At 41.7% G+C, this 61,049-nt stretch overlaps 1 protein-coding gene across 1 annotated transcript; it reads left to right on the top strand.

Annotated features, from left to right (window-relative positions):
* Positions 1-1,769: 1,769 nt before the first annotated feature.
* Positions 1,770-55,369, top strand: FBLN5 (fibulin 5). The gene is made up of 11 exons (XM_052783006.1): positions 1,770-2,257; positions 4,404-4,458; positions 6,938-6,989; positions 8,165-8,407; positions 35,350-35,472; positions 38,720-38,836; positions 39,744-39,863; positions 42,705-42,827; positions 43,364-43,490; positions 47,005-47,200; positions 49,184-55,369. Exons 1-11 carry the CDS (start codon positions 2,241-2,243, stop codon positions 49,343-49,345), a joined length of 1,335 nt encoding a protein of 444 aa, XP_052638966.1. The 5' UTR covers positions 1,770-2,240; the 3' UTR covers positions 49,346-55,369.
* Positions 55,370-61,049: the final 5,680 nt, after the last annotated feature.

The following is a 61,049-nucleotide window of genomic DNA, read 5'->3' as shown; positions in this document are numbered from 1 at the left end:
ACTTAACCATAACATCAAATCCTTTTATTTAGGAAAAAAAAGTCACCACGCTGTAAACTAGCCCAAGTTGTGGTTTGGTACACTTTTTATACTCTGCTTTTTATCCACTCCAGCTGTCAGATGGAGACAGGAAAAATCAAAACATTTGTACAGTGCTCCTTCTTAAGGGAGCCCCTTAGGTGGTCAGGTCTGGATCCACCTCCTGTCTCCAGCACTGGAGCACCTCTGCCAGTTGGCTCATGAATCAGAACTCTTATAGTCTGAGGCAATTCTTCGGGAGCAGACTGGTGCTGCATTTGTACAGTGATTCTGGCATGCATACAATGATTTTGCCATATGATGGTGAGAAAAATTCAGTGAAGCAGCAAGTGAAGGATCAACAAGTATATGAAGCAAGCTCTTCATCCACACAAATGGATACTCAGAGCATCTGCTTTGCTGTAGAGCTGTTTCTCATAGTTTCAGTAGATGTTCACACACCTAACATACAGTAAGCACTGCTACTTTTAGACTTGTTAGCTCTCCAGATCATTGAGAGTATTGAGAAACACTGGACTTAGGGAGTGATGAGAATACTCACTGTTAACCTTTTGCCACAATGAAAATTTGGCCAGTCTTTGCTTTCCATCTCTTGCCTGTTTTCTGACCCATGACAAAACTTTCCTCTCACAACATGCCCAGTGAGCTTCTTCAGAAGTCCCTTGTGTGAGTTTTTGTTAAGCTTTTGGGACATCTATTTAAAATAAGTTAACTTGTTCTTGTTTATCTGCAAATGTATTGACACTGTTTGAATAATTCTAGGAGAGTGTTTAATTTTCCATGCAATGCAAGTGATGTAAGCAAGTCACCGAGAGACAAACTGTCAGAAATGGCACTGAGCGGCTGGTGCTGTCGTTTTTGAAAAATAATTTGGACAATTATAGCCAGTTAGCAAGGTACAGAGCTCTTGCACTTCCCATTGGCACCGATATGCCTTGTGGGTGCTCAGCAATCCTGAAGCAGTTCAGTCTTTGTACCTCTCAAGCTGGGTATCCATGCTTAGAGGCCAGTTTTATGAATATCTGTTATAATAACTCTGTTTCTCAATCTGTTACAGAGACATGTATGATAGATTTTTATCTCATCAGACATTTCATGTTCCTTAGGAATAACGGGCTTCCTCAAATGGAAGACTCTACAGAAATTCAAAGTAGTAATTTAATGTCTATGTCCTTATTTAATTTCAGTGTTCATCTTTGGATCTAGCATAACCTTTGCAGCATCTGATTGCTTACCTCTCCCATCTCATAAATGTTCTGCTTGACCTAGTAAAGCTCTGCCTGTGGCAAAGTTGCAGAACACCTGAAAAAGTACTTTATTTCCTTCCTCTTCAATCATAACTGGAGATCTGCAGGACACGTTTTTCCTGAGAAATATTTCATTTCACAAACTGCTCCCTTAAGCGTGGGGACAATTTAAAAAGGGCCAGTGTTTGTAGACAAGCCATTTGTTTTCCTTTGAATGTTTAATTTGTTTATTCCTGTTTTCAAATAATCCCTAAGCAATATAGTTCCTGTAGCTGCGATTGTCATGAATTCAAGTTATTCACCTCCCAGAGGGTCAGACCTTTCATCAGTATGCCATTGGCACGAAGCAGCGAGTGTTGCATATTCATCGTCCGAGACACCGGCTAGAGGGCCTCCAAAAAGCCTGACTTTTTTTTGTTCTCAGAGCAAGGAAAACAATCCCTTCCCTTCTCCAGTCCCTTGATAAGGGTTTCTGTCCAATAACGGTGCTCTCTGCTCTGAGGCACATTTAACTGTGAAGTTTGCAGCGGGAGAGGCTTTCCTTCAAGCTGTTAGTGTTTTATCCTGGCAGGCTCCTCGAGGTTGTTGTGAGGAGTCTAGCCAGTTGGTGAGCTTTGTAATCTAAACCAGCTGTCCCAGGCTGAGGCCCCCATTTGCATTGTTTAACATACTTAGAAAATGAAGTGTTCATTTTTAACATTCCTCCTCCAATTGGTTTAATGCTGAATTACAGAAGAGAACTAAGCAAAACCAGGTGCTTTCTCTGTATTCTCTCCAGTGTCTGAGGAGGTACAGACGGCTCCCGATCTTCTCCATTACTTGCAATTTCATTCTTTGGACTATAAATGACTGAGGAACTGAAGTGTTAGCAGAGGGTAATGTTTGGAAAAACTTTCTAGTTATTCATCAGCACAGGCTCTGGTTTTTTTCCACCTTTCCCCGACGGTTTTGGACATGCAAGGATTAAAAAGGTAAGTGGTATGCATGAAACTTCTTTACTTACTGAAGGGAAACCTACTTGTGGAAAATATCTGTGGCAGGGATTCGGTATGCCAATCCACTTGCTAAAGCCATTTGCAAAGAGACAGGATCTCAATGGTCAGAGGTGGGGAAAGACGATCTGTCTGTTATTAAAGCTGTGCCGTCTCTGACGAGTTCCTTCTTGATCTGTGCTTATACTCTGCTCTTTAGGAACCCCGGCATCCGCGGGGAGTGCTGAATTGCGACAGCAAACAATCCTGCTGGTTACAGTGATTGATTTGAAGCTAATTAGTTACTATTGCAGAAGTTAATTACTAGTTTAAAATATTTTGCCTGCTGGGCAAGCTACTATGACCAGCTGCATACAGTGTTGATAGGTTGTGCTGTATGTCTATTAATAATTCTTGAGGGGATTTGACATCTAAAGTAATGAGCAAATTGAGATGGTGGTTGCAGGCAGAACACGTATGAGGCAATAAGGTCAGCCCCCCCCCCCCCAAAGGAAAGAATATATCATCTTGTAACAACGGAAACTAAAGACTGTCTAGAAACGTATGAATTTTGTCTGACCAGTTTTATAGGGGATTTTGTTAGCGCGCGCTGCTCTGTAATAACGTAGAGCGTAGCCCAGTTGCTAGGTATGTTGACGTTCAGCTATAACCTGTTCTATTTCCTTCTAGTGCTGTTCTTACTATATGCAAAGTAAGTATGCAATCTTTATATCAGGGCATGCTTTAAAATCTCTTCAAAAAGATTTGAGGAATCAATAAATGAAGTGCAAACCTAAATGGATATACATTGTACTTTGAATTCTTTGCATCCAACTCTAAGGAAAAGTCTGTGCAGAATTTGCCTTCCCTTGTCACTCAAAAGCTGCCAACAAGCACGATCTGTCTCCGCAGCACTATGAACAACCATTTTAGGTTTATGTTTACTTTTCAGAACTTGTGCCTGTCTCCTCATTTAAAACAAATTTGTCCAAATGTGTCGGTCACTGTTTGTGTGTGGTTTTGTCTGATGCATTTGTAGGTCTTGTTCAGCAGCTCAGTTTGCACTGGAAATCAAAGACAGCTCTAAGAGAGAAAGTTGGCAGCTTTCTTGGGTAGCAGAACTAAGGCTACCTAAAATATCCCTTGCTTCCTGTACTGGCTTTGTGGGAATGTATTGTATACAATTGCCATTCAGAACTAGAATCCAAGATAAGCAAGAGGTGGGTCTAATTGTAGTGAGAGGGAGTTTTATATAAGGCAGTGGCAAAACACTGAAATACATAGTACATAGAAAAAAATCATTTCTTACTGTCCTTTCCTGGTTTTCTGTCTGTTAGTAAATACTTAGATGACCAGACTTTTTATGCTCCAGGTAAGGAGTTCCAAAAGTAGTCATAAAACTCTCTTAGCAAGGGATCCCCTTCTTTCACTTGCAGTGAAGAGACCCAGTGAGTCCCACTAGATGCTAAGATGATATAACTGGGGAAGGCTCCATTGAAGATAGCAACTTGTAGTAGCTGATGACACTCTGCAAGTGCGTCTACTTGCAGAGCAACGTATTACTCAAGATTGAGTAAAGGGGCAGAATCTGGCCCTAAGAAAATGGATTAATCTCAAATATAGTCTCCTGGGGATGAAATGCGGTTTAGCGGTTAGAGCAACTGGCTTGGATTCAGGACCTCCTGCATGACATGTCTGCAGCCCTGCCAATGCGTTGCACTCTGAGCTTAGGCAGGGCCTGTGCTCTAGTTTACCCATCTGTAAAATGTGCATAATGTGCAAGAAAAACTTTTATATTCTCAAAAGAAATGTGTCAGAGAGGGGCAAAAATGCTTTATCGAATATTGCATACTTGTTCATTAAACAGCTGCTGCACGGGGTGTCATAAAAAGTAGGTTAGTTAATAGACATGGACAGTCTGATTCTGATCCCAGTTGCATAAAACCGTAGTAAAATTAGTGACTTGGAGCTCCGAATCTGGCCCACAGTTGTATTATTCCTTCTCCAGAGGCCAAATTCATAATAGCAAAACTCTGTGGAATACACTGAAGTGTCACTAGAAATTAGCTTGCCCATGTGTATTTAATGCTATGTAATGAGCCTGCATATCAGAAGGTTTTCAGCCTATTTTCTATGCACATTACAGGATACTGACTGCTTTCACACTGGCCGTCTGCCTTTCAAGCCCTGGAAAAGCACAGGTGAGCAGCACACGCAGGGATCTATGTACTGTTTTGTACTGAAGCGCTATATGGCATGAGATTTAACTGGCTAGCAGGTGAATAGGAAGCTCTGTGGTCTGGGGTTTACATGAAAAGGAAGCTGTGTGGTCTAAGAGTTTAGAGGGGAGAACTTGGAGCCAGCAGGATTCTGGAGTTGAACATGGACTGAGCTTATTGACTCATCCTTGCCAGCTCAGCAAAATATCCCTGTAGAAACCTGGACCTCACTGAAAACTTGATTCTGCCTCTGAACTGAACAATTCTGGAAAAGGAAATAAGAAAAGCCATCCCACGAGAGCAGGGACAGCTCAGTTCCGTGGTGGGGAACATCCCCTCTTGGAAAACTTATTCATATAAATAGGCATTTTCTGTGTATAGCAGGATCTTGTCTTAAGACTGTTTAATTTTGGACCGTGATCCTGAATGACTGTATCCTAGTTTTCATTTTAATTTATGCCCGAAACATTTTTGTTCAAGAGGCAGGGCTTTTGAGGGTGGATGGAAGTAAAGCAGTCCAGTTCTTGAAATAGCAGAAGCATTAGTTCTTTGTGTTCTTGGGCTCCATTTGGACTTTAAATTAGGAAAAATGGTTCCCAAAGGCATGTTAAGTTTGGATTCCTAGTTGATACTCCAGATATACTTAGTGTGCAGAGCTGTGTTTCTAAATACCTTTGCCAAAAGTCTCTGAAATGTAGTTGTTTTTTTTTCTATTACATTGAAAATTTCCTGCACATCGCATGCTTATTGATATTTTTGTGAACATTGGATCTGTATGGGAAATGCTTTTCATGCCCCTGGAGAATTTTTGAGATGTGTTTAAGGGTTTGTTTTTATAATTTCAAAAATATTGTTTCCATTGTGATTTTTATAAAATCAACTTGTACCATAAATTGATTTTTGAAGTCTAAGCAAAAAGCAACTTGAAACCAAAGTGATAGCAACAAATTCTTTCTGAAGATATTGAAACTGGTCAGTCTGACAATATTGGAATCTTTTCCAGAAAAAAGTTCTAGAAAGTTGTTGAAACCAGTTCTACGATAGTTTCAGTGCTTCTGAACGATTGCTTACTGTCCCCCACCCAAAAATTTTGTTAAACACTATCTTAACTTTTCCTATTAACCTAGGTGTAGTCTACACACCACAGCACAGCAAAGAGAACAAAAGGTAGACTACGTACATTCTTTAAAACATGAGGCTGATGATTATACATTTTCCCATCAGAATATTTTGGCTTTCCACAACATGATACCAAAACATCTCAGAATGCCAAAATAAATGAAGGCAGAATTCCTTCATACTTGTTTGACACTTTTAGCAGTGGTTTTGTGTATTCATATGTGCAAGTGGCAGATGCAGTCCAAACAGTGCCACGTGTTTCACTTCATGTCCCCTCCCTAGTTCCTGCAATGGCCCACTTCCACTGACTTAGTCCTCTAACCCCTTGTCTCCCATCTACAACTTACTACTTTTCCAAACATGAACCAAGTACTTTACTGTTCCACTGATTTCTTCCACAAAGTCCAAAAATAAGTGTCTTTATCATTTAACAACAACAAAAAAGGAAGAATCTTGAAGACACTCCATCCCTCTGCCCTCTGGTTACTTCAGTGATTCCTGTTTTCTGGATATCTCTTGCTTACATTCCTTAGTATAACCTATTTACTGGCAGGATCCTGTGGTTGTGTCAACCGCTTGGCCCGTTCCTCAATAGCTGGAGGCCCAGTTAAAAACTAGGGAGAGCAGGGAATCGTTTTAATGGGCTTTGACACAATCATCACCAGGACTCTTACTGGTTTAGAAATACTGCAAGTCACCAATGAGGTGCTGAAGACTCAAGGTTGAAACCCTGATAAAGACCAGCACCACCGGATAGGAAGGAACAAGGCTTCCAGTAACCTTGCATGCTTACAACATGTGTCATCTAAAGATTTATCCTCTAAAAATCAAAACGTTTGGTGTAAACGAAAAGCCTTACTTTTATTAAGCTAGTTATGTTTTAACTGTGGCTTCAGTTCAGTCAGATGCCTCACATGTTGAGACGTATGTACTGAATGGTATATCTGTAGAGTTTTAGAGCCAGTTAGAGAGGTTAGCTAGTACCTTTTAACTGAACCCCCCTGTGCTGGCAAACACAAGACCCCAAAACAGAAGAATGTAACTTCTGTGTTAAAACCTGGTATGGAGCCCATCACACATTACGCGTTGGTTACCCCCCGGGGAGAGGAACAGCCTGACACTGTCACCACCTGAGAGAACTACCTTCTGAGTTAAGGGGCTGGCAGATGTGCTGAGGCCCCAGCTTCATGCCTTGCTGACTTTCTTTCGGGGAAGGGACTTTATCTTGGTGTACTGTAGAGTGCTGAACAATTGTACTAAGCATAGTAATCCAGATGAGCATTTGACTCTTGCAACCCTCTCATTCCACAGTCACTGAGTGTCCTTTGTTTTCTCATTCTAGCAACAATGCACTAATGGGTTTGACCTGGATCGTGCCTCTGGGCAATGCTTAGGTAGGACTTTCATTAAAACAATACATTTCAATTGGGGTTCAGAAATCCTGACTTTATTGAGTTAACATTGTGCTGCTGTTAGTATGTTTTAGTTGAAAAGTTCTTGCTGTGTGACAAATATGTGTGTTTGTGTATATTTATATACAAAAATTTATATGTACATATATAAATATGTGTGTGTGTTTACATAGCGCAAGTATATACTGATCTTTGACATTGTTGAGATACTAACTGGCTGTCAGTGCTTCTCAAATAGCAGTGATACATTTTGAAGGCAGCTCAGTCTAGTTGTCAAATGGCAAGGGTTGTTCACCCTCCTTCTCCTTCTCCTCCTCCTTCAAACTCTAGTATTTACTGTCTTTGTTGGCAGCCTCCACCTGGAGGCTCAGATAAAGTCTACCTGCTGAGCGTGTTGAAACTCCAAGTAAATTGTTGAGGCAATATAGGGAAACATGCACTTTGCCCTAGGACATCTTTTTATCAAAGGCATTCAGTCTCCAGGGCAGCATCTTCTGCATGCATTAAAGTCACTCAAAAAATAAGGGAAAAATCAGCAAAAGATTGCTCGCCCTGTCATAGCAGTCCACTGCTTCTGTGCCCCGAGAACCAGGTGAATGCTCAGTTTGGCTAAACCATTTGTATCTTTCTAAATTTAATTCAGCAACGATCTCAATCAGAGCAAGAAAGAGGCCTGAACCATGTCCCCAGATTTGAATATCCCTAACTTTTTCTGTGGGAGGGATCTCGGGAGTTCCAAATCAGGATCCAAGTTTCACAGCTGGGCAAACCAAACCACCAATGTTTGAAATCCTGATCTGCATGTTGTGGTTTGGACAGACCCTCTAGCAGGAACAGGCAGTAGCATGCCGTAGCCATGTGTAAATCAGTGTTTAAACTGAACATTTATGGAATAACAAAGCAGGCTTTCCCCTCTCCCTCTACCCTCTAATAATGAAGTAAAACAAGTAGAACACAGGATATGTTGAATATATGGGATGTTTCCTGTTTTAGTATGTTCTAACTTCAAAGTGAGGCTCCACAAGGAAAGATTAGCTTTTCCGTTCAAAGACAGTATCAAATTTTTTAGCGAAGCCTTGAGACAAATGTGTTAACTATTTTTTGGATAGGTCCCATTAGAAGCAATCACTCATTTAACTTTTGCAATTTCCTTCCAGATATTGATGAATGTCGGACTATTCCTGAGGCCTGCAGAGGAGATATGGTGTGTGTCAATCAGAATGGTGGCTATTTATGCGTACCCCGAACAAACCCAGTGTATCGATCACCATATCTGAATCCTTATTCAAATATTTATCCACCGCCCCCAGCACCAGGCCCCGTTCCTAACTACCCTACTGTTACAAGACCTCTGATCTGTCGATTTGGTTACCAGTTGGATGAAAACAATCAGTGTGTTGGTAAGTAGTAGAAATCTTTATTCTATATTTTTATTTATATTAAATCTTGTCTGACATTGCAGAAACAATTGTCCTGCAATTGTCCTTTAGTTATTGAATCACTCAAGTCCAGTATTTTGAAGTTCAGCTGCTTTTTTTTTGAAGGATGTGAGCTGTACGTTTCACATAGTCATTATTCAATGCAAGCTAAGATACGATTTAGTCCTATTATTTAATCAGGAAACCCACTTTTATGACAGAAATAATGTTTTTATGAGATAAAGAACTATCTGATGGCAGGTCATTTGTTAGTGCATCAAAGGCATGCTTTTTATGCTTATGATTCTGTCCTTGAGAGAGAAGATGGCCCTCCATTTGAAGTGTTAGATGGGGACTGAGGAAACCTTGATTCAGTTGTTGGCAGTATGTGACGTTCAGATTTCTGGACCTCCATCTTCCTCCTGTAGATGGTATAAATAAGGATTGTTTCCTCCCATGCTTTGCGTTCTTCACTTAGACTATGAGCCCTTTGGAGCACATATGTTTCTTATGTAGAGGCTGGTACACAACTGTTAGCACTACCATTGCTTTAATGACTATAGACTTCAGCTGAGACTGGAACTCCCTTGTTCAAGGCACTGCACAAACACACAGGGAAAGAATCGCTGCCCTAGCAAAGCATTGACGTTGTCTTAGCACCTTGATATTCCCCAATCTCCAATACAAAGACCAAATAACCTTTTGAAAAATTTCTTGTGTTGGTAGTTTTTCTACTTTTGCATCTTTTGCTAGATTCTGATTCCACTTACTCCATTTTATACTGTGTTTAACTTAGATATAAGCTGCTCCTGTGTTACTCAAATTTAGGGGAGACTTAGATTATATCCCTTTGGTTTGCTTGCTTTTGATACTGTCATCTTATGAAGGAACGGAGAGAAAATTTTTGAACTAAATGAAAGTAAATTCCACTGGCCAAAATATTTATTTTGATGCCAAACTTAGAATCAAGAGATCAGGATCAAACTGATCACTGGTGGCTGCTCAGGGTAAATGCTGGAGATGTAGTCCACAGGTCTACCACAAAGTTAATCTGTAACCACTACTTATTTCTGTGTCTCAGTTGTCCTTATGATAAAGTGAGGGGTTTATCTGTTATTACATGTAGCTAATTGTCTGAAGGTTTTTATAAAAATCTTTTTTTAAGTAGGACTGGTCTTTGACAAGGAAAAAAAAGCCCAAACCACAGAGATATGAGCTTTCAGCGGAGAATTTTGCCTGCCTTTAGACTAAGGAACTGCATTTAACTCAGAACATTTCTTTCTGAATGCTGCTCCAGAACAACACAAGAGCTAAAACTGACTTGTCTTTTGGGCTGATTCTGCCCTATTGTCTGAAATTTCTGGCAGGACTTGGCTTCAGATTATGTACTTTGTTTGCTTCCCTAGTGAGGAGACCATAATGCTTCACAGGAGCCATGAGAGTCTAGATTTAAATTCAGCTACTTTGCGGCACATTTTTCTGTATTTGAATCATTGCCCTCATTACGTTCCAAGGTGGGAAAAATGTATTTTCTAACCAGTGCTAGTACTAATACCTACTGGAAAATTAAAAAAAACCTGTTTTTTTTAATTAGGAGTTTTGAAATCCTGGGATAACTGATGAGTCTGCTGTAGAAATAAGCATGTATACTATCCATTTCTTTGAAAATTGCAAGTAGTCCTCCTCATCTGAGCAAATCGATCAGCCTCAGTTATTTTATTTACTGATTTGTAGATTTCCAGGAGTGTTTTCATTTTGCTAACTTTGATGTAGATGAATCAGGAAATGGGGCAGGTAGTGGGAAAGACATGCTGAAAGCAAAAGGGAAATGAAACCCCTGTATTTTACTGTGTCCGGCCTGCTGCATGCAAACCATATTAATCAAAACAGGTGGATTTTGGAAACTTTTACAGTGGACCTTCCAGCCTGCAAAGGGCATATATGTTCATTCGTATCCGTGCTGGCAGAAATGTGAGGACTAATGCTTTCTTCAGTAAGGGCTGTTCGCTTCTGTCACTTTAACTTTCAAATATGGGAATTTAATTGTGAGGGAAAGTTTGATGAATAGAGACATTAACAAAAATAGATGGGAAAGAACAGACTGCCATTTGAGTACTGCAGTTAGCTGGGAGTAGTTTTTGAAAGTCTACATCAGGTTTGAATTTGGGCAGATGGTGGATCGTATTTGTGTTAAAGGAAGAAAAACAAAGAAAACAAGACCTGTCAGAGCGAAGGGGTCTCTGCTGGAGTTAGATTTCATTTTTCATTTAGTGAAATCCTCTGGAGACATTCACTGTCTTGATGCAGTATTTATTTTTGTATCTGTGTGCCCTAGGATGGAAAGTGTGGATACCAAGGGAAGTGGTACGAGTACATGTCTCACTGCAGTGGTGGTAGAAAGGCCTGATCCCCTGTTTCCAGGACTTCTGGTGCGGTTAAGAGGGTGATGTGCAGTTTCATGCTTGAAGGCATTAGAGACAAGACACCAGAGAAACTTGACAGGGTCCTCAGGAGCGACCAAAATTTTACCCAGGTCATTCAAGAAAGTTTGAATCACATGAATCATGGCTCCATCCTATTATAAGCTAATTATAAGCATTGCTGATGTTAATGGTATTTCAGTTGCTCTATGCTTTCCTGCTTGTCAGCATTCAGCATGCTTTTAGGATACGAAGCACTTCAAGGGTTAACTTTGTGGTGGAATGGTTAAAAAGAATACACTGGAAGCTGTTTTGCCCAGTAGCTGAGCCACTATATAACTTACAGGTTTGTTATATTGGTGTTCTGGCACCACCTTCCAGCACCTTCTTTCCAAATAAAATTAGTCACAGGTATTTCCATTAGAGATGATGAGACTTTTTGCTACTGACTTCAGGGGAACCAGAACTATTTTAATGCCAATGTTTCTGAGAAATCTCCAGTTTTTAACAGAGTACACATTTTTGTCTGGTCAGATATGGGGTTACAGGTCTGGGCCACATTTTCTATTGCTAGGCCAACAGAAATCTTTACTTTCTCTTTGAATTCCAGTCAAAACAGCTTATTAAACACAGGAACCTTCCCTGGGAGATTTGCAGCCTCAGCTTTGAAGCGCTGAGCTTGTTCAAGAGACTTCCAAAGTGAAACAGGATAAAAATTTGATCTGAAAGCTGTATGAGATTTAACAAGCTCTGGGGGTTTTTTTTATCCTCTTCTTTGCTGGAGCTGACAGAAAACATCGGAAGGCTGCGAGAGGGTCGCTCTGTCCCAGCCTGGCATCTGGCCTGCCTGCCAAGGCTCCACGTTCCCTGGCTCTCAGAGGAATGTGCACCCCGGGTGGTTCAAATAACATTCCCCCTCGTGGGGCTGATATATTCCAACACAGCAAAAAAATAAATATAAGTCATTCTTCTCCCTTTCAGGCTTTTTTGGCCTCATCCTTTCTGGCCTGCATGGTCATAGGCAGGGGTTAGGTGTCCACATTCCTTCCCCATCCTGTTCACCACTCACTCTTAACAAGACTCTTTTATCTCCAGACCTCGTCCTTTGTGAAAACAAAACCTTTCCTGGCACAAGCGCCTCTCAAAGACACCTGTCACTGACCACTTTGCCCACTCCAGTGTCCTCTGCATGGTGCAGAAGTAGCTGTAGCCATTTGTGGCAAGAAGCAGAGAAATATTTTAGTGATAATTACTTTTTAAATCTTCTGTAGGTTTGATTCCTGATACATGGTATTTTTACCCCTGGAGTTGCTGAATGCTTTATATCTTGTATGTATAAATGTACTATGTCTTCAACAGCATGAAGTCTGTGTAAACTCATTCCAAAGCAGGTTAGGAATGATTTATAACCACAATTAATGCTGAAATAAAAGACCACATACAGGAAAAAGCAAAGAACATCTAGCGCAAGAGCGCTGCTTGAACTGTTTGTCTTCTAATGCTACTTCTCTATAAATACAGACTGGTTAGTCATAATAATGACTTTTTTTCAAGGAACTTGGTCTAGTAACTGTTGGCAAGATTAAACTGGAGTGAAGGCCCATGTTCTTGCATTATATATTCATAAGCTGAGAGCTCTTTCCAGTTTCCCTTCACTCCACCTTGCTGTTTCCTGATTTACAATGATCTTTAAAACATGCCTCAAAGACAGATCCTTCTGGGCATTGTGGAAAGAACTATAATGGGTGGGCTCTTATTTTTGCTTTCTTTCCGATTAATGCACATACACAGTGTGAAGAGATGATGGGGGTGGGGAGGCATCTAAGAGGGTTGAATGGAAGGATCAGAGAAAGCAGACCACAAAGATAGAGAAGTAGGTATTAGGAAAGGTATAAGCATAAGGCAAGAGGAGTATGACCGAGAGACAGAAAGAAGGCAGAAGGCCAGAGGAGTTAATTAAAAAAAAAAAAAAGACATCATCTTTACTTTTAAAGCAAAAACTAAAAGGAAGAAGCACAAAAACAGAGGGAAATGGAAAGATGCTCTTTCCAAGTGTAAGAGAGAATTGTTCTTCAAGGCCTCATCTGTGGAATGGTCATTGCTACAGCTTTCCTCATTTCTCAGACTGCCAGGACCTCCTGCATTCCCCACCTCCAGGTCCCCAGTCCTACATTCGTGGAGTGAAACGCCTTTCTTCAAAACATTACCTTTGCACAGATGGGTTTTAGATCATTATCATTTATATTGCAAGCATACCTAAAACCCACATCTAAGCCTGCAATTGTATTGACCTGCCCTGTGTGCAACCTTGTTAAGAACAGCCTATGTCTAGATGAGTTTTCAGGCAAAATAAAGGAACCAGATGTGCGTGTCTGGGGAGAGGGGAGGGAAATGAAGATACAGAGAACTGAAAGGAGGTGCCCAGGTCTTGTGGCAGGCCTATGGCTGTGCTGGGGTTAGAGCCCAGAATTCCTTATCCAATGGCTTAGCCACTAAGCCAGGCTGCCTCCTAATAGTGACTTTTCTAGTGACCTCTCCGGGCATATAGAAACAGGAGAAAGAAAAGGAGGGAAAAGTAGCAAGGAAATTATGCCCTGGAAGGGGTTGTGTAAGGGAAATATAAATGGAATCCACTCCTGCCATTGCCTTTTTTAACTCTATTTGGTTCAGCTCTGTGTCTTTCCCTTTCCCTCTTGGTCTGTGGGACAATCTCTTTTGCTATTCCAGAGGGCCAGTTCCTGAAGGCTATGTATGGTCCCTGTTAGGGCAGCACTGCCATCATGTCCAAATTAACTAGGAAAAAAAAGAAAGATTGCATGAGAATAGGTTCTGCAAGAGGTTGAGGGCAGCTTCCTGAAAGGATATGTAATTGATGACAACTCCTGATTAAATTAAGGGACATGATGTGTAGCCTTTATTGTTAAGATGGTTTTCCTGTCGGGTTTTGTATAGAGAAAAATAAATTCAGACCTCATGCTGCCATAGCAACAGAAAAGTTGCCTCTGAACCATCTTAAGAAGAAGCTATAGTTGGTGGCTAAGGCTTGGGTTGGAGGATTTTGCATTCATTTCCTGACTTTGCCATAGATAAATGTGCTGGGTATTTGGGGGCTTCAGGTCATTCTGTGTAAACTGAAATAATAATTCATTTTCAGGATTGTACCAAGGATAATTTCACAAGTAGATGATAGGTACTGAGATAACTCCTTGACAAGTATCATGTAAAAATATGTAAACAGGAGAAAAAAGGCGCAGTTTAATAATCCTACAACAGTGAAGCTCAAAGTGAGACATGTGGAACAAACTTACTTCCCTAGTGCACTAAACTGGTTGGAAATCACAGGGCACTTTTGTCTATATTTCTGCATAGATCAGAGGAGAGGGAAAGTCCCAGAACTTTATCAGTATCTCCCATTTACTTCAGGAATACCTGTGCTACAAAAGCTTTCAGTGGTTATTTGATCCTGGTGTTTTTCAGTCACCATCTATTTATGCTGTGCTTATTTTGTGTTTTAGCACAATTCAAGATGGTTGACCCTTGATTATCTAATGTAATGAGACTAGACAAGCCAGGTAAAATAAACAGGTGGAAAATACAAACTATGTACATTAAGACAGAAAACCATATGCAAGGGGACTAATGGAAGAAGAAGGATCATTAACATCATAGAGTACAGACATACTTAACATAGCCCTATCCTATTGGATAAACCCACATTCTACAGCTCCAGACAAACATAACTATAATTCTTCTGGGTCCAGCCTCAGTGTGTCTGATCTGATGGCCAGTTCTATTCACAACCCCAACAATCTTCATAAAGGTAATCATGAGTTGACCATAAAATGGGTAAAAGGGTACATCTGAAAACACTCACAGCTCCTTCCTCCCTCAGGAAACCATTGCACCAGCATGGAGGATGGGCCAGGGCTGAGGAAAGGCAACATTCAGCTAGTCCCTCTAGTAGTGTCCATCAGTAGGGTCATTCCTACAGAAATTTGATCACCAATAAATGTATCCTCCCCCAGCAGAATTTACCAAGGAGAATGAGGGTGGAAATGCTGCTTTTCACCGAAGTGAATCCATTTGTGGTGGAGGAGTTGGCTTGATAGAAAAGGTTGCTGTATGTATCTGTCTGTAGCAGGGTAAACTGAGCCTTCTGTGGCTTGGATTATTCCTTCTTTCATTCCTCACTAAGTGCAGTGTGGGAGGAGTACGGTCTGGTGGTTAAAGCACAGGCGGGTGCTTCGTTTATTTGTGAAGCTTCTACTACTCACAAAGAAATGAGTAACACCGAACCAAGAAATATAACATGCAAGCCAAGAAGGCTGGCATGTTATTGAGAAAACTGGCATCTCTGTGTACTGGAATGAAAAATAACAGGCTCCTGCATATGGCAAAAAGTGTAACAGTAAGTGCAAGTCCATCGTTCTGCATGGTCAGTGCCTTTAAAGCGTCACTGACTGACTGTATTTATGTGTGATGATGTGAGAAGGGAAAATGAAATAAACACAACTACAGTATAGCCACAACTGAACTTGACTGAACTACAGTCATGGGTAGATAGCTGGATAGTCAGCTGGAGCCCAAAAACTCTTAGACCTCTGATTACGGTCCCAAATGACTTTGGTGAAGATTTTAGGATCTTGGAGCAGAAGTTCTTGCAACGAATTTATTAGGTTTACACTAATCTGTCTTGAGCCTAAGCCACTGTGGTCAGGAAGTTTGGTAACATATTTTCCTTCTGCCGGACTCCTGATACGATGATAAGGATTTCCTAGACATTGTGAGGGAAGAATAGACAGCTGGTCAGAAGATCACCTTACGGTTAAAAACTGTGGCCACCAGGATTGTTTGATTTTGCTTTCAACTTTAGCTTGAGCTAAACTGATTCTGTTTGTGGAAGTGTCTTCACCTGTTATTAGGGGTGATTAAAAGTTTTCTGGTTTCTTCTGTACTGAGGCTGGGAGCCAGGAGGGAAGCACAGTGGCATATGGAGGGGGACAGCTGAATGAGAAAGTGTCACATTACAAAACGTAACTGGTTTGCATGCAGAGGAGGGTCGTAAGCACAGAAGGGACAATGTCCCTGTCTTGTTAGATGTGCAGGCCACAGTCCAGACACAGGAAGGTTAAAATCTCTCTAGACTGTGAACTCTCTATTTCATGACGTGCTTTAGTTTTCCCTCTTTCTTGAAATTGTATGATACTTTGGTATACAAGGAGGCGAGAACCCAGGAATCCCATCTCCCTTGTGCTTTGTAGACTGCAGAGGGAAAGGGTATGCAAGGGAAAGAGGTTTAAATGATACTCTGGGTTTTGGTTGGTTTAATGGCCTTGGTTAAGCTCGGTCTCTGAACTGGGGGTTATTGGTCACTGGGCTCTGAGCCAGATAATACGTAGACTTCAGTTGTCACCAAGAGCTAGCTGGTAGGAGGTTATATCTGACTCACTTCAGAGGAGCAGTAATCATGCCCAGCCTGCCATATCCTCAGGCATGTGCTGGCCAGGGCAGGGCTCTCACCCCTGCTGTTAATCTCTGAATGACGCCTTAGTCTTCACTGCTAACAGCGGTTTGATACGTGGGGCTTTGTGGCCGCCTTGCCTTTATTATGTCTTACTTCCAGGGATTTCAGCAGTGCCAGATCAGTTAAAGCCACTAGGTACCAATTAGCTCTGTCTGCTCTGGAGCAGATTTTGTGAGCTTTCCTTTGTGGGATAGCTGTCATGCAAGGCAGTCCCGCCAACTAGACAATTACAGGGCTTAAAAGAAAATTAAGAAGATTGACAGACTTCATGAGTACCCTTCCCCAATCCATTGGCTCTGTGGCATGTTCTCTCATTTTCTTATGGGTGTCTGTTTTGGCTGTGGATGACAGTCCATGCCTAGCTTTCTGCTGGGACCCTCAAGGACTATGGTTGCATGAGTGACGCCTTCTCTACCTCCTTGTGGCATAACGTGCAGAGTTCAGTACGTGATAGTGTCTCTCCTTACCTGGAAGGCTTATTTATTTTCAGTGCCCTCCATAGCACCAGCACTCTGCTCAGGCCTATGTTAATTTTTGCATATATTTGCAGCACCCACAGTGCCTAGAGATGGCAGTGTTCTCAATGACTTAAAAGTCACTGTTTTTCTTGGCCTTTCCCTTATATTTTTTGGGTCAGCTTTGTTTCTTTTCACTTGGTTCCAGCCTGAAATTGGCCATGGTTATATGTCACAATCAAGATGTTAAGCCAAAATATATAGAAAATATTAATTGGCTCCTTTGCCAATATAAATCAGCCAGATGGACCATATGTTTTGCCAGAGTCTATAGGCAGAGTGCTGGCATTGCTCCATTGTGTTGTCCCTAAGACACCGGACCCATGACAGAGCTGCCACGCAGAAATGGAAGAGCTGCCTGATGTTGTGTGGAGTTTAACAGGCTCTGACCCCTTCATCTGCCAATTGACTGGCTTCCCATTCAATGAGATGAGATGATTTTTCAAAGAAAATAAAGCTACCAGAAGATGAATGGGAGTTACACCTCACCAGCCCAGTTCAGGGGAGTAGTTTCAGTGTTCTGCCTCTTGGCTGGGACATGCTGCCTGTTGGGGATGACAAGATGCGCTGAAGTCTATCTTCAGTTTTAACACCAGCAAAACCCTCTCTGCTTTTAGTTCTTTTCAACTGTAACTCATGGTTGCAGGTGCCCTGTGGTATAAGACCACGCTGCAGTGTGAGGAGAAGGATGGTCCAGATGATAGGGCTGTAGTATAGGTGAAAGGACAGCTGAAATGAAGGCCCAGATCCCCAAAGCTTGGTTAGGTTCCTTTCACTGACGTTCATCCTCAGTGGAAGTTTTGCATGTAAATGCCCGTTGATCTGGCCTGCAGTCTGCCACAGGTTGCCAGTATGACCTCAGACCTCTTTGCTCAATATTGTTTTCAGAATTGACTACTTATCTGAGGAATCTCAATATCTGAGCAACCAGCTGTAAACCCTTGAGGGGTCTAGGTTTTCAGGCAGAGGCATTCAGCACTTTCTGAAAGTCAGGGTGTGTATGGTGTCTTCATTTGGGCACCTGCAAGTGTGTATATACGAACTTATCATAAGTCTTCTGGAAAATTTCCTTAGCTTTTCTATGGTTCAGCTCTACATCAATAACATGCCACTACAGTGAGAATAAATCTGTTTGTGTTCATGAGGCATTCAGACACTAAAAAAACAAGAGGTGCTTCAGCTAAACAGGGAGAGCCTAGGAGGAGGGGGAGAAGAGAGCATCATAAACTTGCAGGGTCTGAATGAATCCATGATCCACTGCTTGGTCTGACACTAAAACTGTGTTGTTTGGTTTGGGTTTTGTTTTGGTTTTCCACGAAAAGAATAATTTTAATGTCTGCTTTGTTCTAATATTTTCAGCTTGTTTCCATTTTCTAATTTTTTTGTGTGTGTGAAGTAAAATTCTTGTTTTCCAGCCAGCCCCCTGTGTAAATGAAGCATTAGCTGGTGAGCTGGTAAATTGCTGGTTGGATCAAAGACATTAACTGGTTTTGCGGTACAACCCCAACATACCTATAGGTGATACTGAATGGGAAGATAGTACAAACAGTAATACACAGAAGTCTAGAAAAGCTACAGTTGTGGTCAGGAAATTAAGGGACTGGAAGCCCAGCAGCAGACAAAAAGATAACCTAACACATGGCCATCTGGTGGAAGATGAACAGTAGAAGTGATGTCAAGAGCAGTGTAGCATGGCGCAGCTTCTGACAGTGTTACTAAGACTTCTCATCCCAGAACAGAGAGGGAATAGACCTTCAGTATGTTCTGCTGAGAATGGATCCAACATACTGACATTAAGTGTAAGTACTTTACTACCAGATAAATGTAGATAATCTCTGTATAGAGCAACAGTAAATTGGGGGCATTATTGAGGGTGACTGATTTTAAAAGTTAAGTATATCGTAAAGCTTAGAGGTAAGATGACAGCAATTGAACTGTAAATGTCAGAGAAGCAGAAGTTGTGTATGGTGGGTGGTACAAAAGAATGATTATTCCTGAATAGGGTGTAATTTGCTGAAATGAAGGAAAATTACTTTTTGACTGAACATAGTAAAGCCCTTTATGACAGTGCAGTGTATCAGCAGAATACACTAGGTATGTTGTAGTAGAGGAATGGTACAAAACATATCAGCAGAAACATTTAAAACGTGCCTGGAACAATTGTTAGCAAGAAAGAGTCTTGCACAAGTTGGGGGTGGGATAGATGTTATCTTTTAAGTATGGTATCTTTAAGTTGCTGTACTTTTGAGTCCTTTGGTGTATTTCCAGCTTCCAGTGTGCACAGAGGCACGAAAGAAAACTGCTTTATCTAATGCTGCAGGGAAAAGTTCATAGCATGGGTAAGAGCCTCCACCCATTAAATAACAGTTATTGTCACTATGGTGGAGCAATGCAAAGCTGAGATAGCTTAAACAGGTAGCCTGACATCCCCTTTCCGAAGGAGGAATCTTGGAGCAGTTCAGAGTCAGTTTGCCAGACTGCCATGCCTTACTCCTGGAGCAGGAACCGGGCCAAGGAGAGGAGATGTGGTCCGAAAGCTATAGCACGCTGCTAATTTCCTGCTATTGCAAACCCTGTGGGGAATCCCAAAGCAGGCATAGGCTGGAGCAGCCTTGGATCATGCTCATGTATTTCAGAGGCAGACTGCAGCAATATATACACCACTTGTTGCCAGTAAATCACTAAGCACTGCATCTGGAGCTTTAATTCAGAAGCAGACTGAAATTATGTTAATTAAAAGCAGAGCTGACTTTGTGATGGAATAGCCCAGAACTGTGCATTGACAGCTATCAGTTGGTTTCATGCAGTCATCCTAGAAGACTGTAGCATGCCAGCTTTAGGAAGGAGGTGTTCTTCCCCACTAAATCAGTGTTATTTGAAGATAAGGTTTTGTAAAACCTGTATTATGTTATTCAGATAGTACATTGCATTTGGGGACAAAATTCTCAGTGAAATCAGTGATTTTCTTTTTGGTTTTGGTTTTTTTTTTTGGCTTGCAACATGACTTTTTGGCTCATTGACATTTTTGAGAGGTTTAACTAGTCATAGATGAAAAGTGGCATGAGAGAATAAGACTTTTTTTTACAGGGTTACACATAAGACTTCCAACACTGCCTATGATTTTAATTGAATGTCCTGGTTTTGGCTGGGATAGAGTTAATTTTCTTCCTAGTAGCTGGTATAGTGCTGTGTTTTGGATTTAATATGAGAATAATGTTGATAACACACTGATGTTTTAGCTGTTGCTGAGCAGTGCTTACACTAAGTCAAGGACTTTTCAGTTTCTCATACTGCCCAGCCAGCAAGAAGGCTGGAGGGGCACAAGAAGTTGGGAGGGGACACAGTCAGGACAGCTGACCCAAAGTGGCCAACGGGGTATTCCATACCATAGGACATCATGCTGAACAAAAAAACTAGGGAGTTGCCCAGGGGGTGGCGGCTGATGCTTGGCGACTGGCTGGGCATTGGTCAGTGTATGGTGAGCAATTGCATTGTCCATCACTTGTTTTGTATGTTCTTTTATCATTATTATTATTTTCCCTTCCTTTTCTGTCCTATTAAACAGTCTTTATCTCAACCCACAAGTTTTACCTTTTTTCCGATTCTCTCCCCCATCCCACTGGGGGGAAGTGAGCGAATGGCTGTGTGGTGTTTAGCTGCCTGCCGGTTAAGCTGCAACACTGAAAAAAGTGAAAATTTTATCTCCAGGTTCCCCAGGCAATTTTGAAAACCTGAGTGTAGATTTGAGCCCAGAGAGTTATGGCATAGATTGGAGAATAGCTCTAAATGTAATTAGCAGCTGACAATTTGCAGTATATCCATTAATGGCCCAGCAGGTCATGTGCATTCTGAAGCTGATAAAGGATGCATATTGTCACAAGATACAAAACAACATCACACTCTGCTCCACCAAAATTTCAAGCTGACATCTAGAAGCTTGGGACATGAAAGCATTTCAGAAATATATGATCCATCTGTGGTTCTTTCCCTCTGACCTGGGGAGGGATGTGAAATGCTGAATTAAGCAGTAATTGACTGGAGATGATTAGAAAGACTACAAACGGTAAAATGCTAATCATGCTAAGGATTTGCTAGGCGTGCTTCTGTGCTGGAGATTGTGCCTTCTGAAATGTGATTGCTCTCTCGCATGACTGAGTATGACCAGAGACCTTGAGGTAGTAAGGGGCTAATAAAGAACTATGATAAAGGAAAAAATGTAATTTAGCTTTTCACTAGAGCAGGCCTACATGATGGAAAATTCACTGGGATGTGCCTTCTGGAGAGTAAGAGCAGCAGTGCGCTCCAGGAATAACCACAGACATTAAATGTTCCTGCTGGTTGGGAACATTGCCTTTTTTGTTTATTTATTTACTTGGTTGTTTTTTTTTTTTTCTTTTAATTACCTAAACAGAACGTGTTTTTTCAGGCCAGGCTACTTGGAATTGAACCATTTGGCTTGGGAATGCTCAATGTGAGCATGTGTCTTTCTGAGCTTTCATGGATACTGTGAGAGCTGGTGAGACTGCGTGTGACATTGGTAATATGACTGGCCATGTGTTCAGCCTTTAGTGCTAGTCAGCAATTTCTGAATTCTAGTGCAAAGAAGGTAGACTTACCTTGAAGCTTTGGGGACAAAAAAGTGCAGATCTGTATGTGTGAGTAGGGCAGTCCTGGTTCTAGCTGTGTTTGTACAGCATCCAATGAAATAGTTCTCCCATCTCAATAGTTTCTAGTAAATTAAGCAGAGATTCACAAAATATTGCCACTGTGATGAACTACGTTGATTGATAGCAAGGTTTACAACTAATCTGTATATAGAAGCATTCTGAGTATTTTCTCTTAGCTACCTCCAGGAGAGAGTTCAGTGGATTCCTGTTGCCTTCACAGGCACCCAATTCTCCCAGTCATACTGTTTCCCTGGCATAAGAAAGACATGGGCATACTGAAGGGTATCCAGCAAAGGACTACTGTGGTGGTTAGAGGGTAGGAGCACATAACATACATTGACCAGTTGAGAGAAGAGGGTTTACTCTGCCTTAGGAAGATGAGGCTGGTGAGGGAATTGTATTGCTTGCTGTCTTCAACTGTCTAATGTGAGTGTGTAGTGAAGATGAAGCCAGATTCATCTCAGAGGTGCACATGGACAGGAACGGGCAAAAGTTGCAACATTGGAAATGCTTATTAGATAAAGGAGAAATGTTATCACTGTGAAGGTGGTCAGACACTGGAACAGAGGTTCATAAAGTTTGTGGCTGAAGGTTGTGTCCTTGGAGAAATTCAAACCTCAGCTGGAGAAAGCCCTGAGCAACCTGACTGAATTGCCCCTGCTTTCAGTGGAAGCTTGGACCGGCTGACTTCCAGAGGTCAACTCCAGCATGGCTTGTGCAATGGTTCTGAGACTGCAGTGCCTGAAGTGCAGGAGCCTGTGTCTGATACTGGTTCTAGCCTTTAATTTATCTAAGACTCCCATAAAATGTAAGTGATATTTTCTTTATCACACAGACTTTGAGTTTTAGCATTGATTTTGAAGTGCTGTAAGATCTTTGGATGGAAGCTGATATAGTGAAGTAGAAGCAATAACCACAAGTGAGGGATTTTATTCTCAGCTTTTCAGTGAAGTGAATCTTGAGTTTCACAGAATGCAAATTCAGTCAAGACCATCCAGATCAACACATTTGTTTTACACCAGGATCAGTACAGGGGAAGAAGATCTGCCCTTATCTCAACTGATTTACTGATTGACAGGCAGGGGCCAGGGACTGGACTCCTGCAAGTGTTAGTTAACTTTTATTATAAATTTTCTTTGCTGCAGTTTCAGCCTCACATCTTGTCCTGCCTGGGAGTTTCACAACCATCCAGAACCTGTCCTGGTCCTGCTCAAAACTGGCTGCTCTTGGGGCTTAACAAAACACAAGTTTCTGCTTCTAAAGGCTCAGCACATCTGCTTTGAGGGCTTGTTATCTCAGGATTTCACAAATCTTGAAAGCTTCTGTCTTAATTTTTGCATTAAAGGTAGCTGAATGGGTTTAAAACACAGAGAGAGGGCGGGGTGGGGGGTGGGGGGAGAGAAAGGGAAAAAGCCCCTTGAGATTAAATACCTCTTTTTCCAGGAAGCCATGAACTGAGAGTAAGGAGAGCAGGAGAATTGCCAGTAGACATCCACATCACACACTAATTGGAACAAAGTAAACCTCCCATATCCACACAGTTTTCATTTATCCAGGAAGGTTTGCAACCCAGTTGGCTGGCGGCAATTTTTGGAACATTGCAAGCGAATATGGCTCAATCATTATAAAACAGTGAATGCCAAATCTGAGTTAAAGCCAGTTATTTGAGCAGGGATTATAGGCATTTTCCAATGATCACCACCACAGAACTAAATAAATAGATGGCTTGCTATGTATACACTCAAAGACGAATGTTGCCCAACATGCATAGCTCTTTGCTATTAACAGTAATGAGGACACAGCTGTCTGAGCCTGGAAGCCAGTATTTGCAGAGGATAATTCTCAAAGATTTTTCTTCTGCACTGGCTTTCATCCACTACCGATTCTTTGCTTACAAAAGAGCCCAAAAGGCCCTAACATTTATATAAGAATTACCTTGGCTTTGTGGTGCTTTTGAGATTGTTATAAAGCATGCTGACACATGGACAGATTTGAAACTCAGATGAAATATGAAAAATAATTTTCTCCCCTGATAAGCTCCCCAATGCCCTTAGAGCCAAGCATAACACTCTCTTTGTAGTCAATCACGACAGCTCCTAGAGCAGCTGGCAAGGATTGCTGCCATGGGCAGAGTTCTGAAGCTCTCCCTTCCTAAGAAGGACTTCTAATTCCCACTGCCTCCAGAGCTTGTGGCTGCACCTGGACAGACTAGTGATGTGAGTGTTGAGTCACGTATAACTGGTCAGCAATACAGAGCCTCTAAAGCAAATATAGAACTGCCCCACTGTCCAGACACACGTTCTGCAAGCACTGTTGGTGCAGCCAGGCTCTTTTCCCTGGTTTTATCACCTAGGTTCAGGGAATAAGGTCTTAGATTCCTGGAGGAAGACAGTGTAGTCTCCATTGCATGCGTGTTTGACTCACGCAGTTCAAGTGACATGAAGCAACCTACAGCCATGCCACTTCTGGCTGGAGCCTCCTTGCATGCTCAAGTGAAGCAGCTTGGAATCCAGTCCATTCCTGAATGAGATGCTGGTGATGATTGCTGAAGCTTTGTGAGAGATTAGTTAGTGATGAATCTCATATTACTATACCAGTTCCACATAATGGAGATCCCTTGTTTACATACATGCATGGGGTCCTCTTTTTTTATGTATGTTAAAGATTTCAAGGCACCTTGTGAGAGTGACTAGAGCATCCATACTGAATTCTCTCTGGGGGTATGTACATACTGCACACCTAGAATCTCTCTTGTATTATCAGGTCTCCAGTACTTCACTCCTTCAATTGTTTGCACAACATGCTTGAGCAACGGTTAAAGCTTTTGTCATGTCGCATATCTGAAGTGGCTGCATTTTAATGGAAGAAGCAACCCTTCCAATGAAAGTTTCTGTTAGATCCTGCAGGTGGATATTTGCATTCCTTTGTTTTCATTGTGGCTTTAATTTCTGGATCCATTTGGATCAATTTCTTCTGCCGTATTAAAAGTAGGGCTGTTCTCCCCTTTACTAGTTGTTGTGGTCTATTCACAGTCTCAGACCTCCTTAGCCTGCCAAAACACTTGGAAAAGGAGCTCTTAATGACTCAGTTAAAATGTACGGTCAAGAAGTTCACTTATTAGAGGAAATGTAAACTGACCACCAATTGGCTAAACCAGCTGGCTGGACTATTTGTGCTAGTGATTTCTCAAAGCTCCCTGGGGAGCAAAAGTGGGAATAGCAGTTCTCTTCTTTTAGTTCTCTCATGCTCTATACCCAAACACAAAAGTCTTTGAAAGAATTTGTTGGAGGAGAAGCTGATAGGATTTCACAGACATGTATAAAAGCTTTATAAATAGTGTTTTAAACTCCTATATTTTTAATATATTCCTTCTTACAGGGTCTTTTTAAACTGTCCCATAGAATTGTAGAGAAAATACACAATTCAGCCATAGAAAATTCACTTTTTCAGTGCTAATGGTTCTACTCCTGTGAAATTTTATAAGCCTTCTCTAGAGGTTCTTGCATGAGACTATTTCATATCATGCAGCAAAGGGAGACTGTAAGGACCTTTTACTAGAAGTATGTTTTAATTTCTTAGTGTGCATTTCCTGGTTCTGTTTGCACATCCTTTTTGTTTCCATTGCAATAGGAAGTGTCACTTACGTAACCTCCCAGCAGCTGGGAGAGGAGTAGTCTCAGTAAGTGCTCACTGGCTCCTCTCACCACCCTACCAGCAGACCTCGGTGTAGCATATGATCATACAAAATAGGTAATTTTGAGAAATGGATAGTACAACAGTAACGTTCCATTTATTCGGCTGAAAAATATGTTTCCTACTGATGAAGATGAAACTATGTTGAGCAGCAACTGCTTGGTACCTCCTAATTCTGCAGGTTCAGTGTCATCAGTGGGAAGCTAACACATCTTCACCCCACTCCAGGAGGGTACTTGAGTTACTCTTGTTCTGCTGTACCACAGCTACTTGGAATAGTGTAAGTGCAGCAGGGAAATAACTGAGATTCCCAAATCGCATGCACTGACTGTGTATTTCATAAGTTGTGCAGAAGCTGCAACAGGAAATCATGAATCCAGAGAGTACAGTTATGCTCCGGCCCATGGAGTTTCCATGTTTAGGCAAAGCCCTTAATTGAAATCAGTAGTTTGTCTCACTTCTGATCCCAGAATTAACATGCAGACCATGCATTTGTACAAAAGCTCTCATGGGACACTGGGAATAGTCCACACAACTGGGTGTGACCTTGTACCAACAGGGAGCCCTGGGAATCAGTGGGAGTGAGGAGCTGTGGTCATGCAGGTGATGCCAAGTGTGTGAACCACGCACAGGTCTGTTCTGGGAAGAGGCTGCTGCCCCTTTTATCCTCTTGCTATGCACTTATCTGCATGGCTGTCCCATAAATCTCAATCACAAAAGCAGGACTAGAACTGTGCTCAGAGAGCAAAGTCCTTTCACAGTTTAGATGTTGTTTATCATCTTTGAGTAATGTCAAAAGTGTGCTAGCTAAGGAAAGGCTCAGATAGCTGGCAGGAGATCTAGAACCTGTGACACATGTTGAGCAATTTTCATATCAGGCAGAAGGAGCAGCATTACAGATTCATGCCTCACACTATTAAGTATCCACTTCCAGGCTGACCATCTATGTGAAAAAAAAAACCTTAATCCTTGTTTAGCAATCAACCAATAACATAATGCATATGGGATGAAGATAGAAAATGAATTCAGCAATCAACAGCCAGTCCTCAGACACTGAAATATGCAATTAAACAGGTGTTTAGGGAATTGATCTTGGATTGTGTCCAAGCTCAGCAGGGTCGGTTGTCCTTGGAAAAAAATGCTGACCCCACACAGCAGCAGTCTGAATTTGGCTTCAGTCTGCACTTTAGGAATGTGGCATTGTTATTTCTCCCCTTTTCTTATCAAATGTAATTATCTTGAGAAAAAAAAGTTTTGAGAAAACATGTGATTTCACTGAGTAAAAATCTACTACTGAGGAAATTATTTCTCAGTGTCCAAATAAGGAGTGGAGGAGAAGTCTGGGGAAAGAACTCTGTTCCAAGTAATCTTGGAACTGATACCCATGTTACTGAGCTCGGATGTTTAGTCCTGGCCTGCAATTATTCCTATAAAAAAATAGACATCCAATCTTTGTATTATTTTAAAATGGAGCCCTGAGGGTTATAAATGACTGAACGAGCTTCAGTGTTTGAACAGACAGAGATTCTGGAACAAGCTCACAGCCTTGAGCCTCTCTGCAAGAACTTTGTATCTCAAGAGCAGGGTAAGCTCCTGGGGTTGTGATGGTACAACAGTGGGACTAAAATACAGACAGAATAAAACAAAGAAGTAGGGCCCCAAAATCACCCACACCTCCTAGTAGAATGGGGAAGAGGACTTTCCATGGCAAACTTTTTTTGATCTGCAAGACCTGTGCTCTCACAACTGTCAAATTAATCTTCAACTTTACTGTGCTGAACCTCGTGGTGCTAATGGCTCTCAAATAGTCATGATGGCAAAACCATACCCACTTTTGTCAATGGTTGATCAAAAGCAGGAAACACAGCCATAGCTACTACTGTGACCCACAGAAATTTGTGGCATGATTATCAGAACTCATTACTTAAGAAAGGAAATCATGCATGCTAAATATGTTCCAAATAGAACAAAATGTAACAGTCCATCTGCGAAACAGCGCACATTGCCAAAATCATATCATCTTGGAAATCTGCTGTCCACATTGGCTTCCCTCTTGAATACAGAGTCCAAGCAAAGTTTCTCTTCTAATCACCAAAGTCTCCAAGAATGTAGTTCTAGCTCAGAGATAAGTCCACATCCTTCCATGATAGCTCTCTGCTAGGGTCTTTATCACCTTGCCAGCCAGCAGGGAAAGCAGCTGTCATGGCGGGAGTAGAACAGTCACAGCACCCTGAGCATGGACCATGCCTGCGGAGGGGTAAGCGTAGTCACAGATCCCACCACTTTCAACAGCAGCAGATGGACTTAACAAGGCAGTAGTCTCCCTTGTTCCTGTAGTGGCAGGTACAAATCATCTCCTTAGGATGGAGCTTCTTTGGTAAGCTTTCCACATGCATTTACTCTGTCATGTAGTATGTAACCATATGCTCATAAGTACCAAAATGAAACTCATCAATATATTTATTTAACTTTTTTTTTTCTTTTAAAAGTAGCTTTTTGTTAAGAAGGTCTTTTCCTGAAGGACTCTGATATTGCCTCTAAACTGATGAGTTGATCTTAGGACTTTGTTTCCTTCTGTGTTCTTTAATGCATAAAGTCTTGTTTATGCACAAAGTCCTGGTTTTTTGAGCAGAAGAAAGGCAAACAATGTCTTTGCTTACAGTTTTTGAGCCTCACCTTCCACTGGGCAGGTGCTTCCAGTTCCTAAGCACATCTGCTCCTTCTTCTTTTGTCTGCTGGCTTTCTGCCCTGGCTTTCCGCCTCTTAAAGTCACTTAGGTTGCCAAACAATCTCCTGCTTCCTGCGTGTCCACTTCCCCTAACCTGCAGTTTAGTCCCCTCTGGGCTCTTTGATTCAACAGATTGTCTGTGGTAATAACTTGGGGTCTTCCTCTTTATCTTGCTTCATGCTTCATAAAGGTGCAATCGTTCTATGTGTCCTGAAAGGAAGGTGGTTGGCATGCCCAGCATCTTTAGGCTGATGACTCAATATCTTCTAGCATAAGAATGTTATCAATATTTTCTAAGTTTTCCATATTTTTTCTGCAGTTACTACAAACATTAGAGGTACAATATCTCTCACTAAAAATCAAATTTATTGATAAAAGAACAAAAAATGAAAAATTGCGCATGCATACATTTTAATCTTTGCAAAGGAGAAATCACTTGGAAGAATTTTACAAATTCCTATCCCCATTCTCAGTAGTTTCACTGGCCAAGATTGATCTCCTAATGGCCTAGGAAATGAAAAAAATGTAAGAAGGTAAGCAGAAAATCTCAGCTGTGATGGTTATGGATGTAGATAAAAATAACTAAATGTTGAATGATGGTAAATCATTCAGTGAAGACTTTAAGACACCACTTTGACCACATAATCTCTATTTTTTGTGACACAGGCCATAGAACCTTACCCAACAATTGGGCTTTCAAGCACACAGCTTTTTGCTACAGCATATTTCAAAGAAGAAATACTGTTCAGATACAAGGCCTTAAAGTAAGGGAAGATCTACCATGAGCTTTATTATGTTTTTCAGATGATTAATTGGTAGTACTACTAAAGTTTGTGCCTTATTTTTGTTTTGAATTTGTCTTCTAAACACTGAATTTCATCCCATTGTCTTTTGCTGGCTTTAGTGACCACCTCCAGCTAAAAACTTTGTTTCCATGGAGAAGTTTATAGATCACAGGCAAATATACCTTGAACCTTTTCTTAAATAGATTATTAAATGGAGCATTATCTTGCTCTGAGGCAAATTTTCATGACTTGGAATTACTCTTTGGAGATTTTCTGATCTCTCTGCAATATTGCTTTTTGAAGTGTTGATACCAGAAATGTATTTCAGTAATTATTTTACTAATGCAACATACAGTGGTAAGAACAATTTCCTGTGTCTACTCAGTGTTCTCATGTTTATGCGTGTCCTTTCAGCAACACTGTGTCAGGAAAAGTTCATGTTCAAGTGATTATCTTTAATGACCCCAGAGTTATTTTCACAACCAACATTTTTTACTCTTGATATATGTCCTTGCATTTGTCTGCCTTGAAATGCACTTTCAAATGTGCCCACCATACCTAGCAAATTACTTTTATATAAGAGTTCTGTTCACTTTTTAGTTCTTAACTCCACTAGCTTGTGATCCTCTGCATTTTATCCCAAATGTGGAAAACTGTGGACCAAAACCAGATCCTCAGGATCCTGTAGACACTCACAGCATGATTCCACATTTATGATTCTCTCTTGAGATTTCTGGTCTCCTAGTTACAGCCTCTTTCATTTCAGCAGTATTGAATATGTCTGGTCTTAATTCAGTGGATTAGAGTGTTGTTTTTCTTTTTATGCTGTTATTTCTTGTGATATTATTGTTACAAGTGAGAGTGGCCTCAGTCCTGCATTTGTTGTGGACATGAATCAGTATAAAAGATTACTATGTCTTCTGATAAGGATTAGCATCCCTGGTGAGATGTGGTCGTGTGCTGCAGTTTGACATCTAGGTTTTCTTTCTGATTATATTAATATGCTGCCCCATTTTTTTGTATGCGTGGCTTTTAAATTATTTCATTTTTTTTAAGTTTATGGACAATGAATTAAAAATTTCATTCATTGTTCTATGATGTGGCTAAATTCTAAAGAATCCATGAAGGCTACTGCTAGCTTTTACAGGTAATAAAACACAAAGACAGTAATTTGCATGCTAAACACAATTAGTTCATTTCTTTATTTTGACATTGTAAATGATATCTATCCAGTCACCAGGCATCCTGCCATCCATTAAAAATACAATCTGTACCAATAAAAACAAATCATCAGCACATCACATCCCACAAAAGGCAGCCAGGCAGCCAGAAATATAAAAAAACACTTTCTCCACCCTTCCAGTCCCCAAACGAAACCCCACTACCCCAGCCACCTCACCTCTGTCAAAATGTCAAGTAAACAGAACATCACACCCCAGGGTTGCTAGACCAAACCACCACAGCCATAAATTTTTAAGACAGACACACTGAGCTAAGAGAGAGGGATGTGGTTAATTTTGGAATATTCGGGCTCAGACTCTTGCAGCAAGGGCTTCCTGACAAATGTATATGGAGATGCCGCCTATCTATTCTCTCATTCAGTCAGTAAACCAAAGATCTTTAAAACTCATGGTTTTGATCCATGAGGCTGTGTTTGTTCTAGGTGGTATTTCTTAGGAGGCAGAGAGCGGTGGTCTGGATTGGCCATGTGGTTGCTCTCAGTATTCAGTTGGGAAGTAACAAAAAGTGAACCGTTCCCACTTCAGGTCAAATTTTAATTTCAGTCTGGACTGCTGCCTGAACTTCTGCCCTTGGAAGTAGCTGTGGGAGCAGTAATGTGAACACAACAACTGGAAGGATGGATGAGAGAATATAGATGACTGCTAATTTGATAGCACACAGCAGCATAATCAAGAGCCGAGACATCCAGGGCCAGTGTTGGCCAAGCACTCCTTGGCAAGAGAACTATTGAACAGGGATCTGTCCTGCCCCGCCTTGGCTCTTTAGTGTGGTTTTAAGTGCTGAACAGCTGCTCTCTCAAAATCAGGAACCTCTAAGGCGTCACTCAGAGTCACTAGTCACTTGGGAAAATTTGGACTTATTCAAAATGATTAGGTATGACAGTCTTTAACATCCTCTTGTTTTCATATGTAATTTCACAGCAACAGTCCCAGTCCTGCCTGTAAGGGTAAGAAGAGGTGTGGTAGCTAGATAACTCTTTCAATTTGCCACTGACTGTGTCAATAGTTCTCTCTCTCTTTCAGTAACTACTGAAAACTTTGACGTTCAATGCACCATTAGGGTAGAACAATAACATTGTGAGTAGCATACAGTTTAGCTGAAAGAGCCTTTGATGCTTCTGAGGTCTCCTAGTAGAACATAATGCTTTCAGAATGATGGTTAATCTTTTACTTTAGATCTCATTAGCCAATGTAGAGGCTGCACAAAATTTCTGAAAAAGGCGCATCTTTAAGTGTTCATATAATAGGAACAGGATGTATTGGGCTACATGAAGGACTACAAGTCAGAAACATCTGTGACTTGTTCTTGCTACTGTCTTGTTCAGTGGTCACAGGCTAGTCCTTTAATTCCGTAGTCTTGAATTTCCTGGTTAAAAGCCAGGGGCACTGATATTTATCACCAACTGGAACATTACAGGGTTTTGTAGTACAGTTTGATTTGTATTAGGATTGGAAGGCTTCAAATAAAAATGGACTAATTGTGAACTGGCTCTGTATATAAGAGGACAGGCCCTGCCCTGAATAGTTTTAGGTGCTAAACAGTGAGGGAGGCTGGACTACAACAGAGATTTTGTTATCCCCATTTTTCAAATAGGAATCAGGGCTGTAGAAGATGAAGAGCAAGGATGAGTTCCCACAGGGTAAATTCTGAGCACATGAGTTACAGCGTGGTTACTGCCGCTGTGCTGGTTCCTTGTCCTGTATAGTAACTGCCAGGTACCTTAGTCTGTTTTCACTGAGGACAGATCTAGTTCATATTTGCTTCCTAGTTCACCTCATGGCAATTCTTCTTGTAGCCACATACTGAGTAATCTAGCCAAAATCACAGAAGAGGTATTCAATAACACTATCTATTAGTAAAACCTAGACTTGTTCTCAGGATGCAAGTAATGCTTTCTAAGGATCTTGGTGATGAAAGGTACTGAAAGCGGGTTCAGTATAATGAAAACCATCCTTGGATATCAGCGATGGGTGACACCATCTGATACTTTCATGGTACTGATGCTGAAATCATCAAATATCACAGTCTATTAACACCTTGAATGGGGGGCAGTGGGGTTTCCGGGGTTTCCAGGGTTTCTTGCTAGCTTGCTTCACTTCACTAACTCTTCTGCTCTCTAGCTGGTTAGACTTTGTGGCTCAGACAGCTCATTGCGGTATTTCTTTCCATGGTGAAGACTGCAACACAAGTTACGCCGGGTCAGAGGCACACTTCCAGGCTCCAGAAAACTGCATCTCAGGGACTTTGTAGACACATGTGCTATCCTTGTATTGAGTAGTCCTTATAATTTTTTGTCTTACCTGCTTTGAACCTACAAAACTACTGACAAGTTAGTATCATGTACACTTAGCATCACAGTTTTACTCTAGTATTGTGTATGACCCATCACAAGGGCAGAGGGGGTATGAATGAGCTTTGAAGTGATACTTCCAGGGCATGAATCCACATAAGATATATGTTTGAATGGGCAGAAATAAACTGTGCAACCAGAATAAGAAATTATTTACACATTATTGACTAGCTGTCAGGTTGTTTCCACCTGCAATTTTCCACTCAACCAAAAATGCCCTGGGAGTGTTTTGATATAGTTTCTATGCTGGCACTTAAGTCTAGTGAATCCATTATAGGCAATCTCTTGAAGTTTTATGGCTAGTTTTCTCCCCAGTGGAATTAATTTGGGGGGTTTTTTTCCCTTTCTGGGTCAAATGTCTAGTTTTGTCTTTATCAACCACACCAGTTCTCACTGTATGCTGCACTGTGTAAATGGGCTGGGCAAGGCACCCTCTGTCTCTCAGCTCTGATACTCTTCAAGAGGATACCTAATGTTTAGCCAATCGTTGCACTGACAGTTTTCTTAGTGTGCAAATATCAGCTTTCACTTAGTGAGCCAATGTAATGTAAATAACCCCTGCCAGACAGGCTGGGATTATACTACCTGTTTGAACTGAAAAGGCTGCTTGCCAAAAATAATTTATTTGATTGCATTGGCTGGGTCTGTCAGAGTTTAATGGCACATCATGGTAAGGGGCAATCTTAGAGAAAGCTGGGGACATGTAATATAGAAATGTGTGTGTGCGCTCAGGCCCAAGCAAAAAGATTTGGTGCGACCAGTAAAGCTGTTTATACCTGTTGGTTGCATAAAACTTCATTAATGAAGTCAGTGTAAAATGCAGGGAGCCAAGGTGTTCTGCATAGACAACTTCAGGTTGATCAGGTTTTCTAGGGACAGCAGGAACTCCATAGGTAGCCTCCGTTGTAAAAAATTTTGCATTCAAATGGAAATACATCTCCAGTACCACCACAAAGGCTGAAGACTGGGAGTAAGCAAAGAAATCTCCTCGGTAGATAGCAAAGAAAAGAGGAACAATGTCTTACTTTTCTGGAGTGATTGTACTGCTTGCTGCTCGTGCAACTGCTACAAAGATGACTCGGGAACAAAACTGATTCTGTAGATAGCCGTTGCTTTTGGTGAAGGATGCATGTTGTACCTCTGCAAGAAAGATGCACCACAGAAGAGTAGAGGATCTATAGTCTTCAAACAGGATTGTTACCATATGTGGTGGTAAGACCCTGATGTTCATTTTGTCTCCACTTTGCTTCACCTATTAATATCACTGGAAGCAGGGAGCATGGAAAATGAAAATCTCCTTTTTAAGCTTGGGGTAGGCTAGAAACAGCAGAATTGGCAAGATCCCAAGGTTTGACTCCTAAAACAATAAGCAAACATGACAAATAGAAAGCTTTTCCATTTACAAAACATTAATGTCATTCTAATTAAATTTATGCTTAGATAAAATCTGTGTTCAAATACTACCAATTATGTGTGATATGCTGTATGAAGGAAGGATCCAGAATTTTTAGCCCAATCGCAGAAGGAATAGCTGAACTGAACAACTTATCTATCTACCTATATAGTCTAGTTACCCCTTTCCCACTTCCCCCACCATTTTGCGAACCTTCATCTGTCCAATAAATACGTAGGAACTGATTTCTGACAGAGTTAATTACTTCTAACTGTGCCACTCTTGTTATCTTGCCAGCTTTGACTCACCATCAATTGCTCCAGTACAGATGTTGGCAAGATTAAGAACTCTAGACTCTCTCCATATATGTAATATGTGTGTAATTATTTATATATCTGAACATGTTAGATATGCTGCTGTGGTAGATTGGATCAGTTATTTCATGACTGCTAGGATTTTATGGCCAACTGGCTGTGCTAGATGCCTCAGGCGCAGATACTGAGATGTAATTCCTGCCCTCTGCTGCCTGCTCCAGCCCAGTGCGTTTGTGAGATACTTTCAGTCATGACCCAACAAAGTCTGGGTTAATAAGAATCAGGGAGGATCAAGAGAGTAGCATTGCTTGGATGACATAGTACTTCAGCAAAGGCCAGTGCACAGTATGCTGGAATAAAAAATAGTTTAGGTATCAATAAATAAAACATAGAAATCTGAGTTGGCTGAAAAAATGACACAATTTATCTTCTGATATTTCCATTTCTGACATCTAGAGGCAAACCCGATGCCAGAAACATCAGGGAAGAGATTGAGCAAGGAGGGATTCAAATTGAACTTCTGACTCTGAAAGGCATTTTTAATCAGGTTCCAGGGTCCTGGCTTATATAAATGTAGGAATGCTATTCACCTCCTTTGCAAAAAAAAAAACAACCCCCCCAAAAAAAGCCCACAACAAAAACACCCTAAGGGGTTGTAATAAAAACTCAAATACATTAAAAACAATAAAGATAGTAAAAAAATTTTTAAAAGAAAAGAGTTTTATTGTCAGGAAATTGATTCCAGGGAAGTATACATTTTTATTGTCAGGTTAAGGTTGATTTCGGTTGAACCTTCTCTCAGAAAAATTACAGTGAGATAATCTGCATTGGTGGGGGTAGGAAGTAATTTTTTTTATATGTCTGAGTTGTGTTTGTACATCTCTCAAACTCCCGTTCATCTCTTACTTGGCAGTGGGGTTATATAGCCCTTTCAGCAGCTTTTCCCTAGGGCTGAACACTGCCCTGTAGCATGGAAATCCCAGTTCAGTGACAAAGCAAATGTGGAAGTAGTAAAAAGCTCAAGGTAACGCAATCCCTTTCCTGAGGAGCTCTGAGAAACACTGGTCATCTGCAAAAGAGAGAGATTTGATGAGCACCTTCAGTTCTCACTGTCCCCAGACGTTTATTTTCATGAATTTTACTTCAGGTTATGGTCATTCTCTCTACTCTGCCACACTTTGGTTCCTTGCATGGAGCTGGTGTACACATTGTGAGTGCAAGTCCCTGTACAGTGTGAACAATCTTTTGTTGTTGCCATTTCTAATATTTTCTTGCTGTATTTCTGTGTTGCAGATGTGGATGAGTGCGCTTCAGATTCCCACCAGTGTAACCCCACCCAGATCTGCATAAATACTGAGGGGGGCTATACCTGTTCCTGCACTGAAGGCTACTGGCTGTTAGAAGGCCAGTGTTTAGGTAAAAACCTCATGCGATATGGTATTTGAGCATCTGTGTATGTGTACCTGTGAATAGCTGAAATAATGTCACTGAGCATCTTTGTCAATTACATGGTTAAACCTTCAGCTACATGGAAACTGTCTTTCATCTTTGTAAATGCCAATGGTATGCTTTGCAGAGAGACTCCCTCACGGAACAAAAATATACATGTAAATACCATATGACTAGCATCCATGTAACATGTGGGATTTTCATATTCCCAGTCTGAAGGATTCCCTTTCATATAAGGTCAACCACAAGCATGTATACAAAAAGATTTATTCCCAAATAGACCTGTCCTTTCCACATTGTGGCAGTGTGGACCCAAAGGGATCAGTATTTGATACCAAGAAACAGGGAGCAAATCCCTACATTCAACCAACCCTTTTGCTTGGGGGTGAGAAAAACATTATCTCTGAACTGGGTGCCGTTTCAGTATCTTCCAAGCACTTTTATTTCAATTTTATTATTTTCCTTGCTGCAATGTCCTGTTTGTCCTTTTAGCTCAGCCCTGTTGAAAAAAACCACCCCTCAACAAACAGCACAGGAAAACCTTCCAGCTCCCCTGTCCTCCAGCCCATTCCCCTCACTTGACAGGCCCATGGGATGATGAAGTAGATGTTAATTTTAGGTACAGAGGTAGGACCTAGGAGATAGGAGAAAACTTTTTTTTTTTTAGTTTGCTTATTTTTTTCCACTCAGTGCAGACTGTTTGCTTGCCAGCTCTGCAGAGCTGGACCGTCTTGTCACAACATCTCTGCTGGAAGGAGAATGGGCTTTCCCTGCCCATTCATCCCTGGAGCCTCTCCAGTTATTTTCCAACTTTCTCCTCCCAAGTACCAATTCCAGCGAAGGACTGACTCACGGCTGTTTTCCTAACTACTGCAAACAGCTGCTGTGTAACTCACCTGGCAGGGACAGAGCTGAGCCTCATCCAAGCTGGGCTCTGTGCAGCCATAGCCGCTTTGGGGAGTCACTGTCTTGTAGTTCCCCTGGGATATGAAGTCTCCAAGCCCCCTGCTCCTTAATCTCTGATAATTCCTCTTCTCTTGGGAAAAAAAGCTTGTGCTGGGTGTTGTACACGTGTACGCGATGGGGTGGGGATGAGGAGGGCAGGGAGGGGGATTCTGCTCTGCATCACCTGTTTTGCCACCCATTTACTTCTCCCAGTTACAGCCCAAATGAAAGGGTTGTGTGCAGCATTCAGGATTTGGACATGGATCTAAAGTACTTTACTGCTTGATGGATATACCAGAGAACTGAAATGGCTGCATTGCTGAATTGATTCAAGTATCTGCTTATGCTATTTAAAATAGGCAATAACATCCCAGTCTTGCACACTTAAAATAATCATGGGGTAGATTATTACAAGGCAATGCAAAGAGCTAAAAGCAAATTGTGTTTAGAGTTGCTATATTTTTCCCTAAGTGTCAAAAAAGTCTCAGTTTTCCGTACTTTCCACTGGCCTTGGAGAAGTGATTTTTGCTGGCATAAAGCAGTAAAAACCATTCACCGTAATCAGGGAGCTGGGTTGCGTTTTAGAGATGGGCTTTTTCGGCGCACTGGTAGTAAACCACAGTTACAAAGAGCTACACTTCTATCATCTGCTGTAATTATCCCAGTAAAGTTTATACAGGAGGAGCCAGTACAGCACTATCCACATGACCCTCCCACAAGAAGCAGCCCTGTAAAAGTCCTTATCCTCAAAATGTAGCGCTCTTGAGATAAGAGTCCTGCAAAAACCAAAGCATGTATTTAAAGTAATGCATTGTGTCAGTGAAATGAGGTATTAATTTACTTAAAACCCATCTCACTTTGGGCCAAGCCTACTGCTGGGGTACATACCATAGCTGACCCTGGCCTTTAGGTTATCCTGCTATTTAGAATGCAGTGGGAAATAAAAGCTAGTAAGGGTAAAACTGAGTGTCAGTGTCCTTGTTATTTTACACAGAGAGAGTACTTCCAAGACTTTTGACATTTTCAGAATGGTTTCGTGAGACTTTCTACGGCAAAACTGCCCCAGTGAGGCCAACAACATAAACTTGAAGTGCAGGATGTAGCTACTTATACAGCAGATTCACAACGTTGTTGTTTTTATGGTATTACCACATCATGTAAATGTTCAAGTTGTTCAGGAATTCAGTTTCCCAACACATTCTTAATATTTAACACTAAAACAGGAAGCAGCCGATTTAGCTAACAAATAATAAACTGCTGGAATTCATGCAGATATATATATATACACACATGTGAACCATAGGGAGAATACCATCATTTTGATTTTCACGTGCGTTGGAACCTACGGTGGGGGTCATTTCACCAAAATCTGTGCCTTCCTGCTTTGGTCCTGGCACACTGACTGGAGATAATACACTTGGTTTTCTACTGAACAAACTTAACTTCAAAGCTTTGAGAGTAGCCATTTATAAAAATCTCCATAAATCAAAAGCCAGTTGATACCAAAGGAAATGTAAAGCCTTGGAAAGGTCAGCTACTCCAGGTGTTTCATTCCAGTTTTTAGTCCAGGGGCAAAATTCTTCTAGCACTTGCCATCATACATATCTTACAGCATTTTCTTGTGCTTATAACAGTGAGTAGCATGTATTGCTAATGCTGCAATTCAGCCCAAACTGCTATTTTGGCACTAAATCTACTGTTTACATTTTAGAGTCTATAACTTGTCAGTTAAAAATTAATATAAAATGTGAATGTGACTATTCGGAAAAAAGTCTTTAAAGAATATCCTCTCTAAAAAAAGAAGTATTTAGTAAATACTTATTTCTTTTCTAGTGACTAGCTTTGTGGAGGTAAAAAATGTTTCTATCTTGATTCTGACAAAACTTTGCTACAACATTGGCTGTGCTTGAGCTGATGGGCTACACCAGCTATCAGGTATGCTTCGAGTTAGCTGCTTAAAGGGACTGACTCTGGGATTTCTGATGACGTCACATTAAGCTGAGGATTACAGCAATGACAGACAGTCAGTTCATAGGACATACTGATAGATGTCAGCTGTGGGTAAAAACACATAACTACATTCTTCTGGGTAGAGATGTATGTTAACTATAACTCTGGGTCTGAACACCTGGAAGTTTGGCTGTTATTTCTGTAACCAGTATGCTGGGTTATTTCTGTGTTATTGGTACTGTTGACTCAGTGTGTTTGCTGCTTTGCACCTGCACGTGAAAATGCAGACCACTCTACTTTTCATCTTTCCCATCTATAGATATAGATGAATGTCGCTATGGCTACTGCCAGCAACTGTGCGCCAATGTGCCCGGTTCCTACTCCTGTACGTGCAACCCAGGCTTTACCCTTAATGATGACGGAAGATCATGCCAAGGTACTGTGTATGGTAAACTATGACTGAAATCTTTGGTCCCAACCCAGCAACACCCTTAAAACTTGTTTAGTTTTTAGAATACAAGTAACGTTTCACAGTACCTTGGAGGGGTACAGGTGCAACATGACCAGTGTATTAGGAGAAATACGCACAGAGGCCCAAGCCCCCTAAAATATAGTTACTCAATTCACTGAAATTACCAAGAGTTTAGGCACTGAATTTACTTTTAAAATCTGAGGCTGTGTGACCCATGTGAGACAGGAAAACTCTGTCAGAGCAGTAAATTAGATCTGAGTCTCCCAAGTTCCAGACTAGGGCCCTGAGCATTAGACCACCTTTTGCTGTGATGTGCTACCTCAGTGAAAGTCAACACAACCTCTTCATAAAGCCTCTCCCAAGATAAGCAAGGAGCATCTTCCTACATGCTGCAGGAAATGGTCTGTGCTAATGACATCCAGAAGCTGCTAATGTCCTAAAAGGAAAAAAAAATTTGCTTTTGTCTTAGCCCTAGGTTTCCATGAGGACCATTCCTCCATTGCATTATCTTCCTCAGGAATATCCTGCTGCATTTTGTGTCCGGTCTGTTATGACAAAATCAGTTCACTGGTTTTAAAATTGCAGGATAAAGACAGAAGCATTTGTCATAAATATTTCATCCCCATCTTCCATGTCATTTTTTTGATTGAAGACATTCCCAAAATGCTTCATTTCCATGCATGTCATGTTTCCAACATGCTATTTCCAGGCATCAGCCTGAATCCCGATAAAGAATACTGACTTGCTTATATTTTTTTGGAACAAATCATTCTGACTGTACAGCTAATCTCTTTGAAATGCTTTACAGTAATGAATTGAAAATAAGGTTTGGGGAGAAGTCACTGATGCATTGGGCATTGGTTTCCCATAGATGTGAATGAATGTACAAACGAAAACCCTTGCACTCAGACCTGCGTCAATACCTACGGCTCTTTTCTCTGCCGCTGTGAACCTGGCTATGAACTGGAAGCTGATGGAGTTAACTGCAGTGGTAACTGTCTTTAGTTATTTATTGTCTTGGTTTCTTTCAGTTTTCTTTTTGGTTACTTTAAGTTTTCTTTTTCCAATGTATTGTTTTGTAAATGCTTTTTAAAAAGCTTTTTGCCTTGGTCCATGGTTAGCAGCAGGATAGCTTCAACTCATATGATCTTCTTTTCAGTTAAAGCACACAGCAAATACCCAGAAAAGCACAATGGAGGAGGGCTGCAAACACTTTTAAAGAAATAAGCTAAATATTAAAAAGCTCCAAGATAACAGCAAAACATAAGAAAACACTTTGTAATGCTGAACAGGAAGCTTTATTAGAGCAAATAAAGTAGGGATAGTCCCAGAATATTCTTCCACGATTAAAGAAATACTTCACATAAAGCACTTTTTTCCATTTGTCTGTTGAACGCATGTATTCCTCTTGGTCTTATTACTGCACTCTTCTGCCTGAAACCTTCCCGTTTCCCCTGTATAGCTCTGGCTACACTTCAGAAACAATATATGGTTTCTGAGTACAGCTATTGCTAATCTGTTCAGCACATAGCAGAAGAAACTGTGCTTATGTCACTTTACTTTTTCCTGTCTTGTTTTTGTTTTTATTTTATTGCTTTATTTTAATTGAAGGCAAAACTTATTTCTGTGCTTAATGTTCCCACAGCCTGATAAAATTAGAAAATCCAGCCAATATTTCTTGGAAGGAAAAACACACTGGAAAATACTTGTTTTTTAATTTACAGTAAACAGATGTAACATGCTGTTTCTGAGAGAGGAGACATATGATATGCAGTATGTGTATAGATTAGTGTTTCCAAAGCTGTTTTTCCCTGCAAACCTCCTTATTATAAGGGAAAGAACAAAGACTTAAATCTCTAAAGGGTCTCATGCATTTAACATTTAGAGCTGCAACACCTAACTTAAGTTTGCTGCTTTCTAATGGAGTTTCTGCTTCTAGGTTAGACTCCTGCACCATTTTATGTGCTCCTGAGCTAGTTGGGGGCCTGAACCAGTTAAGTTCAATGCAATGCCACATAAACATTGCCAGTACAAAATGGTGACAGAAGAGATGGTGCTCGAGCCTCATTCACATCTGAGTTAAGCCAGCAAAAGGGAATTTCCACCACCCAGATTTAGAGCAGAAAACCTTTTATTGGCAATTCTGTGCAAGAAAATGCTTGTCAAAGCAGGTCAAATTTCTCTGGATGAGCTTCTTATCACTTCACAAGCAATCACTGCACACTGCTGAGGCTTGCAAAGCGAATGCCTGGTTAGGAGGACACTCCTATGAGACACCCAGGATCCAGATGTACTTCAACAGCCACTGGATTAGTCCATGCCTAACAGCCAGCTTACCTTGAAAATGGGAGGGATCCCTGCCCCAATTCAAGGAGAGAGGCAGAGATTTCAACCTGGCTTTCTCAACATCAGCATTATTTTCTGATCTCAGAGATTTTGCATGTGCATTAGATGTGCTCTGAAATGCCTACCATCTTGTCCTCCACAGGTAGTCAGCAGAATGCAGTAAGTCTTTAGGAACAGCAAAAATGTGTCTGTCCTGTGTGGGCTCAGCAGCAGAAATGTAGGACCATCGGGGCTTTAAATCCCTCCAGCACTTGACAACAGCTAAGCACAGGTTATATGAATCCGATGTGCTGGAGGTCTGGGCTAGGACACTTCGAGGGAGCGGGTGATATCTTGGTCCCTTTATGGAGCCAGCCCTCGGTCCATGTTTTGTCGGGAGGGTCGTTTTTTCAGTGAACTCGCTGGGGCAAGTCACACAACAGGACTATGTAGGTGTAGAGTTCCTTTCATCTCCCTTTTGATAATGTGGTTGCAGCCATAAAGCCACTTTAACATATTTGGACTTCAAATACTTTCTAATCCATCTGCACAAAACACCAGAAGTGTATAAATGGACTGAGCCCAAATTAGAAGAAAGGGAAATTCAGTCTGAAGAGTAAAAGTGATTTGCCTGGGAGAGTCAACATGTCAGATCTGGGAATAAAAACTTGGGAGTTCCTGGCTGGGCTCTGGCCTTTGTTTCTTTCTTCCCCTGAACAGGGAAATGAGGAAATGATTAACTGCAGCCTCCCTCAGTCTAGTGCCTTTGCATGTGTGTTCCCCTCCTCAGCTATGCCTCCACGCGCAGCTCTGAAGTTCGTCTCTCTTGCTTGAGCACAGTTCTGCAGAATACAATGACTAGTCAATTCATGAGTGCAAGGGGAAAAAAGCACAATTTCTGTTTTCAGTCAGAGATTTGACAGACTGATTAACTTCCTGGGTATCTGGGAGATGGCTGGGCCTTCTAGCAGGTCTGACCCAAGCTGGGATGAGCTCTGTAGTCTTGCTGGAATGCCTTGGAAGTAACTGGCTAGAGGCTAAGAAAGATAAAACAGCCAGGGCTGGCTGCAGGAGTTCTGCTGGGACCCATGTGGCCCTGGGAAAGGGAAGTTTTCTCTCGAGAAAAAAAGAAAAAAAAGAAAAGAAAACCACTGCCAAGTCTCTCCTTTCAAATTATAGTTACAGCTTTGTTGTTGGAGTAGCTCTATCTCTGACGTAAAACAGAACTGAAAACATGGCCAACTGGTGACAGGTATTCGAAAAGAAACATAAATAAATAAAAGCCACACGTTGTGTTCAGCAGCAGCTTTGGTTTCCCTAGGAGAAAAATGTTTAACCAAGAACTTGTTGTATAGCATTTTGCCAGGTTGCTGCAGAGCTCTAGGGAGCTGGAGGGTGCCAACCTCCAGCTGGGGTGATGGGCATGTAGTCTGGATGGCCACCCGCCTGTGGGACTGCTCTTTTGACTGTAAAGCCAAAGACACTAAACTTTGTTTTACCACTGCAGACATGGATGAATGCAGCTTCTCAGAGTTCCTCTGCCAGCACGAATGTGTGAATGGGCCTGGTTCTTACTACTGTATCTGTCCTTCAGGCTATAACTTGCTTGACGATAGCAGAAGCTGCCAAGGTAAGAACATTCCTGCGCTGATTAAAACCCAAGGGGACCAGAAAATAGGTCCTGTGTCTGGAAAGAGGTTTTCAAGAATTTAGAATGCTTGATCTTGGCATTGGACAGTGAAATACTCGTAGGGGCCAATTATGTAATTCTGGTAAGAATGTCATCATGTGAATAGTCCCACTGAGGTGAATTGGTGTAAGTAAGACTTTGCTGACGAGGAAACAGCTACACAGGAAAGCCCTCAGATGCTCTCCTCTCTGCTGCACATCTCTCTCTAGTTTTACCATTCTCTAAGGTCAGACAGCTTGAGCAGCCAATTTCTTCTCTATTTTTGCAGCACTTAGCATATGGGAGCTCTCCAATAAGCAGAAATGAATGGAGGAAAAACTGATCTTAAAAGAGAGGCCAGTTATCAAAAGGCCACTTCTCATAGTGCAAGTGTTATGAATTCTGGGGCAATTCCTTAAGATGGAAACCAGTTTGTAAGAGTGGTGTCTTGCACATGTTTCCCTGCTTTAGCCTTTCTCTTGTTTCTTATGTTTTAGATATCAATGAATGTGAAACCAGAAACTTCACCTGCACTCTGCAGCAAACGTGTTTCAATATCCCAGGAGACTATAAATGTTTAGACCCAGTAAGATGCGAGGATCCTTATATCCAGATTAATGAAAAGTGAGTAACATACCCACAGCCACAAAAGCAAATTCTATCTGTGTGAAACGTACCTAGAGTGAACCAAATAAGTTGCATTTTTACAACACAGACATGAAGTGTGTCTAGAGAGCTATACATACATGCTGTTGCTGCATTTACCATTGGTAAGCTTTATAAAAATAATAAATTGCAATTCCTTACCAGGTCACCAGGTGGGATATGATATGATATGATATGATATGATATGATATGATATGATATGATATGATACTCAGATGTGTGGGAAGTTAGACTGTGTCATGGTTTAACCCCAGCCAGCAACTAAACACCACGCAGCCGCTCACTCACTCCCCCCCACCCAGTGGGATGGGGGAGAAAATCGGGAAAAGAAGCAAAACCCGTGGGTTGAGATAAGAACGGTTTAATAGAACAGAAAAGAAGAAACTAATAATGATAATGATAACACTAATAAAATGACAACAGTAATAATGAAAGGATTGGAATGTACAAATGATGCGCAGTGCAATTGCTCACCACCCGCCGACCGACACCCAGCCAGTCCCCCGAGCGGCGATTCCCCGCCCCCCCACTTCCCCGTTCCTATACTAGATGGGACGTCACATGGTATGGAATACCCTGTTGGCCAGTTTGGGTCAGGTGCCCTGGCTGTGTCCTGTGCCAACTTCTTGTGCCCCTCCAGTTTTCTCGCTGGCTGGGCATGAGAAGCTGAAAAATCCTTGACTTTAGTCTAAACACTACTGAGCAACAACTGAAAACATCAGTGTTATCAACATTCTTCGCATACTGAACTCAAAACATAGCACTGTACCAGCTACTAGGAAGACAGTTAACTCTATCCCAGCTGAAACCAGGACAGACTGGAAAAACACTTACCAGTGAGTGGAGAAAACAGCAAGGTTTGTAATGTAATAAGAGACATTTACTTACATTACTAACTGACTTCATATATGCTCAAATGCAGCCTGTTTATTAGTATGAGTATTTCCTGTAAATATTAACTAGCTTATGTCTGGGAAGTACTTTAAAATATTAGATGACAGTTATAGCAGGATACAAATAGTTTCCTACTGCTTAAGTTTAAAAGTGCTGAAAAGTCCACAGACTGATTTGCCTTGTCTAGAAATTGGGTATGTCTTGATGGGGCTGTTAGCACTGTTACTGTCTAAATTTGGCATTATTTGAGCAAGCAAAAAAATAAATCCCACATTTCTAAAAATTGACTGTTTCTTTTACGATTTTGTAGGTATTTGCCTGGGGCTCAAAATATTTCAGCTCCAGACAGATCTCTATATATTCCAGCCCATAGTATTTCATCCATAGTGTTTGCACTAAACCCAATTACTTGGGATTGCTTGGTATTTTATAGAAAGGCAAGAGATTAAGAATCAGCTTCTTTCCATTAGAATTTATTCATGTCTTTACATTGCTTTCTGAACTAGGGCAGCTGAGGAGTGGACACATTCTGTTCTTCCAGTTCTGGGTTCACCTACCTTCAGAGGTGGTAGAGTCTTAAACTGGAATTTGAAATATCTGAAGCTTCTGTATCTAAATTCCTCAGAGCCCAACTATAAAGTCCTCGCAGATCAGCTTGCACCAGAACTCTTGATCTCTGAGCTTTGTGTTTGGTGGCTTTGGGTCATGTCTAGATGTGACTGCATTTAATTTGTGGCAAATGTCTAGAAGTGGTCAGTATAAAAGCCAAGTGAATTCCTTGTATCTGTGTTTTCTGTGGAAGGAACTGGGTGTTTGTAATGCCAGGAGCCTTTTTATGGGGGACATGCCAGATGGGGACATGCCCCACTGTCTGAAATTGGTGTCAGTAATGGAGGTTATAGAAAAAATAGGCAAAAAGACCCAACTCTTTTTCTAGTAAATTCCCCAATATGGCTTTTAGAAATGGACATCCTGCCTCACAACTTTATTAGAGTTCTCTGAAGAAATCAGCAGCATGTGGCTAGGGCACATGGGCTGATGCAGTCTGTTTGGGTTTCCAAAGTCTTCTGAAAAGAACCTCACAAAATGTTAATACGGAAATTAAGCAGCCATAAGTAAGAGAGAAGTCCCTGGCACGCAAGAATAAGAGGTTGGAAGATAAAAAATAAACATGGTATTAAATTATCAGCTTTCACAGTGAAGTTCTGCAGAAGTCTGAGCTGGACCTACTTGTCCAACATATTTGTAAGCAACCCGGGAAAAAGGATAAACCATGAGATGGGCAAAGTCTGCAACAGTATCTGGGAACAGTAGAGAAAAGGATGGGCAGAAAAGAATTACAGAAGGAGCCCCAATGACTGTGCAATAAAAATGGCAGATGAAATTCAGTGTAGATGAATGTAAAGTAAAAAGACAATCCCAAATTTACAAATTAAATAAAGAGCACTGATCTGATCATAATCTGTCCAAACTGAGATTTGAGGGTTGTCATAGGTAGTTCCATGATCTGCAGTACTCACTAGAGGTCAGAAAAACAATCTGAATTTGAGGTGTTAATAGGTAGAGAATATCCTTAGAGCATGTGCCATTGTGCACCCATGTCTTCAAGACTGTGCAGTTCCTTCCCCCCCTCTCAAAAGAAATATAACTGGACAAAGGTTCATAAAGAGCAGTGAGGATGATCAAAAGTATGGCATAGCTTCCTTGTGAGAAACAACTAAGTTAGAACTCTTCAGCCGTGAACAGAGTCAAATATGAAACCCTGAGTTGTGTGAGGAGAATGAGCAGGGATTGACTGGCTGCTCTCCTTTCAATAGAAGAGCTGGGAGCATCAGATGAAGTCAGCAAGGGGCAGTGCAGAGAGAGGTGAAGGGAGCTGCGGAGCTCCTCGCCGCAGGGGGCTGTGGATGCCAAACATTCATGTGGGTGTAAAGGGAGGCTGGACAAGCTGATGGATAAGAAATGCATTAAGGGCTGATGAATACACAGAAGACATCTTGGTTTCAAGAATTTCCTGTGTCACAAACAGTTGGAGGCTGTTGGTGGAAGTGTCATATGCTTGGCTTGCTATCCTGATCTTCCTTAGGGCTCTGCATTTAATGCTAGAGCTTTAGTTTGATCCAGGATGTCTTGCTGTATGTTTTCATATAGTATATAAAAGATTGTTAAAAAAATAATACAACATTTACATAGCACCATCAGTGAAATGATCCAATAATTAATATTATTTGGGAGACAGTTCAGTTTAAATTACTATCAGAACAAACATGTACCAGGTACCCTACACCTGCAGAGCCGCTTTAAAGAAAATACAGATCTTGAAGTGATCTAAGGAGACAAAGGATGCCATGATATTTTGACATAGAACACAAGAAAAAGAAAGCAGGGATATAGATAGGACAGAATAGCAACACAGAGAATACTAAAAGTGAGAAAATTCACTACAAGTTTCATTGATTCTTTTAGCTGGTCGACAACATTATTTGTTTATTTATTTATGCAGCTGTATTTGCATATAAAGAATCAAATATTACAGGAATTTGTAACCCCTGATGACAATCCTATCTCTGACAATTAGCCGCTGCATGTGTCCAGCTGAAAACACCGGTTGCAGAGATCAGCCTTTCACCATCTTGTACAGAGTGATGGATATGGTGTCTGGGCGTTCTGTGCCTTCTGACATTTTTCAGATGCAAGCAACAACTCGCTACCCTGGAGCCTATTACATCTTCCAAATCAAATCAGGGAACGAGGGCAGGGAATTCTACATGCGGGTAAGTCTGGTGCTCACTGAGAGAAAACACAGAGTACCTTCTCGTTAGCTGACTGTCCTTCTGATAGCAGAACTCAGTTTTTAATGAATATCATTTAAACCTTCAGTATGAGGCATTTTTACATGCAGACATGCAGAGTGGTGTGCTAATCTGCAGGGGCTGCTGGCTGTTTCAGGAAGGTAACCTACCCAAAGCAAACATGCTTGTTTTACAAGACACTAGTTTCAGGGAAGTCCAGGGCTGTACCCATGTCTGAGAATAGCTCAGGTCTCCCATACTCAAGAGAAACTATTGTGCCAAACTTTTTTTTCTTTGATGCACAATCAGTAATTGTCACTGAAAGAGTCAATGTTTCTCATTTGTTGGATTAAACTCTTCATTGGAAATTTAAAATCCTGAAAACTAAAAAAGTAAGCAAAAAATGGCCCTTTATCCCAAGAATTGACTTTCTGGGTTCTTTGCGTTCATTTATTATATATTTTTTTTCACTGAGAACACACATTTTATGTGGACACTGTTAGAGAAAACACAACTGATTTTTTTTTTTTTTTTAAATCTGAGTTTTCCTCAGAAGACATCTGTGTTCCCCAGCCATCTTTTCTGCACCTCTGACATGCAGGGGTGATGGGAAGTGTCTGCACAGAATGAGGCAGAGACACCAGGGTTGATGGCATTCAGGAGGTTGATTTTTAACCCTAGGCAAAACCTGGTTTTGACATTCACATTAAGTGATGTTCAGTGGCCGTTGATGGCTCCCACACCTCACAGAAACCGGTAGTGTGATAGATTCCAACACACATTTCTCACAAGAGCCTCAGTTTCTTACCGTAAAAAAAGGAAAATGTTTCGAAATCCCAAAGCGACAAGCAGTCCGGGACCGATCATCTACATCTCACAAGAGCGTTCCCGCTGCAGTCACTCCTGATCCCACCGCCCTTTTCCCCTCATCTGGGTCGATCCACCAGACGCTAAGGCTCCAGCGACCAGCACCGTTCCTCGAGCCCGTAGTTTTCTTTTACCTATTTATCACCCACCCAGTCGCTCGTCACCCGAAGCGCTCGGCGGGCGGCAGCAGCATCGTCCCCGCGTCAGGCTGGTAGCCAGCAGGTGGTGCCTGTTCGTTGCTTTGGGAAGAGCGGGAGCAGCGGGCGGGAAGGCAAGGGGCGCTGGGGCGGGGCGGGGCGGGGCGGGGAAGGGAGGCTGCTCCCCGGGGGCTGAGGCGCCAGGGCCCGCGGCCCGGGCAGCCCGCCCGGCTCCTCCTCACGGCTCCGTCGGGCTCCTCTGGTGAGAGAGAAGGCAAACGCCCGGCTTCGTGGTAAACCAGGTCCCGCTTTGTGTACCGAAGTTTCTGCCGGAAAACAAATTGCGCTTGGTTTTAACGTCAGAAGCTCTGGTTTTTAAATGCTCATAATCCACTGTTCCGGCCCGATATTTCAAAGGCCTGCTTCCACTTACTAAAAGACAGATTTTTCTGAAGTGCTTTCACGTATCTAAAGCCCTCTTCAGAGGGTAAGGTTTTGCGACATTAATATAATGCAAGTATACAACAAACCCTGATCTTGTTCACATAGGAACGTCTGTTGTCCAAGCTCTGTTAACGTAATCCCTTCTTGGTGTTCGCTGCTTCAGAGTAACAGCGTTCTTTACATCAAACAAAATAAAAAAAGGTGTCACGACTTGTTTATGCCCTAAATCCATGTTTTCGTCTTTTTCCATTTGGACAATAGCAAGTTTCTATGTTCAATAGCTCCTTTTATGTGCAGGGCTCCCAAAGGCTTTACAAACTGTAGAAGGTGGTAGCTCCTACAAAACACTGAAATGGAGCCAAATGCTGAAACAAAGCCATCTCTCCTATGAATTCCAGTGGTTTCAAACAATGCAACAGAAAACAGTTATTTTGGCTGCTTGAAGACCATAGTGAGACAACAGTTTTCAAGAGCCGTTTTTGAAAATCTCACCTGCTTTCTCTTGTTTTGTGCACAGCAAACAGGACCGATCAGTGCTACTCTGGTGATGACCCGCCCTGTGAAGGGGCCCCGTACTATTCAGTTGGACTTGGAAATGATCACTGTTAACACCGTTATCAACTTCAGAGGAAGCTCTGTCATCCGGCTGAGGATATACGTATCACAGTACTCCTTCTAAACCTTGAGTTTGTGCCCTGGAAACATTAAAACAAAAGAGACGGTTCCTCCTCTGCAGAACTCTCTCCTCAGAAGCCAGTACGTATAGCAGCTCCAAACCAAATCAGTATTTCCACAGACCCGGTGGCCTATGCCTGTCTGAGGAGGGAGGCCTCTTCATGCACAGTCCCTGTCAGGATGCAGACATCTGAAGATGTATTGTCAGCAGATCCCATATGATTCTCTATGTGGTCATATATTTTAAGGACTCTTCTTTCCATTGTAAACACTTCTAGGGTATGAGTCTATGTTTGAAAGACTGTGAACCTTTGTAGCTCCAAGGCTGCTTAGCAAAAAGCACCAAAGAAACTGAGGAAAAAGCTGGCTTTTGCAATCTTGCCTTTTTTTTTTTTTTTTCATTATAAATGGAAAGCAGACAAACAAGCAGAAACAGAAACCAAAAGCCACCTATTGAAACAAGGGATCTCAGAAGTGCTAACTTACATTCCCAATTATCTCTGGAATTATCAGTCAGGCACTTTGTCTCAATTCACCCTGCATTTGTCTTAGTTTCACCCGTTTTTTTCTTTGATTCTATTTTATAGTTAAAATTCATTGTAAATTCATTCCAAAATACATGTTGTACTATGTAATCTTTTACTTTCTAACAAAGTGTCACGTGTTTGGGTTCCTTCCTGTATTAAATCTTTCTATATAACAGAGTTCATAGAAATCTATCACTGGATGGTATGTTTTACAATATTTAGGATGTTATGCTTATTTACACCCAGGCTCTTTGACACAGGCCTCCACTGCCAGAATAGTGGCCAGGGACTTTAAAGCAGACAAGAATCAGAACTTTATTTTTTCCTGTTTTCCTGAGTGTGATAGTTGCAAACAGTTTGTAATGGTTATAAGGTAGTGATACTAACTCTGTAGTTAAGGCTGCAACTAATCTCCTGTTTAAAGACCACTCAGCTCAGACCTGTCCAAATTCCTTCAGAAAAAATGAATTGTTCCGTTCACGCGCAGTCTCTCTCCTACATTGCTAACATTGGGAAAAATAAGCTGAAAAGGACTTGGACCAGTCTTATCATTCATGCCTCTGCCACAAAGCAGACCCCACTATACCAGTACCCAGCCCTCAAATGATGGGATCCTACAGTTTCCATAGGCAATGTCTTCTCAGGTATAACTGCTGTAACCGATAGAAAGTTTCTCCTGAAGTCTAATCTGACTCTCTGCTGTTGTAATTTAAATCCATTGCTTTTTACCATACTTCCAGTAGAAATAGAGAACAGTTTGTCTCCCCCTTTGCAGCAGTCTTTAACATGTCTGAAGACTGTTGTCATGTCTCCCCTCAGACTGTTCCTTTCTAGTCTAAACAAACCCAATTCTTTTGGTCTTTCCTCATACATCGCATTTTCTGGACCTTTGATCATTCTTGTTCCTCTCATCTGGATTCTCTCCAGTTGGTTCACATCTTTCTTGAAGTGCAGTGCCCAAAACTGTGAAAAATATTCCAGCTGAGGCCTCACAGTGCAAAGCTAAATCTATATATATGTTTAGGAGTTTGAAAAAAAAAAATTGTATAGTTTGGAGGTATAATGCTTACCTTGTTGAAGCCACTGGCAGTTTGGTCTTTTATTTTAGTAGGGATGAGGGTTCATATGCCTTGTTCTTAAATTTCTCTGAAGCAAGTTCTTTTGCTTCTTCCCCCGCTTTTTCCTTATTGGCTTATTTGCTCTCCAGCATTGCTAGGGCAGGAAAGACAACCTTTGCTTCATCTTTTTGACAACTGGAAGTGCTTAATGCTACTTGGGAAAAGAAGTTTATGAAGATTATAATGCAAGCAGGCTGGAGCAGAGTAGAAGCATTATGTGAGGTCTTCATTAAAGTGAAGTATTAAATGGGAGATTACAGACTCAGAAAGTTATCACAACACGGACTGCATGACACAATCAGAAAATTGACTCTCTTCTTCCTAATAAGCTTTGTGAGTTAGTCTAGGGTTGGTTTTCCCTAGCTTTAATAGAGACTCTGCTCTTTTTACTTGTACTCAGCTTGAAGGAAGTCCTGATGCAATGGCTCACAGCAATGAAATGCTGAGTTGAGTGTGATTTAGCAGCTTTCATGTCTTAATGGTTTAGTTTTCTCTGTGCTGCTACAACGTCCTGGGATCCTGTGCCTCAGAGCTCTGTATGCAGGCTGTCCTTTATTGTAAAAACAAAAAGGCTGGAGCCTGACTCCAGGGTTTAGTGGGCCAAGGTGAAGGCAGGGAGCCAACAAGTTTTGTGAGTAGCTGACTTGGAGGAGATAAATGTAGAGGAAATGTGCAGGGAAATATCAGAAACAAGAATGTGTTTCCTGAGTGTATCATGGCTCATCATATACCACAGTCTTGGAGGGGAAAATAGAGATGACCAGGAAGGAGGAATGCTAGTTTATAACCATGGGGCTAAAAGTGCTTATGTGTCCCAGACAATGGAAGTGAGACATGGGAAACAAGCAGGCTCTGGTGGCCCAGAGAGGAGACAAGAGGCAGGCAGGGTCTTGCATTAAAGATGCTAAACTCTTAACATACTGAAAGTTTTGCCACTGCTTAAAAGCCCCTTTTTGCCCCTTTTGTGCCCCTGTGTTATGGCTTCTTCATGCCCAATTGAGGAGTCCTCTCTCTTCCTGCCATCACATCACCTCCTGGAGAGGAAGTGCACCCTGTTAGACATCAGACAGTTTCTCACTTCTGGGCTGTTCTCCCATGGCCCCCACATACCAACCTGATTTAACCCTAATTTAGAAACATCAAAACCCAGAGGAATTCCATAACAAAACACTTTGTTAAAAGAGTAAAGCTTGAATGCTTGGTTTTAGCAGGGTCCAGCAAATACTCATAAAACAATATTACACTTTCTATATAAACATTCTGCGCCTTAAAAAAAAAAGTGAAAAGTCTGGAAACAAAGGAATTCAGCCACTTCTCAACCGCCATAACATCTTTCATCACTCACTATCACTCCAGCCAACTTTAACTTTGCCAAAATATATGCCAATCTCAAAATAATAAATTATTAGCAGTTTATAACATCTAAACTCTCCATTTCCTAGTCAGGGGTCTGTTTCCAATAGACCATCACAGGCTCGTATAGTACAGCAGTTCTCACCAAATAAAAAAAAGGACTGTGCATGTCAGGTTTTTACAGCATGAAAGTTAAAAATGCAATCTTGCAACTGCTGTATATGTTCATTTTCTCCTTTGAGGCCAAGCCTCCCTACAAGCAGACAGAATTCCAGGTCTGCTCAGAAAATGATTCTTTATTCTAACCTACTGCAGAGGATTTTCTAACACAAAGAGTTTTACCATATGGTTAATAGACAATATTCTGGCCAGCACGAGATGAGGGCACTGACCATGGTCTGGGTATGTGTGGCTTCCCTCGGGCTCTGCTCTGACATGCTCCTTGCCCAGGGTGGCACAGCTGTTCCCTGGCCGAGCTGGGGAGGGACAGCTCTTTGCCTCTCCTGCATGTCGGCTGTCATGTCTGTTTAAATGAGGGCCCTCGGGAGAAAGACTGCCTCTCACTATGTGTTTGTACAGCACCTATTGCCAGTGCAATAATTGGAATAAAAGTAAACAAAAGCAGAAATGGCAGTACTCTTTGATACAGATTGCAATGATTGGGAAGGAGAATCTATTCTGATAAATGAACCACGTGATTCATGCTAGTCGGGCTAGGTGCCAGAGGGAGAAGAATGGCAAGAGATGAATCATCCAGCACTGTAGAGCTGAATGGGTCCTATCATCTGGCTTATTTGACTTTGAGATATTTTTAGGGGATTGACTTTTTTTGACACAGACAACAAAATGTTATTTCACCTAAGAGTTTGCTGGATCCCGCAGAATCTCTTTTCAACTAGTGCTTCTCTGACAACAATAAGTTTGCTGAGAATAACTAAGATTCTTTGAGTACCTGGTCATCCATGATCACCGAGTGTCGTGTCCGGGGCCATTCACACAGAGCTTTCTCCTTTTCAAGTTGGGGGCCTGTACTCATATTTACCTTTTTTTGGCTCAGCTTTTAGAAGAGTCAACTTTCATTGTCTCATAAACATGGTATCAGCATCAGCAGAACTTACATATTCATTTTTCTCTGTCTAGAGCAAGCAGCGCAATAGAATCAGTACGGTTTGTGGTCATTCAAGTTCTCCAGTCTGGCTTATTCATGGAACATGCTACTGAATATTTTCCGTAGCATGTAGCTGTATTAGAACCCAATGAAAATTTCATAGCACAAAGATGTTAAAAAAAAAAAAAAGGAATAAAAGTATGCCCTAACGTTATTCAAGCCTGACAGACATTATTATTAAAATAAATCTCTATCCTGGTTGGACAAAACCCTCAGCTGGTGTTAATTTGCATGACTGCCGCTCTTTAATGGAAAGATAAAAAGTATCCTTAGGATTTTCCCTGTGTGTGTAAAGCACTGTGCATACACCTGTATACAAAGAGAATTTACAGAAGCTAAAACTAGTTGTGGTAGTGTAGCTCTGCATTTGGAAGTCAAAGAGTTGTAAGACAACACGGCACAAACAAATTGTGTTTCCTCATCTGACATGAATGCAGATAAGTGATTTATACGCCTCACATTTTGTTGTTTTAAGTCTTTGAACCAATTCTGAATAGCTCAACCCCAAAGCAGGTGCCATGCATGAAGACTGAGGCTGATGGTCATAACTAGACTTTCGGGGATTCTGCAGAAAGCCTGCCCAGAAAGGTGACCTGTGCTGAAGGGTCAGTGCCATAGGAAGTGTAATGGTCCAGAGGTATTTGTGCAGGGATGTCTCTGATCCTGCAGCTGCTTCTTTCCTTGCCTGTTTCAGTGCAGAGTGCATCTGATGTTTATAAGTGTGCACATCAGAGGTGGAAATCTCACCTATGCCAGTTCTTGGTTCAAATTTCTGAGATCCCTCTAGTGGTTTCCACTGGCCAAACTAATTCCCCCTGTAACTCCACTAATATTGTGGGTCACATGAAGGAGAGTTTGGGTACAAGGCAGGTACACTTTTACACCAGCAAGTGAATAATGATGCAGTAACCTTGATGTAAAAATTGAGGAATGTAGCTGGGTAGCAAAGGGATCTTTAGAAAACACTTCAGCAACCAAAAATTCCTGAAATATTCAATTTCTGTCCATTCCCTCCTGTATCCCAGAAGTCATTTATTCTCCCTTTTGAGTTTGTCCTGGACAAGTGATCTCATTATGGTCATGCACTGCAAGCACACGCTGAGTGAGCTCCACTTCGCCTCTGGCACTACGTAACATTTTTCACTTTGCTTTTTGGAGGTCAGTTGTAGGCTATGTGTGTCTTCAACGCTCTGACTGACCTCACTTGCTTTTCTCATAGCCAAGGCAGATCCGTTATTTCCCTGCCAGGTTCCTTTGCACCCATGATCTGTCAACAAGCTCTTCACATGTTTCACTGGAAATGCAGGCAGTGTTGTTGGCCCATTTGCTGCTTTTGTACCCCACTCCCTCGGCAATGTTGGTAGGCACCCTCACAGCAAAGTATTAGGTCTGAATGGCTGAAGTGATTGCCCAGCTTGCTGGCAGTGCCTGGCTTCATGAAGAGGATTAAAAAAACCCCCACAACCTCCCAGTTTTGAAGGCGACAGATGCTCTTTTAGGTCCTGATGAATCACTTTTCCCCTGAAGTTGTGTCTATATCATGCTGGCTTGATAGTCGCAAAGCTTTTTAAGAAGCCTGATAAGGACATGCTTATGCAATACATCCTTAGGCTCTTCATGCCTTGGATGAGGTTTTCCCAGTTTGCAGAGAGTATTATTTGGCCCAGTCAGAGAGAGTGCAATGTGATCACCGCTATGCTGAAGTCAGTGATCGCTAACCACCTTACATCAGGTCTGGATTTAGCCCAGTTTTAAGTCTTGAATTTCAGTGTCAGTGGTATAAATGTAAACAGATATGTATTATTTTTACAGTAGAGCTGAAACATTGTTTCCAGTAAATAAACAGTAGTATGATTGCAGTATCTCTTTCTCTGTGGGCACAATCTTTGCGTACTTTAAGATTTCCTGAGATATCCTTTGAAACTTCAGAATTTCCTCTGGTATTTCAAGCTATTCATTGATGTGTTTCCATGAATGATTCCTCACCCCTGTTCTTCGAAGGCCAACCCAGGCACTTGACTCTACATATTGTTAAAACATCAAGCTACACCCAAGCCTTTGCAGAGTCACAGCTCATGCATCATTCATAGAAATTGTTCCTCTCTGTAACCTATAAGGGATTATGTTGACTTCCTTGAGATTCTGCAGTGTTCCAAGTAATGCATGTGCATGTGTTTTTCAAGACTGGGACCTTACTCTGGAGATTGTTCATCAGCAACTTGCTGCAAATGTTCTGTATTCTACATGTGAAATCATAGCTACAAAGGTTAGTTTTGACAAAATCCTCAAAACATATGGTGTTTCCTGGCTGCCTACACATAGTGCAAACACAATTCAAAAGTCCAGCATCAGAGTTCTCCAGTATTCATAAGAAATCACTGTTTTTATGAAACATTTTGGTCAGTAAACTAATTTTGTGGATTATGTGAAATGCAAACAGAGGCAGAAGGCCTGCCAAGACTACACAGATTTGTTATTCAAATCAGTATCCCCAAGAAAACCTGAATCTAGTTCATAATTTAAAAATATTCCTTTGACATCTGATGCCATTTAGGTAGGGGAGGGGGACAGAAAAACTGGCTGCTTCCAAAACAACAGCAGTTGCTCTATAGAGATCCTGGGGCTCCTACAGCGATCAGAAACACCTGTCAGCCCAAGTTTGCACCCCAGGTCAGTGAGGAAGGCGCAAAACTCATAGAGACATGTCCTCGGCTGGAGGAGAGATATCTTCATTGACTTCTTAATGATGTCAAGTGGAGTTTTACTTCATAAAGTGTATAAAATTTCTCATTGTGTTTATACATCTATGGAAAATTTAAAATGACAGGACCAAGCTATTGCCTACCACATGCATACTACCTGCAGCAAGCTCTAGCATATCACTTTGCCATTCCCCAGGGTTGTGCTCACTCAGAATTTCCCAGTCTGATTTGGTGTGAGTTACAATGGTATAAGTGACAGCACTCAGTTCACAGCAGTGTAAAGTTATTCCTGTAGTTGAAAAAGATAATTGCTGAGGGATAAAATTACAATTGAACCAGAAAGTTAATAAAAAAGAGCTTGCTCATTAGTTAACCTTCAGTGCTTTGGTTATGATGTCATTGCTATGGACAAAAATAATCAACCAGAAATCCAAAATATTAAAAAGGAGATTATCTACTTAAAAAGATAAGTGCCCATGTAGCCTATAAATAGCTCTGGAATTAAGACATCCCACACAACATCCGGAAAAGGAAGAATTCACTCCTTGACCTCCAGCATCCCTGTCTCCCACTGGCAGGATTAAGCACAGTTGATGCTTATCAGGATACAGACGCAATGGCTGTCTGATGGATGTGCCAAGGAAGAGGCAGGCATGGCCAGAAACAAGCAAAGGACAAACCAAGATAATGTAAAAGTACTGAGGAACGCTCTCAGTGTGCAGGATCTCTGAGACAAATCTCTCTCATTGAGAGCATTTTAGCTTTGCTTGGGCCATTGAAAGACAGGCAAGTGCTAACAGTCACTTCAATAAAAATAAGAAGGCAGCATTCATGTGTTTGAATGCAGCATCAGTTTTCAAAAAAAGTCACACTGCCCTGGCCAACCTGCCACCTAATGAGATGCACTGGACACCAGAAGCCTATAAGTACAATTTAAGGTATAGCACATATAGCACCACCTTATACCAACAGTTTCTCCTGCAACCAGTACAGGTGCAGGGAGAAGGACTCACTCCCCAGCTCAACTGATGGTCCACAGAACTTCTGCTTCTGCTTAAACAGTCATTTCCCTAACTCTTACTTGCAGGCTGTCCAGATTAATAAACATGTTATATTTTGTAGTCTTCATTCTTTTCGGAAGAGGAATACTGTAATTTAAAATGGATGGTTTCAATGTCCCTCATCCTGCCCCTTTAACCTATAACCATTACTTCATTTGTAGCAGAAAATGAGCTTTTAATTCTTGTATTGTTTTACAAATTGTGAACAATTTACATTGAATACGCCAGTAGGGACCATTTTAAAGCTTTTTTAAAATAAAAAAATATATTGCTAACAAAAATTACAATTGAATCCTAGTTTATTTTGATCATTGCCTGGTTTAGTGGTGATCATATAGGATCACTCCAAGCATTCATGCCAGAATCATGTAACCCCTTTGCAAAGCAAGTTGAATGAGGATCTGTGATACTGGTACATCTACTGGTCATAAATGCTAGTAACATATATACAGTAGCAGAGAAAACTTCAAAGCAAAACACAATTAATTCTCAAGAGGCTAATTTTCTTTCACAGTTTTTATGTTGTAAACTTGCCCATACATGGAGGTATATGTGTGTAATTTTACCTTCATTTCCTGCTGGGTTTATGCTTGATAAGGCTCAAATTAACATTTTGTGTAATACTACTATATCTGTACCAGCAGCATGACGTATTAGAGGCATTTCTTTCCCCTGCAACTCCACTGAAGGTTGGAGCAGGTCATTGCTTCTGATAGTGGGATGGGTCCCTTGCCTGGTTCCCCCAGGCACCAGCCATGCTTTACCCACCATGTGTTTGGAGGGTGTATGGGAAGGTGGACAGGCTGCATGCTGCAGCCTTGGAGATGTTCCCAGCAGATCCCAGAAGATGAGCTCTCCTCCCAGCCTGACACAGTGTCACTCTCCTCTCCCAGTTGTCCTGGGTCTTGGAAGCACAACATGGACCTGAGGCAGCAGTGTGCCCAGGTGGCCAAGAAGGCCAATCGCATCCTAGCCTGTATCAGGAACAGTGTGGCCAGCAGGAACAGGGAGGTGGTTGTTCCCCTGTACTCAGCACTGGTGAGGCCGCACCTCGAGTACTGTGTTCAGTTTTGGGCCCCTCACTACAGGAAAGACATTGAGCTGCTTGAGCGTGTCCAGAGAAGGGCAACCAAGTTGGTGAGGGGCCTTGAGCACAAGTCTTAATGAGGAGCGGCTGAAGGATCTGGGGTTGTTCAGTCTAGAAAAGAGGAGGCTGAGGGGAGACCTTATCGCTCTCTACAACTACCTGAAAGGGGGTTGTAGTGAGGTGGGTGTTGGTCTCTTCTGTCAGGTGGCTGGAGATAGGACAAGAGGAAATGGCCTCAAGTTGAGGCAAGGGAGATTTAGGTTAGATATTAGGAAAAATTTTTTTACTGAGAGGGTTGTCAGGCATTGGAACAGGCTGCCCAGGGAAGTGGTTGAGTCACCATCCCTGGAGGTATTCAAAAAGTGAGTGGATAGGGTACTCCAGGGCATGGTTTAGGGGGCATGGTTAATGGTTGGACTTGATGATCTTGAAGCTCTTTTCCAACCGAAATGATTCTATGATTCTATGATTCTATGACCAGTGAAGGCAGGGGTTTGTGCAGTGAAGATGAGGCTGCGGGCAGAATTTGCTTTAGCTCTGCAGAATAAACCTGTCCCCTTAACAAGTAGTGTTAATACAGTTTAGACTGAACTGGTTTCCTCATACATAAATCATTAACTAGTAGCTAGTTCTCACTCCCACCTGCACTACATAGCTTGTGACTTTAGTACAAGAAAGGCTTTTCCACCCACACCATACTCAATGACCCATGCCTAATGGGCTTTGGCCGTTTGTTGGTTGGGTTTGTGTTTTGCAAGTGGAATGTTCTTATTTCAGCAATCCGCAAGGGCAGCCAAGCCTGGCTCTGGTTTGCTTTGTGGGAAGTGAATGAACTTATATCACACAGTTGCTCTCTTGCATTCTCATCACTCAGATAACTCACTGCAGAAGTGAGGTAGGTAATACGCCATTCACTGGGCTTGTGATGATTTACAAGCCACTGAGAAAGCTGATACAGATCTTTATAGCTGTTCTGAACTCAAAGGAACTGCTGCTGCTCATTTACAGTATCATGAGGACACGTCAGTTCACTACACTGCAAACTGCATTAATTCTGAATCACACACTCAAGAAAAGTTACACTGAAATGGGCACACATGCAAAGCAATAGAGGAGAGGACAAGTGCAGGAATGCTGGGCTGCAAAATTTCAGGAGAAGCAAACAACTCTCTAGAACTGCTCAAAGAAAGCGAGAAAGTAGGTCTGTGACCCATGATCAAAGACTTCTGGTTCTTCATTCCCCACCAGGGTACCTTGGTAAAAGTGGCCTGACCATTGAAGCCACCAGACAGCTGGGCTTTCCACTCAATTTGGTGGAGAATGGACACTTGAGGAAACAAAGTTGCTCAGATTTAGTTGTTGGCATACAGCTCCAGCAGTCTAATCTGAGGTTTCCAGACCTGAGCCATTGCATCCTTCTTTCTCTAGCTGCTTACAGTCTGCTTTTCAGGTTGCTCTTATTATACATGCTGTCATGTTTGTCTTAGATGGGGTTGCACATGGGACTGAATAGCGTGACCCCCCCTCCCCTTTTATTGCTCTTTTCACAGTGCAAGAGCAATCTGCTCTGACACTATCCTCCTAGCCAAGGGTCTCTCTGCTCAGCAAGGGCTCTGTGGATAAGGCAACGGCATCTCTGGAGCTGACTCACAAGTGTGGACAGGAGAAGGAGGTTGTACCATCTCTTCTGTCAGTGCTGTCCAGCCAACTGGTAAAGGATGCTGTGCTGCTGGAGAGATGGGGTTTGGCTGGGCTGTAAAATGGATATTCTGCAGGGATTTAACCTCCTGCTGCACTTCCTTAAGGGTGAGCTATAAATCATATTTCCTTGAGAAATCCTATGGGCTGTATTCTGTGTACCAGAACTCCTGCCTTCTCCTCCCCTCTCTGTTTTTGGTGGCACCCGTTACTCCTTGGGCCTGCAGGTGCTGCTGAATGCTGTTAAACTGTCCTCAGTGTCAGCCTGCACATAGCCACATCGGTGATGGAAAAAAAAGAGCCCTACGTGGTTTTTCCAGGAAGCCAGACGGCAGCTCCCTGTCTCATACAGGTGAACATTTTCTCACATCGGTAACTCATTAGGACAGCATGCATGAACTTGGCTCTTTCACACTGATGCAAGGGTTCATAGTCTGTGCCACTGTTCATAAGGGCTGTCCCAAATGGCAGCTGATGATTGCTGATCTTTAATGGCACTTCTGCATTTCCATTTTTTCTCTTTCCAGCCTGTGTTATTTCTCCTTTTCTGGGCTCTTGCACAGTTCAGTCACCATACCATTACAGAATGATCAACAAGGCACCCTAAAATCCAGTACTGAAACACAGCATCTGTCTGCCTGCTAATGAAAATCCTTGTCAGTCATGGGATCACCACATCAGCTTAGGCGAGGGAGCAGCCAGAGCATTGGCTGAGAAACACTCAGTTACGTTTTCTAAGATCCTGAAGAACTAGTTCAATAAATCCTTGCTTGCTTGAATGAGTGCACCTTCCATCTCCCACCACATTTTTCATTATGTCACTTGGATACAAATGCACGTGGTTTTAATGTGAAGTTAATCCCCGAGCTGCAGTGAAATGATTAACCCTTCACCCTTGAATTCTTTGCTACCATATGATCTAGTTCTTATGGAGCTAAGAGCTAAAGCAATAGTGACAGCTGAAAATACTTGAGGCAAGTGGATATTTGTTCAC

The sequence above is a fragment of the Harpia harpyja genome, chromosome 3 (genome assembly GCF_026419915.1).
Source record: "Harpia harpyja isolate bHarHar1 chromosome 3, bHarHar1 primary haplotype, whole genome shotgun sequence".
NCBI classification, from domain to species: Eukaryota; Metazoa; Chordata; class Aves; order Accipitriformes; family Accipitridae; genus Harpia; species Harpia harpyja.
The sequence above is the reverse complement of the archived record's forward strand: the minus strand, read 5'-3'. Positions and strand labels throughout refer to the sequence as shown.

Coding starts and splice junctions, on each gene's coding strand:
- FBLN5 (XM_052783006.1), top strand. Junction 43,491..47,004: donor TATATCCAGATTAATGAAAA/GTGAGTAACATA, acceptor TCTGACAATTAG/CCGCTGCATGTGTCCAGCTG. Junction 47,201..49,183: donor GCAGGGAATTCTACATGCGG/GTAAGTCTGGTG, acceptor TTTTGTGCACAG/CAAACAGGACCGATCAGTGC.